Here is a 69,023-nt window from a genome sequence, read left to right on the forward strand (position 1 = left end):
AATTAAGTTACTGTGAGTTATGTGAACCCCGGCCCGTGGGAGCTGATGCTAGACTGGCTGTCTGCCTCCTGCCCTTTGCTTCCCGCTTACAGAACCAAGTCACCATGAATTTTCTTAATAATACTTTATTCCCCTGATTTAGCCATTTTTCTTCTCTTTCCATCGGAGGCAGAGAGTTGTCTTAAGGGAGACAGAGTGATGTTGCAGAATGGACACAGGCCTGGAGTTAGACAGAACTGGACTTGAGTACTGGCTCGGCGGCTCAATGAATAACCCAAGGCAAATGTCTGAACAGCCTGTGCCTCAGGCTCCCCAGCCCTAACATAAGAATGACAGCAGTTTATGCTTCACAGGATCAAGTGAGGTAAGTTGCAGAAAGACCTGAGCACTTAGTCTTATCTGTATCCGTGCTTGGAAAGTGTGCAAAAAGGGCTGGGGACATAGTTCAGCGATGGAGAGCTTGCCTAACATGTGTGAGGTCCTGGGCTCAATCCACAGCCCTGAGGAGGAGAAGGAGGAGGAGGAGGAGGAGGAGGGGAGGAGGAGGAGGAGGAGGGGAGAAGGAGGAGGAGGAGGAGGAGGAGGAGGGGAGGAGGAGGAAGAGGAGGGGAGGAGGAGGAGGAGGAGGAGGAGGAGGAGGGGAGGAGGAGGAGGAGGAGGAGGAAGAGGAGGGGAGGAGGAGGAGGAGGAGGAGGAAGAGGAGGGGAGGAGGAGGAGGAGGAGGAGGAGGAGGAGGGGAGGAGGAGGAGGAGGAGGAGGAGGAGGAGGAGGAGCGAATCCAAGGATGAAATGCCACAGTATGTTGTTCCATTGGGTAGTATAAAGAGAAAGACATACCCTTTGAGTCACACTGATTTGAGTACCAGACAGGCTGTGTGGTCTAAGCAAGTTTCTTTGCAATTCTAAACCTCAGTCTTACTCATCTGTAAAATGGTACACTCATATCCATTGAAAGTTGGCTGTTCTAAGTATAATGTATGTAACAGTCTCCAGTGTAAGTCTTGATGCATAGTAGATTCACAATAAATGCTGATTCTGCTTCTTTTAGAAGACAAATGTGAATTTTGACATTTAAGACCTACCATACCAGAATTCCTTCTCCTGTTTTGGCAGGAATTGGTTTTTTTGACGATAATTGTATGTGAGAAGGCACAGACTTAACCTATATGAGTGTTTAGAAAAGTTCAGACATTAGTCAAGTCCTAAGCCCTAGAGACTTTCTGGTTACCCGTGGCTTATTTTTATTCATTTATCCAAAGATGTAATAAACAAGATATTGAGCACACATCATGTGCCAGGCATGCTCAGGTGCTGAGGATATAGTTATGGACAAGACAGTTGGGGTCTCTGCTGTCACAAGGCTTAAAACTAATGCAGAGGGGCTGGGGATGTGGCTCAAGCGGTAGCGCGCTCGCCTGGCATGCGTGCGACCCGGGTTCGATCCTCAGCACCACATACCAACAAAGATGTTGTGTCTGCCGAGAACTAAAAAAATAAATATTAAAAATTCTCTCTCTCTCTCTCTCTCTCCCCCCCCCTCTCTCACTCTCTTTAAATTAAAAAAACTAATGCAGAAGTCAGAAAACAAGACAGCGATGTGACGTCAACTGCTAGGAGGACACAGAGCAGTTAAGAGAAGGGAACGGTGGTGGCGGGCTTTAGGAGTCAAGGAAGATTTGTTGGAGGCAGCATCACCTCGATAAAGAGGAGAAGAGAGCGTGGGAGTTGAGGAAGATGAGAAGGGAGTGATTAGGCCGGCCCTGAGCTGGGCTTCTAGTAGGCAGGGAGGGAAGTGAACTCACAAAGGGGTGACAAACCTCATAAATGTGGATCGTCACATGGATTAGAGAACTGGGAGGGTATTTCTACCAGTTCCGGTTTCAGATATCATTTTAGGGGAACTCAAAATACTATAAATACTTCACTCCCAAAATAAATACTTACTGAAAACTTTTAGACTTAATTTGTTGAGCACTTATTATGTGTTGGACATACCTTTTGTTTCGTTTATTTACCATATCTCTTCTAATTCTCTCGATAACCCGTTAAGGTTAGAACTGTTATTTTCCCCATTATACTGAGAGTCAGAGGGATCTGGTAACTTACCCAAGGACACAGAGCTGATAAGTGGCGGAGAGGTGTGCAGGATCACAAAGTTCAGGATCCTGACTGCCATGCTCCACCATATGCCACACACCGAGCTGGGATCATGTAACTGACATTCAGCTTCGGGTATTCCTCCTACTAGATCCCAGCCCGAGAACAGGGCTCCTGGCCGCAACTGCACAGTAGTAGCAGCTGGGGTGGAGGTGGAAGGATCTGGAGCTCTTCACTGGTGCACATGCAATGTTAGCAGAGTTGTCAATCCAGGAGCTGCCCTTCTTAGCCAAAGGGAAGACTTGTCACCTAAATTTGGTCCGTCAGACTCTTGTTCCAATGACTTGGACTCTGATCAGGGAGGGGAGAGAGGAAGCCAGCTACTCTGGGCATTCGGTGGGAGTGTGATGAGTTTGAGTTGCCTGGGAAATTTAGAGCGACCCTGTCTTGAAATAAAATAAAAAGGGAGAAAGGGAGGAGACTGGTATGTTTTGGCCACCTAAACTCCCAAAGCATCTGTGTTCTCTGTCCTTTCCTAAGGCTGATTCTCCAACTTCCCGTCACCACCATCAGTTACCCCCGGCCTGCCCGTGAACTCCTCATTTGTAAAGGAGCCAGAATTGGTTCCTAAGACTAAGGGGCAGGATCAAAGGACCAGCAATGGGCATAGCAGAGGGGAGACAAAGAATTGTAAAACCGAAGTGACCCTTGGATAAAGGTGAGGTCCGGGACTGGGGTGGGGCAAGGGAGGCACCCAGGACACAAAATGGTAGGAGTGAAAACAGGGTCCCCCCTCCTCCTTCCAAAATACTCGTGTCTCAAAGAGCAAAGATTATTTCTTTTTCATATTAAAATATGAAATGAGCGTTGCAGGGCGGTAGGGAGCTTTCGGCCCCAGGTGATCATTGGGGACCCTGGTACCCTCTGTGCCGTGACTCTGTCCTCCCCCTGCACATCGTCCTCCTCATTGTCCTCCTCATCATGTGGTCAGGGCTGGGTTCGCCTGGAGAGGAGAAAGGGCAGGGTGGAGGCAGCCCGCTGAGTTCAGACCCTGGCCCAAGGTTCCCGCATCACCCCACCTGCAAGAACTAGTTACCCACCAGACCTTCCCGGCCTCTGCACCTGGGAAACACAACCTGGGTAGCCATGGGGCCCTGGAAGGAGGGGAGAAGGGACTTTGGTGGATAGCTAGCCATCTCCGAGGCAGTCCTTGCTCCCATGAAGCCTACTTTCCAGAAGATTCTATTCTGAATAAAGGCTGCTGAGTTAAGTGTTGTGGGGGTTGAGGGATGTTCGTGGACTGGAGGAAACCAGGAAGGCAGAGAGATGGGGGAATGCCACTGAGAAGCTTAGGGGCCAAGGAAGGCCAAGACATGGCCTGTCATATTTTGAAGTGGCAGGAAGGACATGGGCTGGATCAGGTGGAATGTTCGTGGAAGCTCACAGAACAGGATGGGAGGCAGAGGAAAGTCCGGTTTGAGTCTGGCTTCTGGGCTGACCTCAGATTATCCTTAATCTTGCCAAGCCTTAGATTCCTTCTTTTTAAAATAAGTGTGATAACAACATCATTAATATAATAATGCACTAATAATGAGCAATAAAGTAATAATAACAATAAGGTTGTTGTGAAGCTTCCACAAACCAATGTCTTTGAAAGGCTTGGGTATCCAGCAAAGTGCTACAGATCAGGTGTGGACGAACCACTGTCCCAAGTCATCCCCTGCTTTATTTAATAAAGTCTCATTGGAACACAGCCGTGTGTGTGTGTGTGTGTGTGTGTGTGTATGTGTGTGCGTGTCCCCCCACAGCAACTGAGCAGACATGATGGAGACTTGTGGCCACACGTATGTCGGACCTGGACCTAAAGGGAAGTTTGAAAGTTAGTAATGGCTGAGCCTTGGCCTCCCGAGCATCACTTTATTCACCAGTAAAACAGAGCTAATAAAAATCAACCTCAGTTCCAAGGTGTTTAGAGGATCCAGCGAAACAACGCATTAGGAACTGTTTCACAGACTGTAAAGTGCCATATAAATGGTGGTCATTATTTAGTCCCCTTGCTGAGTATGGGTTTCTGCACAATAAAATGCCTATCTCCCAGGATTGTGAGAGGAAATAAGTGAAGTATAAACGTCGGACTCAAACAGGGAGGGGCTGCGCATCTCCAGCTGTGAATGTTGACCCTCTTTGGCCACAGTGTCCTCATCTGTAACAAGGGATCAGCGCACTCTCCACCCTACGGGATTGCAGCGAGCACTGTGGGACGTAGCAGGAGAGAGTCCTTGGCGAAGTGCCCGGCCTTGCTCCGATTCGCAGGTGCGGTGACGAATGCCACCTCCCCCGGATCCCTACCAACAGTACAGCTGAGCTGTACCCCTCTGCCTCTGCTCAGCGCCCACGGTCAGCCCTGGGTGCCGGTATAATTAGCTCCATCTCGGTAGTGAGCCGCGGCTGCTCACTGCCGCTGACACGACTGTCACCTCCCACTCAGTTCTCCAAACCAGTTATCCCCACTGTTGAGAGTGTGTCACGTGCCCACTGGGCACAGAACTGAGTGCCACCAGAAAACAGCTTAGTCCTCACAACCCTTGATGTGTCACAAGGAATCAGAGCCTCTTTCTCCATTCTTGGGATGTGCACAAAAAAAAAAAAGAAGAAGAAGAAGAAGAAGGAAGGAAAAAAAAGTTGGTGGGGGGAGTCTACCTCTTGGCGTTTGCTGGGAAATCACGTTCCTCCAGACCAGAGAGCCTGCCGAAGAAAGGAGACCTGTTTCTTTAAGAGGCCTTGGCTGGGGGGCGGGGACTGTCGGCGTTCCTTCACTCCCGCGCCGGCAGCTAGACCCGCCCCTTATTGAGTGACAGACAAGCATTCCAATTGAAGGAAGAGAGCTCAGCGTGACTGCGAAACGGAGCAATAGAAGCCCGGGCCGGCTTGCGAGGGGCGGAGTCCCAAGAAGGCGGGGCGGGCGGAGGCCGAAGGACCCGCGGCGGCGGGACCCGGGCGCGGGAGCTGGGCCTAGGTCTGCGCCCTGGTGAGTGAGGGGGGTGCGCCCGGGGTCCGTGTGCGCGGACTGCCGGGAGGAGCCGGCCGGAGGGACGCACGGAGGAGAGGCGGGTCCGGAAACGGGGTTCGGGGCTGCGGCCTGCTTCTGCCCCGGGGGCTGAGGGGTTGGAGAGGGCGGGCCTGGGCTGGACCCTGCCGGCTCCTCAGGCCTCTCGGGGTCGCGGCCCAGTAGGGCCAGCCGGGCGGGAGGGACCGCTGGCCTCGCCGGGGAGGGGTCGCCGGGTTGGAAAGAGGGCGGGCCGGCGCGGGGAGCCGGGGCTGGGCCGGGCAGCGCTCGGAGGGCGGAGGGTGGGAGCCCGGGGAGGGGGAGGCCGGGGGAGGGGACGCGCGGGGACTGGAAGGCGCCCGGGAGCGTTGGGGCCGGTGGAGCGCTCGGAAGCCCGGGTCTGCTCGGCCTCGCCGCTCCCTGGTGCATCACCCCGCCCGGTCCATCCTGCCGGCTCCCACCCATCCACTCTCCCCTCGGATCCCCCGCAGTTCAGGCCCCTCTTGGCGGACAGTTGCAGTGACCGACGGGTCTGCCCACAGCCCCGGTTCCCGTCGGCCTCGCGTCGGGCCCGGGGGGATTTGTTTCGAAATGCAGATCAGGTCGGACCCTTGGCTTGAGGCGGGCCGGCTTCCCACCCACCCTCGCAGGGTCAGCACTGGGCCCCCGCCCAGGCCCTGGAGATCTGGCTCCGTCTCTCCCCAGTCCCCCCCGTGTCCCAGTACCGTCCCCGCACAGGCCTTTTTTCTGTTCCTGGCAGCTCTTGGTGTCCTCTGGGGCTTTCTCTGAGTGTCCCTTCTCCCTGGTCTGGAGTCTAGTAAACTGTTCATCCTCCAAATTTTCCCTCAAGTATCACTTCCCCCGAGGAGGCGTCCCTGGTCCCTGACTCCATGAGTCAGTGCCCCGCTTTGAAAACCCTGTGTTCTCTTTCACAACACTTGCCCAACTGCAGTTTTACATTTATTTAAGAAAGTATTAATGTCTGTCTGTCCTACCAGATAGTAAGGCCCACAAGGAAGAAGACAATGTTGGGTTTTGCCCTTGGTGCCCTTAAGGCACTCTAGATATTTACTAAATAAATGAGTGCAGGGCTTAGATATATTGAAGAAGGGGGTGTGGATTGTGGTCCCTGACGTCTACCTGTGGGAAATGGAAACCAACTTTGGAATACTTTTTGTGTAGGAGGCTGGATGCTGAAGTGATGCTGTCCAATAGAAAATAATTCATATCACATGCTCAAAATTTTCTGGTTTCAACATTAAAAAAGAAGTTAAAAGAAACAAGTTCAATTAATTTTAATAATAATATTTTACTTAACCTAATATATTCCAAAATGTTAGTATTGCAACATGTGATCCATATTAAATAGTGTTGACGGGATATTTTACTTTTTTGTACTTAATTTTTAAACTCTGGCATGCATTTTATGCTTAGGATAGCCCATCTCACTTTGTAGTGGCCACTTCCCAAGTGTTCCATAGCTAGTGGCTGCTACATTGTGCTGTATAGTGCCAGACACTTTATATACCTCATAGTGTTTTATTCCCTCCAGAATATTTTGAGGGAACTATTTGTATCTTCATTTTACTGATTTAAAAAAAAAGAATATAGCTCCTAAAAGTTGTTATCTGCCAGGGATCATCGCAGAGTTTGTGAATGGAGGAGCCAGGACCAGGACCTCCATATTGAGTCTAGTTACTCTTTTTATACCTCGTGGTAGTGCCAAGGAAGTTATGAGGTACAGGAAGTGGGAACCAAACTTCTTAGAAACAATGGCACCAGTATATAGCATACTCTAGCTCATTCTATACCAAGGTAAGGTATCTGGATGTATTAGCAGCACCTGCCTTGGTGGCTTAGAAGTATGTACAGTTGATACAATTGAAGAAAAATACCCTGCAAGGCAGTCCTCTAACTCAGTCACCATACCTTGCCCAGCTGCACTAATAGCCCGACCCCGGGAGCTGGGTAGAAAACCTACACCTTGTACCATTTCAGAGGTGCTGAGAATACTAGGCTTAAGTTTACAGTCTGAGTTCAGCGGTTGCTTATTGAGTATCTACCATGAGGCCAGCACTGTTCCAGGCCAATGATGACTAGACAGTGAAAGTCGCAGCCTTCATCTTCAAGATGCTTACATTTCTACTTAGAAGGGCGAGACTGGATCACATCAAATAACTAAATGATGTGCAGCTCCAGAATCTGATTTGCTAGAGGCTACAAAGTGGTTGTGTGGCTAAGCTGCATGATGTATTTTTAAGCACAAATTGAATTTGAACTCTTCTAGTCAGGGCAGTTCCTTATAGTTTACTCAATTCCGATATGAAGGCTGTTTGTTGGTTTATCTTCTTACCTGTCTGACTGCTTAAAACGTTTGACTTTAGAACCCCATTAGGCATTCTGCTTTAATTTGACTCACTAGAAGATGTTTTTTCATCTCCAATTGTGTGTCAGGCATTGTATTGGCCTCTGCTCTGGAACTGAAATAAAAATAAAAGGTTCTTCCACTAGGAATAATAATAATGATAATAACAACAACATCTACAGATGCCTTGCCTTTTAGACTGATTTTTCTCCCTGATTGCCATCATATACCTTCTCTAGTTTTGTCACAATCTGGCAGTGGGTTTGTTTGTTTGCTTGTTTGTTTTTATGCTGGGGAAACATGGTTACAGTTTTTATTTTTTCTTCAAGTTCACACAGCTAGAATTCTGCTAGATATTATGCTCAATGCTTTATATATGTTTTCCTGTTGAATGGTCACACAACTTTGAAAGGTAGGTTTGGTTCTCATTCCCATTTTACAGATAAGGAAGTTGTTAATCCAGGTCTGTTCCATTCCAGAACACAAGCGCCTTAGCATTAACCTGCATTGCCTCACAATTCAAGCATTGGTAGAAACCTCGAAAACATCTAGTCCAGCCCCTACGTGTAGAGCCCATCCAGAGAGGCTTGTGTTTATGGCAAAGCTGTGCTGCAGAGGGAGGACTGAACCAGGAGTGGGGGCCTAGGTCTTCTTTTGTCTCTAACTGGTGGTGTGATGTGGCCTTGCCAGTGGCTCTGTCCCTTACTTCCCTCCCTTATAAAATTAGAGGGCTTGGCCTAATTTTATGAGAACAGTGCTGTGTTGTTATGGTCACTATTAAAGGAGTTGGACTCACAGCCTGGGATTTCAGTCATAACCCAGGCCTCTTCTCAGCCTCCCACTTCCTCTCCCTACTCAGGCTTCATCTCCTTGTGCAACCATGGTAATTTATTGAAGGGAAAAGTTTTTCTCTCCCGTTTTTGTTTGTTTGTTTGTTTATGGTACTGGGGATTGAACCAGTACCATTAAACAAACAAACAAACCACTGAGTTATATCCCCAGACCTTTTTGTTTTATTTTGAGATAGGGTGTTGCTAAGTTGCTAAGTCTGGCCTCAAACTTGTGATTCTCCTGTCTCAGCCTCCACAGTAAATGGGATTACAAGTTTGTACCACTACATTCATCAGGAAACAGGGTTTTTTTGTATGGAGGATTGAACCCAAGGGACACTTAACCCCTGAGCCACACTCCCAACCACTCCCCCACCCTTAAAAATATTTTATTTTGAGACAGGCCTTGCTAAGTTGCTGAGGCTGGCTTTGAACTCATGATCCTCCTGCCTCAGACTCCTGAGCCCCTGGGATTACCGGTGTGTGCTACGGTGCCTGGAAGAAAACGTTTTCTTAAAGTTCACCTGTATTTCTGTCTTGGTTTCTGTTTCCTCTTATTTCCAAAAGTGGAGGCAAGTAGTCTACAAATCCCTTCTAAACTTTCAGTTATTGTAGTTAAGGATTCGGAAAGGCCTAGATAATGGATAACCCTATCAGTAGTGTTCTAAAGGCAGTTAGGTCTGGGGAGAGCACAGAGGATATTTGTGGTATGGAATTCTGTGGACACAGCTGTATGTAGCGTACTGTGTTAAAGGCTCAGGGGACGGTTTAGTGGGGAGTAGATACAGGCTTCAGAGTCTTGCCCTCAGGTTGCTCATCTTCCTGGAGCATGGTTTCAATCCTGGGACCCATTAAAATCATCTGGGGAAGTTTTGGGGGATTGTTTTATTTTTGTTTTTGGTATGTACTAGGGTTTGAACCCGAGCTTCCCACGTGCTAGGCAAGGGCTCTGTCACTGAGCTACTTCTTGCCATCCCCCCTTTTTTGATTTTGAGACAGGATCACTTTAAGTTGACCAGGCTGGCCTTGAACTTGCAATCCTATTGCCTTAGCTTCCAAGAAGCTGGGATTACAGGGTGCACCACTGTGCCTGACTTACCACTAGTCTACGGTCTGCTTCCCAGACATTCCAACACTGGGGTGGTGTTGGCAAATTCTAAGTCAGGGGTCTGGGCTAGAGGGGTGCTTCTGCATTGGTACTAGCCCCAGAGATGCCCCCGCTGCTGGCATACAGATCCAGTTTTAGTAGCTAGGGAAGACTGCACATAGAGAATCACAGTAATGGGCCCAGTGAAGGGCTGTATGGAGGACTGATGCACAGATGAGGGTGCAGGTAGCTGTCCCTGAGGTAAAAGGGTCAGGAAGCCACAAGGAAGAGTGGTACCTGAGTGGGGCCTGGAAGGCTGGGCAAGATGTTGCCAGCAGAACAAGGCAGAGGGAACTCAGCACTATAAAGGTCCAGCCTAGAAGAACATGGTGTTTGAGGGACAGGTGGCCTGGTGAGACGGACTTGGTGTCTGCGAGGGTGAGTCTGAAAGCTAGTGTCACCCCAAAGGTGTGGTGAAACTGGAGTAAGTTGGATGCTGTCCTGAGCCTCAGCACTATTCTCTAAGCTTGGGAGTGTTACAGGAACGGTCTGCAGGAGGAGAGGAGCTGTGGGGGCTCTTAGGGTAGGAGTTGGGGGTGAAGCCACACAGTATTTGGTTCACACAACCTTCTCTCCACACTTTTCTCTGTGCAGGTCAGTGGTTTTTAACCATATCAGGTGAGTCCTGAGTTCACATCAATACAAAGGAGACCCTCAGCTGCCTGTGGTGTGGCGGTTCTTCCCTGGATTTCTAGCAGTGGTGTCAGGACCTGAGTCTCTGACCTGGAATCCCCCTCTGCACCTCGGCACATTGTGCTCATGCAGTGTGTGGACTAAGGGAAGTTGAGTCACTTGTCAGATGAGAAGATTGCAGAGGGGAAGCCTCTACTGAGATTGTGTTCTTGATTAGAAAATAGGGTGTGACCTCCAGTTGCCTTCCTGGTGAAGTTGTATTCTGTTGCAGGAAACATAAACCAAACTCACCCATGCCTCCCCCACTGAATCACAAGCCAAAGAACAGAACAAAAAGCACTCATCATCCTTACCCTTAAGGGAGTGGGGGAGGGAGAGGAGCTGGAAGCCTTCTGGCATCCTTCATCCAGAATTCCTTCTCTGGGAGGAGATCATCTTTCACTTCCTCCCCAAAGATAGGCTCTCCAACCTTCTGGCAGTTCCAGTTCTATGAAGCAGTCACTATAGGGGTGATTGATAAAGCCCCTGGGACCTTTTGTAATGGTGCTGATTTTATAAGCTCACTTTCCAGAAGCTGCTTAGAGATGGCTCCACTGGAGACACTGCTGTTCTTATTGTCTGTCTCCCCAACTTTGTTGAAAAGCAGAGCTTTATCCTCATACCTCACAGTAGACTCATCTTCAGCTCAGCCTCTTGTTTTGTGGTCTTTTTAACTTTCCAAGTCATCTTTATTTATGTAATGCTTTAAACGGGAGGGGTGGGGAGGGAACTGGGCGTACAGCTTAGTGATTGAGGGCTTGCCTGGCATTTGAGTCCCTGGGTTGAATCCCTAGCATAAAACAAACAAATAAATAAATAAAGAGGGTGGGAGGGAGAAGAGCTGTGAAATCCTGGCCATTTGCTATTGAACTACAGTCCTGCTGAGTGGTGGAATGAGAGGCTATTTATAATCCTGAGAATTTTGCAATGTTATTGAATTGCTTCGACCTAATTTCCACTTCCTTTATAAAATGAAAATGAAAAGAGTAAGCAAGCACGTGCTTGAAGGATTCCCTACAAGGAAACCCTTTATCCTAGGAATATTAATTATCTGAGAAATATTACTCTATTCTCATACCTCCTAAGATTTCCATAGAGAGAAAAGCAGAAGATATTTCCCTCTTTGTTTTAACAAAGTCAGAGGTGCTAAGACTGATTCTCAAGTAAAATTTGTTCTAATGTTAGAAAACATAAAACAAAATTATAAACATGGAAATACTGTGTGGTTGTGTTATAAGGTGTGGGCCTTCTGCAAAACTGAAGCAGCTGCAAAGGTCCCCTTCACTCGTATACTTAAAATCATGCCAGAAAGACTTGAGACCCGTCACTCAGACTAATAGGCATGAGTTTATTAGAAGGGATAGATAGGAAAGGGGAAAGGGGGACGCTCTCAGAGGAGAAGGGTGACATGCCTGTCCTGCCCTCCTCTTTTATTGGGGGTCCCAGGGAAGTTTCCAGAAAGTTCTACCCAGGTTTACCTCTTGATTTTTGATTGACAGCAGGATGACATCAGGCTTTCAAGACCCTGCTGTGCATGACAACTCTAGATCACTTTGGCCCATGCTGATCAGTTCTGATTGGAACCTGTTCTTACAGATTTTATGGTTAATGGGAATTATCTTTAAATCCCTGAATTCTGGAATCTGGTTTGTGTAAGGATCACATAAGTCTCCCCTTCACGATAACCTGTATTCTTTTTACCTGGCATTTTGGGCCTGCATTTCTCCTGCAGATTATTTGCAAAGAAATGTAACATATCCTGTTAACTTAAACTAGACAGGGCTGCAGGTAAATTGTTTTTTTTTTATGTGGGGTTCAGCACAGTGGACCCACTTTACAGAATTATTCCCTTTACCTCATGCTCCCATCACTCACCTCTGTCTGTTCCCTGCCAGCTGGAAGGCAGTGGGACACAGAGGTACAAGAGTAGAACTACTTGAACATTTCCTGCCATTCTTTCCCTTGGGAAGCAGACCTGTTTCCTAGGAGCCATTGTGTTTGTGCACCTTCACTGTTCACCAGGTGCCATGCTAGTTCATGAGACCACCCAGCTATACCTGACATGGAGGAAGAGCTAGAGAACAGGAGAGCTATGTCCATGTCTTGTTGAGTGTTACAGGGCTGTTCGCAGAAGCAGGGACAGAGGCCCCTATCCTATTTAGCTTTGCTGAGAAAGGTAGAGAAAGCTAAGGATGTTACAAAGAGAAGGTACCATCTGAGCTGGACTTTGAAGCTTGGCTAGGGGCATCTCTGGTAGTCAGTGAAGGAAGAAAATGTGCAGAGGTACCGAAGAGAACATGGCCTGCCTGTAGAAATCGCAGGTGGTCCAGGGAAAAGGCTGACCAGATTGCAGACTGAGCACTGCATGAAGTAATGTTTTTAGGCCATCAAGGACCTTTCTGCTGCAACAGAGAACCCTTATCATACAGGTCTCTTAGCATCATTGTGCTTTAACTTTAGATACACAAACCAGAAGTCTCTATAGAGTACCTGCTGCGGATTAGGTACAAAGCTCTCTGCTTTCACATGACTTTCCAAAAACACCAGACCACCGGGATCAGATTCTGGCTGTGCCACTTAACTAACAATGTGACCCTCAAAATGCTACTTCACTTTTCTGTCTGTATGGCGGAGATAACAACACACCATACAGGGTGCATCATGGATTAAGTGAATCAATATATGTACAGCCCTTAGAGCAGTGCTGAGCATTGTGTAATTGTTACCTAGCTAGTGTCATCATCAAAGGAAGTACTACTGTGTAGAGAACTGTGGTGCCAGGGCCTAACCTTGAGACCCAGTTCTTTTATGATGGACTGTTTGGTTTCTTTGGAGGAGGGCATGAAAGGAGATACATTGACAAGGAATTTCTCAACCCCTCTGAACTTTGTTTGCCTCACCTGTAAAATAGGAATGTTTTCCAGGGTTCTTGTGAGATCAACTATAAAATGCTATAATATGAGTACTTCAAAGTCACCGTATAACTGATCTGTTTGCAACAAGCCAGACTTATCAAAGTGGGTTTTGCTCTCATCAGTTTAGTGTTAATTAGGTGCGTACTCAGTGTCATTATCTTATGCTAGTGATGTTGCTCTATTTTCTTACCTCCACTTCAGAATTCTTCAGAGCTTGGGGTCAGTCTTGCTCTTCGCCTTTTTAGTTGCAGCAAACAGAAACACAGACTAGCTTAATTTAAGGAGTTGTGATGATAGAATGTCAGGAATATCAGGTAGCCCAAGCATAGGAAGTATAGCCATGGAATCTGGAAGGGCTTTTTCCAACTCTTTAGTCCCAGCAGCTGTGGCAGGGCTAGGGATAGTGTCGTGCAGCCCAGGTAGGCTGCCTGGGGTTTCTGGGAGAATGGGAGCTTATTAATATCTTTTGGGTAATCTGGGTTGTTGCAGATCTCTGACTTAACATGGGTGTGAGTTTTCAGAACTGCTAAGAACCATTCAGTGCTAGCTTTAACAAATGATGAGACATCCCAGGGAATGTCATATGGGACCAAGGAGAAAGTATATCTGTAAAGTACTGAGCTTTAGCTTATTTTTCTCCAGAGATAGAATTCAGAAAGGAGTTTTTAAAAATATGCAGTTTCTTAAATTAGGAGTTTCACTTTTATTTTTATTTTTTTGGTTAAGGACTTTACAATGGTATCTTCATTTGGATTTTTTAAGTTCTGCTTTACAATCATGGACTTAGACTCCGGAGCACTTGAGAAATGCTTTAGTTCTACACTAGAGAACTACAGTTCTGCTGCTGCAGAAGAAAATGGAGTCTTGGGTAAAGGGACCTGAACGCAGTGTGAGGGAACTAGGATTAGGTCCCAAGTCCTGGGGCTGTAAATCCAGTTGCTTTCCTCAGCGGAGAGTCATCCCAGCCTAGTGCTCTCTATTCCTACCCTGTCTACTTATTTTTAAAAGAAGAAACCAAACTAAGTAACAAATGGTCTAAAAAGCCATGCTGTACAAGGCATATGTGACGTATAGAAACAGGCACCACTCTTCTATGGTGATGGAAACCAGGAAGAGGTGGCCTTTGAAAGGACAAGAAGGAGGTTCCAGAGTATTTTGGGGGGTAATGAAATGTCCAGTATCTTATTGGAGGTAGTTGTGTTTCTACTATGTATATGTGTAAACACACACACATATTCTTAAGCATGTGACATTTTATTGTATGTAATTATATCTCAGTTTGTAGAAATGACCTCACTACTGTATAGTCCTGCCACCCAATTACAGCAGATGGACAGTAAGCTTAGGAGCCCACCTGCAGCACCCAGAGTCCCAGCACCACACCTAGCGTGAGAACTTCCTGCCTTGCCCTGGCTTTGGAGCAGAGCCTTTCAGCTGGAAGTTACACTAATGAGTCAGTTTGTTTTTAGAGGTGTGTTGTGTGTTAGGCACATAAATCCACATGAAAAGTCTGCGTGGAGCTGCAGAAGTTGTGGAAGCTTTGGGGGCCATCATGTCAGCCCATTTCAAAACCTTTAGCCTTGATTCACAGTGAACAGGAATTCAGGCCTGCTGAGGGGAGGAGGACGAGCCCTGGCCAAGTCAGCTCTCAAGTTCTGTCTCTCCTTCGCCACTTACTAACTGGGTGTTCTTGGCTGAACAGAACTCTGAGCTTTTCTTTCATCATCTTCAAATGGGGATAATAGCCCTATTCTGCCTACTGCATGGGCTACGGGGAACACTCAACAAAATAAACGAAAGCATTCTGAAAACCACTTATTTGACATGGCCAAGTCTTGGAAATGCTGATATGACATCTGGCTTCTGAAGTAGCCCACCCTGATCAGGAAATGGTTGTGAAAGCCTCCATCTTTCTGAAGCCTGTAGGTATGTAGGGAATGGGGTTTTACCCCCTTTTCACCAGGGAGATTTGTAGGTGCCAGGCTGTGAGAACCATCATCTGTTTGGGCTGAAAAATTGATAGCCCACATGAATAACAGCTTAGCAACATCTATGCTGCATGTACCAGGAGAGGCGGGTGGTCCCCATTAGTGAGGCATGAAATGCGGGTGAGTGGCTCAACCTTGAGATGCAGAAAGGTCTTTTTCATTAAGAGAGCGGCCTCTCCTGAATCTGTAGGCAGGCAGTGTAAATATACATTGAAATAATCCATCAGCCAAGGCTTCCCTTCGTCAGACCTTGGAGAGAGATTCTAGCTACTGCTTAGAATACCACTAAGCGATCAGAGTTGCCTAGGATACCAGTCACATGGGCCCATCTCCCAGACTTGCTCAAAATGATTTATTTTCCTTTATTTTAGAGAGAAGTGGGGGAGGGGGGGTCAGAGGTACTTCCAAAGCTTTGTCCTCCCATAGAAGGGCCTTTGTGTGAAAGCATCCTTCCCGCTTCCCTGCGCCTAAGCCCTCAGCAGCCCTTGCCCTTGGCAGTAGGGACTAAAATAGCATTTCCTGTCCCAGTTCTCTTCCCCATTTTCTGAACTCTGCATCATCCCACACAGAGGAGGTGCCACATTGTGTCCTTTGAGGGGAATGGAGTGGCAATTAAGTAATGGCAATAAGTAGGAAGGAGACCAGAGAGTATGTGGTTGGGCCCTTCTGAACTGGGGTCTTTCCAGGATGCTGCTGAACAGAAGTAGCCTGGCTTCTTCAGCCAACCACTCGACCAATAGGAGCCTGTCTGTTCTGGTCTGTCTTGGAGCATGTGCTTTTCTATCCCGAGGTCCCAAGACAGGAATTTGTGGAAAATTTGCTCTTCTACCACCAAATCCTCTTGACCCTTCAACTGAAGTGTCACATTGACAGATAGTGCTACTGGCTGAACCGTAGGTGGTAAATAGGTTTGTCCCAGTTCTTTTGCTGATTTAATCTGAAGAGACAAAGGCCCAAGGAGAGCTTTGGTATGATCTAGAAAAATTCAAACCAAGTAGTTCCATATGTGACTTCAGACGGTATCTCCAAAATAGATAACAAGAATGAAAATGAAGGCATACTCTTACTTTTTCCTTCTTCCCTGTTCTTTCTCCCCAGGCAGCCGTGTCTGTGTGTGTGTCTTAGAGAAGTAGGGCCCACTGGGAACGATGCCACCACCATCTGACATCGTCAAAGTGGCCATCGAGTGGCCAGGTGCTAATGCCCAGCTCCTTGAAATTGACCAGGTATGCTCCAGAAATGAGACGCAGCGCTGCAAGTAAAGGGATCTGGGGGTGTGTGGCAGAGGGAGTCTTTAGGCCTAAAGGGTAAGGACGCAACAGGAAGACTGAGCTTTCCCCCTGGCCCCACAAGGAAGTGGATCACAGTTTGGAAGAGGCTTTCTCCTCAACAAAAGCTGTCAGGAAATTATTCCCGCACCCCAACCTGGTCCTGCTTGGCAGCTCCTCTCAGAGCCTGGCACAACTAGCACATGATTGCTGGTAAAGGATCTCCCTCTCTCTCTTTTTCTTTCAGAAACGGCCCCTAGCATCCATCATTAAGGAGGTTTGTGATGGGTAAGTTAAAAGCCTAAAGAGCACCAAGTCTAAAGGGACTTTTCAGGGTATCCAGTTGGCAGTCCCTTGTGTGGGCTCTTGGGCTGTCTTGTCTTACCAAGAAAGAGTGCTTGATGAGGCTTCCTTGAGGCTGCTGTGAATCTTCATTTGCTCTCCCAAGTGCAGGAGTGTTCCATGGAAGTCCTGGAAGGGTCTAAGGCCCACCCTCAGTGGTGTGCACTTCTTTTGTGATACTACCCTTTACCAAAGGTGGAGGAGGTTATTTTCAACCCCTCAACCTAAAGCTTTGTTTTAATTCCACTGTGATCCAAACAAGACACCTAATCCCTTAAGCAACTCTATTGAAAGTTATTTATTTGCAGCTTCTGGATAGGCCCAAAGGAATGACCAAGTAAGATACGCCATTTTCTTTTGTGTAGGTGGTCGTTGCCAAACCCAGAGTACTACACCCTGCGATATGCAGATGGTCCCCAGCTCTACATCACGGAACAGGTTAGTACAGGGATGACTGAAGCAGTGCAGGTCTTAACATCCAGGTAGCTCCATTTCTTGGGTAAAGCGTTATTCCCTGGGTAAAAGAGACAGCGCCAGTCCTGCTCTCCTCCAGTGACTGGGAAAAAGTGAATTTGACTTCTGAGAGCCCAGGGTGCTTGAAGAGGCTCTCAGAAGGAACAAGCAAGAGGAGAGAGTCGGGCTGAAAAGCATCAGTGTCAGTTAAATTCATCCCTCAGTATCCACAAGGGACTGATTCTAGGACCTCAGGGATATTGAAACCTGTGGATGCTCAGAAGGCACCGTATTTGCATATGACTAGGTAATCCCCTCATACTTTTTTTTTTTTTTCCCAATATAAGGGATCCAATCCAGGGATGCTTTGCCACTGAACCATATGCTCAGCCCTTTTTACTTTTTATTTTAAGATTGGGTCTCACTAAGTTGCTCAAGCTGGCCTCAAATTTGTGATTCTTCTTCATCAGCTTCCCAAGGAGCTGGAATTATAGACACATGCCACCATACCTGGCCATACCACTCATACTTGAAATCATCTGTAGATGACTTATAATACTTAATACAAAGGCAACACTGTGAATAGATGTATACTATGCTGTTTAGAAAATAATGACAAGGAAAAAAATCCCACTGTTCAGAATTTCTATTGTTCCAGTTATCCATGGATGTGGAACCTGTGGGAAGGAGAACTGACTAGACTTTAAAGATGACCAGAAGTTCCTGTCGGTTCTGGTTGCTTATGCTATTTTGATATAGTATCTTCATTGTTTTTTGTCTTTTTTTTTCTTTGCTTTCCAGACTCGAAGTGACATTAAGAATGGGACAATCTTACAATTGGCTATATCTCCGGTAAGTATTCTTCCCTCTTTAAGAGTTTATTAATTTAACAGTCATGAGCACCACAGGCAGACTGACCCAGAATCTAGGACTGTGGCAATTAAAAGTAGATCTTTGCTCTCACAGCCTCCTGACAGCAAACAAACGAATAGGATGTACCTCTCCCAAGGGTCTCAGGAGGGAGTTGCTAAGGGAACTGTGGGAACTCAGAGGGACCACCTTCTCAGCCTGAGGGTTTCCAGAAAGCCTTCCCAGAGAACGGGACACAGCTGAGATGCTGAAGGATAAGCTAGAATTGCCAGAGAAAGAAGAAAATGAAAGTTTCCAAGCAGAGAAGTCAGGATGTCAGAGTACAGAGGTGTGTTCGGGAAGGTGGCTGAAGGCCTGTGGCATTCACTGAGAAGCCAGGTACTGAAGCTCTTGCATGTCCTGCCCATGGTCCACTAGAAGGAAGTGGTGACACTGGAGGATTTTAGGATGGAAGGTACATTCTACTTAGATTTAAATTTTAGAGGGACGACTTTCATGACAGTGTGGAAGATGGGCTAAAAGAAGGAAGGCTGGTAGGAGGATGAGCACCTCAGAGGCTGGTGAGGAGCGTTAGCATCCCAGTGAGGCCATTGGTCATGAAGGGACCTGAGAAATACTCACGAGACAACCCTGATGACTGTGGTGAAAAACTGGATATAGACGGCAAAGGGAGAATCCAAGATGACCCCTGACTTCTGCAAGAGTAGCCCTTAAAGGTAACTAAAAAAGCCACCGGAAGAGAAGAAAGAAAACCTGGAGCGTGAAGTGACTCAGGAGCTGAAGGCAGGGGAGAGAGTCAGGATAGGGGAAGGTGTGGTTTACAGTTTGTAATAAGCAGAGAGGGAAGGTACACTGAGAACAGACCTGGGAGGTCAAGCGCACATAAGATCTTCATGAAACTGTTCCGGCCAGGTTTGCTGGCATACGCCTATAATTCCAGCAGCTCAGGAGGTAGAGGCAGGAGGATCACAAGTTCGAGACCAGCCTCATCAACTCAGCAAGGCCTTAAGCAATTTAGCAAGATCCTGTCTCAGAACAAAATATAAAAGGGCAGTGATTAAGCACTCCTGGGTTTTTCAATACCGAGTTTAAAAAAAGAAGTGAGAAACAGTTCTGCTGGGAAGAGCTGGTGGCCAGATTAGTGGACTGAATAAAAGGTAAGAAGGTTAAGACCTGGAGTCACTGCTGTATTAAAAGGCTTGGTTTTAAAAGGAAGTAGCTGGAGAAGGCAGTAACTCAAGGAGGATGTGGAGTCAAAAAGACATGCTTTTCAAAAAACAGGTAAAAGGTTAATATGTTTCAGAAATCATAGTTTGACAAAGATCTAGTGGTAGATCTCTCTCCTACTTTGGACCCCATATACCTAGTTCTCCACCTTTCTGACCCTTTGAGGCTGTTGATTTCCTTTGCAGTTTTTTGTGTCCTTGAGATGGTGTTAAGATGGGAGAGAGGAAGATTGAAGATGCAGGAAGGAGTGGGTAATTAACAGAACAGGACCTTCCTACATCAGGACACTGAGGACCTAAAACCCAGTTGCAGGGAACCACTCTGAGTGCCAGTCCCACAAAAAAGACCTCCCAGGGAGGCAGCTTTGGTCACATTTGTAGAAGGGCTTCCAGGAAATTAAGGGTGTGAGGGAGCCTGTTTTCACGGTGAGGGAGAGCCTCATCCACCTGAGAGGAGGGGGGTGTGTGAAGGGAGACCACCGAACACTGAATGCCTATATTTTGATAATGGTTTGTGTATGTTATTTAATCCTAATAGCAATGAGATTGGCCTATTTTGCAGACAGGGACATGAGGACTTAGATTAAATAACTTGCCACTTGTCACACAGCTAAAAAGTAGTCCCAGCTGGCTCTTTCCCTGTGTAACTCTGGGCTGGTTTTTTCACCGTCAAGATTTTCTGCCTTCTCTCCTGAGCTCTTCTCAGCTTAAGAACTTCATTCTCCCCTCCTAAACTCTGCTAATTGAACATGACAGTTTGGGAGTTACTTTTCTGGAAGTACCAAAGCATTTTACAGACCTCACATGGAATAGTTGACTTTCCCAGAAGCTCATCTCTCTGGAGCAGGAGCCCAGAAATGCTGTCTCTGGAGGAAAATTGACATTTGGGTTGGAAGTTTCTAAGTGTGATGCAGACCAGTGCTCTTCAAATTGCTCTATCCTGTGACCTTTTCTTGTGGAGCGCATTCTCTCTACCGTAGGATTTGGAGGATTTGTGTGTCACTGAGAGCGCTGTGCTGCTCTGGGCCCTCTTCAACAGTACGAGAGGAGAGGCAAGGGGAGGGAGAAGGGCTTGACTCTAGCTGGGCTTCAGTCACTTGCTTAACAGCGTGAGGGAAAGGACTGGGGGCGTATTGGCTCCCCAGACTCTTCCTTCCCAGCAGAGAAGGTTAGATTTTAAAAATATAGAATGATGAGGTGAGACTGTGAACTTGTTAAGTCGAGCACAAGGAAAGGGGTGAGCTCACGGAGAAGAGGGATTGAACTGTGGCTGGTGGCAAGAAGGCAGGTCCCACTAAGAAAAGTTGGTGTGGCGGAGAGAGTGGTGTCTTCACCGGCATCATTTTCCAAAGCTGTTTTGAAGTTGTTGGTATCGGACTCCTTGGATTCTTTGTTTTCCTAGGACTGTTACTGTGGGGAATGATCATGGACTTTGAGGCAAAGTTTTTTAAGAAAAAATATCAGGCTCATCACATTTTAGGATTAAAAGAGACCTTAAAGATCATCAGATCAGTTCACCACCCAGTGTGCGAGTTCCTTCTATAACATATCTGACAGATGGTCGTCCAGGTTCTCATCAATTGCTTCCAGTGACAGGGAGTTAGTTCCTCCGAGAAACCTCTTCTGCTCTTTGACAACATTAATTAACAGAAAACTCCTATTAAACCAGTGTCTGTTTCTCTTGCATCTTGCCATAGTAAGTAGATCTCCCAGATCTTTCTGTATTTCCTTGGTAGGGCTGTTTTTGTTTAAAAATCCATAGACCAAGGTGGTACAGAAAAGGCACAGTTAACTGCAGATTGGTCTCGGCTTGCTGCATGCTGGAACTCCCTGGCTGATCCTGTGAACATATATTCAGCAGTGTGAAAAACTAACTCTGCTGGGGGCTCAGATGTCTACAGAAAAGCCCCTGTGAGCTCTCCACAGAGCACTCACCTGCCACAAGGAGCAGATGGCATGTATTTTGTCCCTGGTCCCCTAGTCCCGGGCTGCACGCCAGCTGATGGAGAGGACCCAGTCATCCAGCATGGAGACCCGGCTGGATGCCATGAAGGAACTGGCCAAGCTCTCGGCTGACGTGACTTTTGCCACTGAGTTCATCAACATGGATGGCATTGTTGTGCTGACGAGGCTCGTGGAAAGTGGAACCAAGCTCTTGTCTCAGTGAGTATTATCACTATCGTCTTCCAAGGGATTTCAGAGGCTTTACCACACTGCAGGGCCTCCTGTTCTCATTTTACTGAGTGAGGTAAGAGTTTACCACCACCTCTGCACACAGAGCAGTGTTCTGGACACTAGAGTCCACACAGAGAGGGCTGAGTCACTGTTGTGATCCTACATCTCAGACCTGGCTGTGCTCTCACAAATTAAGTAACAGTACAAAACGGTACTATGCCAAGGGACTGTCAAAACAGAGACCACAGAAGCCAAGAAGGAAGAGATCTGCCCATGACAGACCTGCTAATGTATGGGACATGCTTGGCTTAATGAGGGGTAGTGATCAGACCAGACTGCCCCTTGTCTCCCAGGATGGACGACTGTTTTAACAGCCCTCTGCCTGCCTCCCTCCTTCTCCAGTCACCTACCACCCTGTCCTCATGTGAGAACGCAAGCACACCGCCTTCCTTCATGTCTGCCACAGCTTTCCCCTACCATTAGCCATCTCCTGCCACACTTTCCTAGGGAGCAGGAGATCCAGAACTCCGCCTCCCCACGAGATCTTTACAGTCCTCCAGAGTTAGGCAGATGTGTGGGGAGCCATGCCTGTGATCAGCAGTGAAGGACAGATGCTTGGGTTTCCAGCTAAGCCTGCGGAGCCTGAGTTGGCATACAGGGAGTCAGAAATCTTCTCTCAGGCGATGGATCAGCTTCTGAAATTCCTTGTCAAACTGAGAGACTAATCATAGGTATTTGTTGTAAGTCTTCATCTTCCAGCTGCGTTAGAGTCCTAAAGCCTTCGGCTGCCGTAAGCACTGACGCAGGAGTTCTGCAGCCTCCTGAGAGTAGAGGGTAGACCAGCCTTAATTTCCACCTCTTCAAAATGGGGATAACGCCTGCCTTCCGATAGCAGTCTGAGGAGTATTAGGGTTAATGTGTCTGAACATGCCTGGTAAACGGGAAGATGGTTTGCTAACTAGAGATCGCTGTACAGGTGCATGGGGGATTAAATGTGTAAGGAGAGACAAAAGAAAGAACAGTTGAGTCCTTACTCTGTTCCAGCACTACTGTAACGCTCTGTGTACAGTATCCGCTGCCTTCACCACAACCCTGGGAGCCAAACTCAGTTTTACAGAGGACAGAGTTGAACTTTGAGAAAATAAAATGTCCATGTTAGTAAATTGTTAAGCAGGCACTGAACCCACGTCCAGGCCTTGGGCTCTTTCTCTTGCACCCTGCTGCTTTTTGGCCTGAAGGTTAACATGGGACATAAGACCTGATGTCTTTTTTTTGTTTTGGGAAATAGATGAGTGATTCTGTGTCCCTGAGATGAAGCAACACAGAGAAGGCAAGCCCAGTCACCCAGCTACACTTTCTCCCCTGATGATAGAGACCTGGGCTGACTCTGCTCCACATCTGGCTGGGTGTGCATGCAGGCAGTTACAGCTCCTTCAGCTGATTTTCCCTGGGGTGTTTACATTGAAATCTGTCCCTTTTGTGCCTGCCTTCACACTTGTGTTCCGGATCTGAATCTTTGTATTATTTTGTGTGTGTGTGTGTGTGTTGCACATGTCTCAGCTACAGTGAGATGCTGGCATTCACCCTGACTGCCTTCTTAGAGCTCATGGACCATGGCATTGTCTCCTGGGACATGGTTTCAATCACCTTTATTAAGCAGGTGAGGCCTCCAAAATCCTGTCTCTCTCTTCTCCCTCAGTTGCCAGTTATCCTCTGGGCTTAAGGGGAGATACAGGCAGTACAGCCTCTACACTATGGTGAGGATCAGCTTTGTATTCCCTGTGGCCAGATTTTTTTCATCATCAAACTCTGATCTTTTTTTGACTCCTCATAAATTTACACCATGTTCCTCAACTCACAATGGGTCCCAACCTGATGAGCCCTTTGTAAGTTGAAAATATTATAAAGCCAAAATGCGCTTAATATGCTGAATCTGCTGAATATCAGAATCTAGCAACACAGTACACTGTAAAGATTTAGTTATTTACCTAATGATCATGTGACTGACTGGAAGCTGTGGCAACTTGCTTCCATTGCCCGGTGCTATGAGAGAGAGAGAGTACTGTCATTGCTAGCCCAGGGAAAGATCAAAGTTCAAAGTTTACTTCTTTTGAATGCATATCACTTTTGCACCATTGAAAAATTGAAAAATCATACTTTGAATCATTGCAAGTCAAGGGCTGTGTATTCTCAGGGCCTGCGTTGAAAAGGGGGCCAGCATCTCAGAACTGAATATGGTCCAAGTAGAATTGGTTGTCATTGAGACTCAGAATAAACCAACCAGTTTACTGGTGCTGTCCGAGTGTTCTTACCCTCTCCCTCTGGGTTCTCCCTTCTCTTTGAAAAAGAAAATGTGCATTTCATTTGCAAACTTGCCTTCTATTTACAAATCTGCAAGCTAGCCTGTTTGGATTGTCAGATTGAAGACTGTGGGTAGAAGGGGAGTACTTCCGGTTTTACCCTCCTTTCTTCTACCACAGGGGTCAGTGTCAATTCAGAAAACTGAACTACAGCCAATGAATAATATATCCGCTGACCTAGAATTTCCCCCATTATTGGCTTGGGACACTGGGAACTTCCAAACACTGGAGGCATTTGAGCAAAAGTGAAATGACCATGTGTCAAGGATATTATAATGGAGGTTGAAAAGAGGTATTAGATTAAAAGACTTCAAGGTCCTTTCTGCCTCTCAAAGTCTGTGATGTTCTGAATGTGTATAGGGGAAAGTATATGTCAGAAGTAGAGTAGATGAGATAAAATGAGATCCCAGCATCAGTAAATCTTTATAGTTTTCCACACTCAACTTGCTCAGCTTTCTCACACCTAATTCCTTGTTTTGAAGAAAAGGATTGAGCTCTTAGATTTTGAGGAAACATAATTGAGTGACTACTATAATCTGCCATTAAGATATTCATGCCTAGGGAATGCTGGCACATTGGCCAGGGTACCATAAACCAGATACAACTGTCCACCTGGCTACAGCAGCCCAAATACAGGCATGCCCAAGGAAGGTGCCTCAGCGGCTCAGCTCTGCTGTTCAGCTCTCCTGGGTCCTGAGCTTCCCAACTGATTTGCTCCTCTCTGGGTCTAGATTGCAGGGTACGTGAGCCAGCCCATGGTGGATGTGTCAATCCTTCAGAGGTCCCTGGCCATCCTGGAGAGCATGGTCTTGAACAGCCAAAGTTTGTACCAGAAGATAGCAGAGGAAATCACCGTGGGACAGCTCATCTCGCACCTGCAGGTGTAAGAGACCCCACCCTGCCTCTTCCCACTTGTTTGTTCTCGTCCCTCCTCTGTTGTCTTCTAGTGCCACCTCTGCTTTTCATGTCTTCCAAGCTGTGCGCATCCTTCATCCATCACCTCTTCCACAGGACTGTCAGATTCCCCTCATGATCCAAGCCTGATCACATCATGCGCTTGTCTGAACTCCTTGCCCCACAAGGCCACAGTGGAGCTTCTCCCAGTCTCCCCTGGGGACCACCTAGGGACCAGACAGAATTACATGCTGCTTCTCCTGTGGACCTAACGGGCTCTGTTCATACCTATGATAGTTATATTTATATGTAATATATGTGTCTTTATTATCTGCTTTCTTTTTTAAAAAAAATATTTAAATATTTATTTTTAGTTTTTGGCGGACACAACATCTTTGTTGGTATGTGGTGCTGAGGATCGAACCCAGGCCGCACGCATGCCAGGCGAGCGCGCTACTGCTTGAGCCACATCCCCAGCCCTATTATCTGCTTTTTTTTGGAGCTTTATGAGAACAAGGACTGATCATTTTTGTGTCCCTGGCTTTGATTTAAGTAGAAGCTCAGTATTTGTTGGGTAAATGCTTGCTGAAAGAACAAGGTGTGACTTCAGGAACCAGTAAAGATCCACCACGTTCTGCGGCCTAAAGGTCTCTGCCTTCAGCAAATTACCTAGTTAGTCTCTTTTGGCCTCAGTTTCCTCATCTCTAGATTAGAGTCCCCATCTCCCAGACTGTGAGGACACAGGAGATTTTTAAAAGGCCTAGTATTAAGGTCAGCACATCTTAGGTATTCAATAAATTCAGGGTGTTTTGCTTTTGTTTGTTTTTTTTAAGAGGCTTTTTACATCCTAAAACATTTTGTTAGATAATAAAACCAGATGGCAAATGAACCTTTGGGAGGTCCGTTTCTTTGCTCTCCGTTCCTTTTCTGCAGTTTGATCCAGGCTACACAGTGGAAGGGGGCTGGACTTCCCAATGCCAGGGGGGTAATGCTGCAGACTCCCTGTACCCCGATGGAGGCATGGTTCCCCACTGGGAGTGTACAGCAGCCCCGTCTTTACTCAGTTATGCTCCTGACCCATGTTTCCTTCCTAATCCAAGTAAAACAAAAGCACAGTGATTTCTTTGCACTTCTCATTCTACCTTGTCACTTTTAAGGAATTTTTCAGTTTTAACTTTCATACCTGAAGAGCCAACAGGTTGATTAGGGGGAGGGAACATGAAGGGCACTGGATCAAGTTCTGATTTTCTGGTGACCTTGAACCTACCATTCTGTTTCTTTGTGTGTGATTTGGGGACATCCCCAATTCCCTCCCTGAGGATGAAAGAGGACTATGGCACTTGTTAGAGATATGTCATGACCACTTTCAGCCCATGGCTGATAATCAGCACATTTGTGTTCTGCTGTTTGGGCAGGGGCCACTTAGTGCCCTCCATTAGAGTCCTGAGATGTCCCTGCCTAACCAGGAAGCCCATGAGCCCCACTGGAAAAAGAGCCACAGGATGCTTCCACAACGTGGCAGGGGATGTCAAGTGTCGGGATTATGAGATTCCAAAAATGGGTATAGTTTGTTGTTTGTTTGTTTGTTTGTTTGAGAAAGAGAGAGAGAGAGAGAGACAATTTTTTAATATTTATTTTTTAGTTTTCGGCGGACACAGCATCTTTGTTTGTATGTGGTGCTGAGGATCGAACCCAGCGCCACGCGCATGCCAGGCGAGCACGCTACCAGTTGAGCCACATCCCAGCCCAAGTTTTTTTTTTTTTTTTTTTTTTAATAAAGTAGGATAAGTTTGTAGTCACACTTTAGAAAAGCACAATAAAGTACATTTTTGGCCAACCATCCCACTCCTGACATAACCACTGTTAAGTACTAAATATTCCTCTAGGTTTATTTCTTTCCATATTTTTAATAAAATTGGGGTCTTACTACGCATATTATGTGTACCTTGGTAATTTTTTTTAAACAAATAATATCTTGAACATTTTTCCATGTCAAAGATTCTTTTGAAAGGATAATTCTAAAACTTTTTTACATTCCAGACACCATTGAAAATCTAATACCAACTATGGACTCTTCTCTCTTTGGAAAAAGTATCATATATTTACTTAAATGCATAGAATAATTTCTGTGCCATTCTGGGGTTTATAGTCTCTAAGCGGATCCCTGAATTCAAGGTTAAGAAAATACTTTTGCTGGACAATAGTGGCGCATTCCTATAATTCCAGTGACTCAGGAGGCTAAGGCAGTAACCACAGTAGCCACAAGTTCAAGGCCAGCCTTAGCAATTTAGTGAGACCCTGTCTCAAAATAAAAAGAGTTTAAAAGGCTTGGGGATGTGGCTCAGTGGTAGAGTGTCTGTGGGTTCAATCTGTAGTGCTATAAGGCAACAGCCAAACAACCCTCTAAACCATTATATGAATTAATTTTTTAAAAAAAGACCAAAAAAAGAATCTTTATCCAAATGCATGATTTTTAGTAACTACTCAGGATTCATTTATATAAAACAGAGTTGCTATTGGAAATATTTGGATTGCTTAACATTCTTTGATTTTTAATAGTTCTCTAGTAAAACACCTGATCAATAAGTTTTGATTACTGTTTTGCATAAATTTCTTTTGCTGGATCATGGATATGCCCAGTTTAAATGCCTTTGAAACTCAGCCCCAGGTAGAGATTTGTTTGCAGTCTGCAAGTGATTGTGTTGGACCATATGTGAGTATGATCTTGCTCTTCTAATCTCCCTCTGCTTCTTTTTTCCATTGACACAGCTCCAACCAGGAGATTCAGACCTACGCCATCGCACTGATTAACGCACTTTTTCTGAAGGCTCCTGAGGACAAGCGACAGGTCTGTGGCTGCCTTTCCAAACTTTCCATTTGGGCTTTTCTGAGAGAATCCTCACTCTATCCAGTCTTTGCTCTCTAGACAACAGAAATGCAACCATTTCCCCTAACTTTCTGTGGTCAGAGCCCAGCAGGGTGGCTTGGCTAAGTAAGCCCTGGGAAGGCACCAGGAGGGGAAAGGAGCTGGGTCTTAGATCACAGCAGGGCCTGAAAACTTTTCTTCTAAAGGGCCAGAGTAAATATTTCCCACTTCATGGACCATACATTCTCTGTGGTAGCTGTCCAGCCTGGCCTTTGTAGCCACAGTAGCCATAGGGGCAGGTAAATGAATGGTGTGGCTGTCTTCAGTGAAACCTTATTTACACAGACAGGCGTGTAACACGCCTGGTATAGCCCTAGTTTGCTAACTTCTGGGATAGAGGATCAAGAATAAGGAAAGTCAAGACCCTCTTGGCACTTCTGTTGAGTTCTGAGGAGTCTCAAACAAATGGAACTTAGCACCAAGTTTTCTGTTTAAAGGTCCTCTGTACCAAATCCTATATGTCTCTCTTTCCTTGTTGCTTAGCTGTGTGACAGTAGGCAAATCACACTGCCTCTCTATTTCCTCCCCTATAGCAGAGCAGCAGCAGCCGCGCGTTTACCTCATAAGGATGTCATTATGCAGACACCTGTTATACAATGAGAGAACCTGCTGTCATCCGGGCAGTAGAACAGGCACTTACCTAAGAGTCAAGGGGCCTGAGACAACTACTTTTCCTGCCTTTTGTTGAGCAAATGTTTTAACTTCTCTGGGTCTCATTTTCTCTTCCTGTAAGATGAAATGGCCAGATTAAATGATCTCTGAGGGCCCTTCCAACCCTTAACATTCTAGGTCTCTCTGATAAATGCCCAACTTGTGTACAGAACTAAGGCTTTTTAGTTTTCTGTCAATATCATGGGCTCCATAAAGGAAAGTCCAAGTGGAATAGCCAAACTCTTGATAGATTATAGCGGGAGGAGCAGAAACATCTGTGGTTCTGTCTGTCCTATCTGTCCTGGATGGTGTGGCTCTGTTAAACTCCTCCTCCTGAGTCCTCCTCGTTTGAATGTAAGCTGAAGCTCATTTGTCTGCTTCTCTCTGTGCTTTTTGCTTTCTGCCGGCAGGACAAGCACCTTAATCCTCTAGACCTGCCTGTCACTGTAAGTAGCACCGCTGTGTGGAAGGGACCCTGGCTGTCTTCCAGGTGGGGAGGTCAAAGCTGGGCAGGAATCTTATGGGCGGATCAGGATGTTCAGGCTATGCCAAGGCCTAGGGAAAGGTTGAAAGCTGTAAGTCTCCTTTGTCAGGACCCAAGGACGCTCAGCATCATAGGAAGGATTGAAGGCAGGTCTGCCCCAGGGAGTGAGGTCCAGTTTTTCCTTTGTGATTTGCTTTGCACATTCTGTGGTCAGCAAAGGAAGGTCAGATTCAAAAGTAGTCTGTGCCACATAAATATAAAATAAAGGCATTGTGTCTATGTACAACTAAAAATCTTTTTTTTTTTTTAAAGAGCTGGGATTGTAACACAGTGGTAGAGCACTTGCCTAGCATGTGTGAGGCACTGGGTTCCATCTGTAGCACTAAATAAATATAAATAAACAAATAAAGTAAAGATATTATGTCCATCTACAAGTAAAAATATTTAAAAAGTAAAATAAAAAAAAAAAAGCTTGTGACTTTCACCCAGAGGATGCCATGGAAGCATCGCCTCCTAATTTGCTATAGCAAAAGGGTGAAGGTCAATCCACATGCTTTGGGGAATTCAAGAAGACTTAATTGACAAAAGGGATCCCACATGCTCATGTCTTGGTTAGAGGGAAGCTTCGAGAGGCCAGCTTTACGAGATACCAAAGACAATGAGTGCTTCCTTCCCTAGCGTCAAGGAGAGGCTTTGGTGTGAGGCTTGTACTCCAGCTCCTGGCCACAGTCTGTTACTGACCACAGCAAGGTTAAATCTCAACTGACCTCCTATAGATACCAAGGAAGTTTCTAGGCCACGCTCCTCTCTGCCAGCAGTACGTGCTCAAGGCATGCAAAGTAAAACGTAGAGCTCCTGGCGGTGTCAGTCATCTGGGTCATGAGTACAAATTGGAAAGGAAAGAGGAAGGCCTTTCAGCTTGAGGGAAAATGACAGAGATCATAGATACTATACCACAGGAGAGGTGTTCATCTCCTTGACTTAGAATTATCTATAAAATTAAGTGAAGGCAGCAGCTTAGAAAGTGAAATCATACTAATTAACATTGGGAAGAAGTGATGGCTGACATTGGAAGGAGGAACGGCACTATTGTGAAAAGCTGTCAGGAAAATTAAAAGCATTGTAATCTGGGACCATTTTGTTTAGGGGAAAATAGCTTCACATTTCAATAGCTCTTCAGGGTGATACAGTGTCATAGCAGAGAATAATCACTGTTCTTTTTGATGAAGCCAAGTCCTTGGCAAAGATTAAATTATAACCATTGTAGGCTCTTCAGAATAAAGAATGTATATATTCTTAAAGATTTGCATAAGAATGGTAAAATAATAAACCCTTAAGATTTTGCTCCCTGGAAGGTTCATTTGTGTAGGATACTTTATTTCCTGGGCATGCGAAATAAGCAAATCATCACTGTCAAAATCTAAGCCAAATATAATAATTTTTTAAAAAGGTAAATGAACCTACTATGAGAGCACATTGCTCTCTAAGTAAGAGAGAAGCGATGGGTTACTGTCTGTTTTGGGGCACCCATCCCCAGCCCTGACTGTTGGGGAGCTGGAGGAGAGGCTGGGGCTAGCCTTTTGCTCAGTCTGGAGTCGGTGCTTCTGCAGAGTCCTGTCCAGCTTGGGCAGTGGCCTGCAATGATGCCTGTAGTTCGGGAACTATCATGCTGCTCGTGCTCTGTGCAATGTCCATTGCCCAGCATTCTTGTAACACAGTGTCTCATCGTCCATGTCCTTCTGTGAAGACATGTGGTTGATTGTGCCATTAGGTGGAAAATTCTATTTGAATTGATTTGCACTCATTAAAAAGGGAGGGTGGTTCTTGATAGAGTGTAAGATACATTTGATGGTCAGTAGATTTTCTTCTCACCCACATTTTGTTGGAAAGGGAAGAAAACTTTAAGAAAGGGGAAAAGAAAAGCTGACATTACCTTCCTCTGGTTACTAATCACACATGTGTGCATGCCATCTTTCCTTACATTTGCTTATTTTTTCCCACAGGATATGGCCAATGCATTTGCACAGAAGCACCTTCGATCCATAATCCTGAATGTAAGTCCCTAAACACATTTTGTTACTATTAATAGCAATTATAACTATCATTATAGTTATTATTTTTTTTTAAAGAGAGAGTGAGAGGGGAGAGAGAGAGAGAGAGAGAGAGAATTTTTTTAAATATTTATTTCTTAGTTCTCGGCGGACACAACATCTTTGTTGGTATGTGGTGCTGGGGATCGAACTCGAGCCCGCTACCGCCTGAGCCACATTCCCAGCCCAGTTATTATTATTATTAAAATCACTGTTGTGTATTAGGGTACACAGAGGGAACTTAATAGATATTAAACCTTTTGTTTTCGTCATCTTTTTTGCTGCTCTGACCAAAAGACCTGACAAGAACAATTTTAAAGGAAGAAAAGTTTATTTGGGGACTCACAGTTTCGGAGGTCTTGTTCCTAGACAGCCCACTCCATCCCCAGAGGCTCAAGGTGTGGCAGAAATCATGGTGGAAGGAAGTAGCAGAGGAAAGAAGTTCAGCAGGGAGAGAGCACTCAGCTCAGCAAGGACAAAATGTATACCCCAAAGGCATACCTCCAGGGAGCCACCTCTCCAGCCACACCCTACCTGCCTGCAGTTACCATCCACTTAATCCACATCTGGAGACTATTGTATTGATCCCGTTAAAATACTCATAACTCAATCATTTCACCTCTAAACTTCTTTGCATTGTCTCATACTTGGGCTTTGGGGAAACACTTAATATCTAAACCATAACACTTTTTTCTATCATGCTAGGGATCAAACCTAGGGCCTTATGCATGCTAGGCAAGCACTCTACCACTGAGCTATATCCCCAGCCCACTACACTGTTCTTAAACTGTTAAGATTTTCATATAATCCTCTGTAAGCAGAATTGTCTCTGAGAAGCCATCCCACTAGAAATTCCAGCACTTCAAGAAGAGACTAAGGCCAGCTCTACTGCTTGACTACTTGTTACAACTCCAGAATGTTCATCAGAGGGTGTATGTTAAAATAGGCACAATAATTGGGTGTGGTGGCACACACCTAGAGTCCCAGTTACTTGGGAGGCCAAGACAGAAAGTTTGCAAGTTTAAGACCAGCCTGGGCAACTTACTGAGACCCTGTCTCAAAATAAAAAGATCTGGGGATGTAGCTTAGTGGTAGAGCAGCCCTGGGTTCAATCCCCACAAAAGAAAGAAGAAAAAAAAAAAGAGGAAAGCAATTCACACTGATTATAAGCCTGAATCATGTAGGGCACTGATGAGATGAATAAGACTGCATGCTGTCAAAGATCTTTGGTCAGTAGGAAAAACAGTGATGGTAGCACGATGTGGTCAGTGCTTCTATAGAGATTTGTGGTCTTGGAGAGGACAACAGGAACAATGAATCCTCACCTAGATTCAGCGTGTCAGGAAGCCTTTAGAGGGAGGAGTGTCTTTGGGTAAGCCCTGGAGGACAAGTAGGCACACCAGGAAGAACAGGATTCCATCTGGAATCACGCACTATGTGACTGAGCGCAGGCGAGGGCAAACAGCATAGGGACCAGATCAAGGAAGGCCTTAGTCTAGGGACAATTGAGGGGATTTACTTAGTGGCAAGAGAGCCGGTTTGCATTTTAGAAAGACCACAAGGAAGAGATGTGTTGTTTCCTGAGGGGGGAAGAAGAGAGGAGAGGAGAGAAGGAATTGCCAGGCAGGGTGCTGGAAGGAGGGTCCTGTGCTGTTACTGTGGTGGTGATGTCAGGTGCAGGAGGACAGAGTGGGTAGTAGGGGAGCCGGGAGCTGGGAAGGAGAGCCAGGGATCTAGATTAAAAGGAAACAATTCTATTAGTTATCAAAAACAAGAGACCACAGTGAAAGGAATAAAGGAAAACTCAGGAGTCAAGTGTTAAAAAAATAATGCTGAACATGGACATTGGAATTGATCAGCCCCTGCTCTGTGATTTTCCAGTCTTCTTTGATCTTGAACAGTTCACTTCGCTTCTCTGGGCTTTAATTTGCTCATCTGGATGCAAGGACTAAATGAGATGCGCATGTCCACACATAGACACAGACATACATGTGCTCAGCAGGGTGTCTGGCACTTGGTAAGCCTCCACTCTATGGGCAGAACAGGATGCAAGGGAGATGGAATTGAGGAAGTAAGCCCTGAGCACCTATGAAGAGGAGCAGTCAGCTGTTTTGAACTTGTAGTCTACAAACTTCACCTTGCAGAACTTGCTCCTCCCTACTGTCAAAGCCCAGCCACCAGCCCAGGAGGAAGGGCTCCAGCTAATACTGGAATGCAGCCCCCAAGTGACTGGGAGTGCACAGGTGCTCATGCATGGCTGGCAGCACTTCTGAGCAGCTCTCCAGGCACCCTCGTCTTCATGTGGGGTTGAGGGTGCCCCTCCCGGGAAATTAATTATGTTTGAGTCTTCTTTTCCTGAATAGGCTTAGAAAATCAGCTCATTTCTGGACAAATCTTGTGAACAAGCAAAAATTCCACTACAGAAGATGATTCAGCATCAGGACTTAAATGACCTGCCAGGAAATGGTTAATGCATGCTCACTGAAGCCCAGGGATTTAGATAGTTTGGCAGTAGAGTGAGCCGAGTAAGCCTTCAGACAAGACCTCCAAAGCTACAGCTGTACTTCCCCAGACCTTCGCTGGCTAGAGTAATTAACCATCATGGTGTCTCTTTAGTTTGAGAAAGGGGATTAAAGTGAATGAAAACCAAGAGCCGGAGAAATCAGGGTAGTAGCAAGAGGGAACAGTAAAGAAAAGGTTCAGTGAGCAGAAGAGGCGTGGAGGGGGTAAGAAACGGCAGAGGCAGGGCAGAGAGTCCAGGCCATGAGAGCAGAGAAGGAGACAGTTGGGCACAGGCATTCTGGGGAGACAGAGGGCTAGAAGGAGTCCCCAGTTCAGAGGGAGGGTGAGACAAGACTTGGCTCAACTGCATTGGCACCTGCTCTAGTTTATGGAACTGCTGTCCAAAATGGTAGCCACTTGGCACTTGAAATGAGTCTAATGTGGCTAGGAAATGAATGTGCAATTGTAATTTCAATTAAATTTAAATACTCATACTCTGATTATGGCAACTCTACTGGATAGCACCATCTAGATGAGGAAGAAAGCACAGAGTCACAGCTAGGGAAGAGGTCTAGAGCAGCCCAGCTGGTGGAAATAAAGTTTATCCATATATTTAATTTTAAATGTTTTGGTTACAACATTAAAAAAGGAGTAAGGGATGCCATGCACAGTGGAGCACACCTATATTCCCAGTGGCCCAGGAGGCCGAGGCAGGAGGATCACAGATTGAAAGCCAGCCTCAGCAACTTAGTGAGGCCCTAAGCAACTTAGCAAAATCTTGTCTCAAAATAAATAATAAAAAACGTAACTTACAAATGAGCTGCAGATGTGGCTCAGTGGTTAAGTGCCCCTGGGTTCAATTCCCAGCCCCCCCACCCCACTGCCCCCAGAAATGGAGTAAGGAAAACTGAGTATAGTGGCATATGCCTATAGATCCCAGTCACTTGGAGGCTAAGACAGGAGGATCACAAGTTCAAGGCCAGCCTGGGCAACTTAGGGAGACCCTGTCTCAAAATGAAAGAATTTAAAAAGAGCTGGGGATATAGCTTAGTGGTGAGCACTTGCCTACTACTTTCAAGACCCTGTGTTTGATCCCAGTTTGGCAAAGAAGAAAGGAATAGGGAAAATTAAGCTTAATGATATAGTTTATTTAACCTAAGATACCCCAAACATCATTTCAACGTGTAATGAATATAAACCATTATTAATGACATATTTTACATTTTTTTTCATACTAAGTTTTCAAGTTGTGGTTCTCATTTGACATAACACATGGCTTGGACTAGCTACCTGTCAGGTGTTCAACGGCCACTTGTTGCCTAGTGGCCACAGTTGGACTGCAGAGGTCTATGGAGATTAATCTAGAGCCAGAGCAAGCTCTACAGAGAACTGACCTAAAGTGTCAGGAGCTTGGAAAGATAGGTGTCTAGAATTAGAGACCTCTGGAGAAGGGCACCTGCCGGGCAGCCACTAGCCACAGTGGCTGAGGAGACAAAGAATTGTTAATCTAAATAGGTTCTAACTGATTTAAATATAAATAACCAGCACTTTGGACAGCACAGCTCTGGAGACAGGGCTGCTGAGAAGAGACCCTGAAGAGGAGGGATGTGGGAAACTTGACAGAGGCTCATGTGAACCAGAAAGAACCCCAGTGACAGGATGAGACAGAGTGGGGGAGCGGGAAGGTACAGGGAGCCAGGAGGAAAGGGAGGGTTTCGTGGTTGGAGAACAGGATGGTGAGAGGCAGACAGGCGGACACACCTGCGAGAGAAAGACAGGCGGACAGAATGAGGGCACCTGAAGTGGGGCGGGCATGGGATCATGAGGGGAGGGTGGGGCCACCGAGGGGCAGGACAGAGGAGGACAAAGGACCTGATGGGGGGGATACAGGAGCAGGACATACACAGATAATGGGACAGGGGCACAGGTGTGAGAGAGAAAGGAGGGGACAGGGCAGTGTAAGGATTTGGACAAAGGTGGATGCTCCTCATATAGTCGCAATAGCATTTGAAGAAAGTGATCTTCCTAAAGCTTCTCTACTGGGTGAAGCCATGAAAACATACATTTTTTAAGGAAAAAGTGACCCTTTTTCCATGACCTGTCTGTTGCCCTGGACTTAGTAGGGTCCATCCCTGAGGCCCCATCTTCTAAGCTGATGGGTGGACCCATGGCAGGCACAGTTGAAGCAGGTGCAGCTCTGCCCTCCATTCCACCTCGCCGTGGACGGAGTACAGAGGAAGGGCGGGCGCCCTCAGCCTCCCTCAGGTGCCTGACTCCAGCCCTTTCACACTGTGCCTCCTTCCAGAACACGCAGTCCCTGGGTGTCGGAGGAAGCTCGTTCCCTGCGGTGCACTGTTTTCACCAGCATGTCTATGGCACTTCTTCAGAAACAGAGACAGTTCAGCCCCCTGCTCTCTGCCTTTGCCTTTTCTAGCATGTGATCCGAGGGAACCGCCCAATCAAAACAGAGATGGCCCATCAGCTCTATGTCCTTCAAGTCCTGACCTTTAACCTTCTGGAAGAAAGGATGATGACCAAGATGGACCCTAATGACCAGGCAGGTGCTAAGTGGGATAGTGCCTTCCTGCTTAGAAGTGCTGTTTTCTTACCCCTGCTGTGCATCCCTTTGGTCTGTGCCAGGTACTATGTGTGGTCTTTATCTTCCCTGAAAAGTAGTGTGATGTTTGCCTACTAAGGGAGTCTCTGGGCCTTGCCTATTTCTGCTGGGGTAGAGGCAATGCCTCCCAAGAGATTGATTGGGGCCAGAGTTTGGCTCTGGATAGCCTGCCCCACTCTTCCCTTCTTCCTTCCCTTGGCTGACTGACTCACTTGCTGATTGTCTCTTCACCTGTCAGGCTCAAAGGGATATTATATTTGAACTAAGGAGGATTGCGTTTGATGCTGAATCTGACCCTAGCAATGTTCCTGGGAGTGGGACTGAAAAACGCAAAGCCATGTACACCAAGGACTACAAAATGTTGGGATTTACTGTAAGTAAAGAATAGAGGATGGTAGGCTTTCCCCTCTGACAGGAAGTCAGAAGGTCCATCTAGACAGGCTGATAAATCTTCCTTCATAATGGTAGCCTTGGGTCTTGATGTTTGGTTTGCTTTGGTAGTAACAAGTTTGCAAGTTTTGGCCCCGTGAAACACATTCATCAGGGGGTGGGCCCAGGAGATCCGCCGCAGTGGGTAGAATGGGGACCTGTTCCCTAAACAGCTAGGTTCTTTGCAAAGCTATCATGACAATTTTATGGTAGAACATGACTGTAGGGTGGAGTTGGTTTATGGATTTGCTGCAAACCTGCTCAGTGCCTGGCAGCAGCTAGGCCCTGGGATGCACGATGAGGCAGCCACAGTCCAGCTCTTTGAGAGCTCCCAGTTCAGTCACAGAGATGGGAATGCAAAAAGAGCTAGGACCAAGGTAGAAAGCATGAGGTGCTGGCAGCAGACAGAGGGAGAGCATAGGGCTTCCCTTAAGGTCTTTGCACACATGGGAGCACTACTGAGTCTTAGATCAGTTGTCTCTGTTTCTCCAGAACCATATCAACCCAGCCTTGGACTTTACCCAGACTCCTCCTGGAATGCTGGCCTTGGACAACATGCTGTACTTGGCTAAAGTCCACCAGGACACCTACATCCGGGTAAAGGTGGCAGGAGTTGGCCTTGCTCCCAGTGCCCATCTCTTGTCTTCCTCCCTCACCTCCCTAATCCTTCTTTGTGTCTTCCCCACAGATTGTCTTGGAGAACAGCAGCCGAGAAGACAAACATGAATGCCCATTTGGCCGTAGTGCCATCGAGCTCACCAAAATGCTCTGTGAAATCCTGCAGGTTGGGGAACTACGTAAGTCTCTGCAGCTTCCTCTCCTCCTTTAGCCAGGAACCTTTTGAGACTGCAGGTTGTCAACAGTTAGATGTCAGTGGCCTGGACAACCTTGGGGTATTTTAAATTACTACCTGAGCTGGTCATCCATCTTATCTTTGTGGAAATCATGGTCATTGCTTTGTTTAAGCTGGTAATTTGAGGTGTAATCAGAAGGTGCAGCACTGTGTTTCAGAGGTAGCTGGGCCCTAACAGGATAGAGGAAACCAGGAAAAGCAGCCTGGAGAAGAAAGCTAGGGAGGGAGAAAGACCCACCCGTGCTCCCTGGCAGCCTTGGTTCTTGATCTGCTCTGGTTCTTTGGAACTTTGGTGCAGAGAACCAAAGCTTCTGGATGTGAGCTTCCCAGGCCCCATGGACATAGCCTTCGGCCTTTGTTACTCTCCTGCAGCAAACGAAGGGCGCAATGACTACCACCCAATGTTCTTTACCCATGACCGAGCATTTGAAGAGCTCTTTGGAATCTGCATCCAGCTGTTGAACAAGACCTGGAAAGAGATGAGGGCAACAGCAGAGGACTTCAACAAGGTCAGTGTCACCAAGCTGCTCTGAGGCCCATGCAAGATTATCACTCAGTGTTCTCTGACAGCTGGCCAGTGCCTGGGGAACCCCTGAGAGAGAAAACCAGCTTTGTCTGCAGTGCTGAGTCACAACACTGAGGTGTTGGAGAGCCTGGGTCTCATCTGGTTGTGACTTCCTCTGTGACCTTGAGTGGGAGTCTTAGTGCCCAAGGCCCTCATTTGCCCAGTGAAGCCAGCACCTGCCCCGCCTATCTCCCTTGGCTGGGGGCAGGAAAATTAGCATAGCAGAACAGCTGTGGCTTATCACGGACTGCGTGTGGTTGCTGTTGAACTGCCGATGTAGAGAGAGGTCAGGAGGCCACAGGCATCCTCTGGGCATCATGGGTTTTAATTGATAATCGTCCCTTGGTGCTTTCGGGGTGCCCACTCCTGGCACTGTGCCAGGCCCTTGCATGCTGACACTCTAGGAGATGAGGGTTTTAAAGTTAATCATCTCATTTAAAAAATAGAAAAGTATAAAGAAGCAAACATCACCTATGATTCCACCACCCAGCACCAGCCACTGCTGCGATGTGCCCTATTCTTCCCCACAGCTTTCCCATCCGCACACCCAGTGGGGCAGCCAGACCATCCGCACACCACGGTGTGCCAGGCACCGTGCTTGCCTTCCATTTAACCATCTGTCACTTGACCTGAGTAGCCACTAAAGGGTGTCTCTTAGAAAGTCACCCAGCAGGTATCTCTAGGACTAGGGACTCAGGAGCTGAGGAGAGCCTGTCCGTTTATCAGAGCAGTGGCATGAGTTGCTGCCTTCTTTCCTCTCAGGTTATGCAGGTCGTCCGAGAGCAGATCACGCGAGCTTTGCCCTCCAAACCCAACTCCTTGGATCAGTTCAAGAGCAAACTGCGTAGCCTAAGCTACTCTGAGATTCTAAGACTGCGCCAATCTGAGAGGATGAGTCAGGATGACTTCCAGTCCCCGCCGATTGTGTAAGTGCTGTCCTGGAGGAGCCTGGGAGGGAAGGGGCAGCTGCCAGCTGTGCCCTCAGGAGCACCACCATCCCCATGACCTTCTCCTCACTCAGTGCATGTCCACCCTAGGGAGCTGAGGGAGAAGATCCAGCCTGAGATCCTTGAGCTGATCAAGCAGCAGCGCCTGAACAGGCTCTGTGAGGGCAGCAGCTTCCGAAAGATAGGGAATCGCCGAAGGCAAGGTGAGGAGACAGGAACACTGGGCTGGTCCTCACCCACAGACTCCCTGCGGCCAGGAGGAGGCTGCCTGGTGGCCCCTGGAGGGAGCAGGCAGGCCAGTCGTCCTTCTGTCTTTTGTGGGCCCAGGCCTTTCCCAGTACTGTCCCAGTCCACCGGCTTGGTTTCCTTGTATTCCAGAACGGTTCTGGTACTGCCGATTAGCACTGAACCACAAGGTCCTGCACTACGGTGACTTGGATGACAACCCTCAAGGAGAGGTGACATTTGAATCCCTGCAGGAGAAAAGTAGGTTCATTTCTCTGCTGATGTGTTGTAGTAGCTAGACTTGACAGCAGACCTGAACTCTAGTCCTGGCTATTTGAGGTCTGTTCTTGGGCCCAAGCTCGCTCAGAACCTGTTTCCTTATCTGCCAGAGATCACCTGCCTGGCCCACCTCTCTGGTTGTTTGGGAAATTGATGAGGTCACAGATGTGAACATGCCCTGTAGGTTGTAAAACGCTCTGGTGCTGGACAGCCTGAATTTAGATCCTGGCTCTCCCCCTAATTAGTGATTAATTCTGATTAATTGCAAGTTAACTCTCCCCTCTGCTTTGGGTGTTTCTGTAAAATGGTAATGATGGTCACCCTCCTAGAGGTCTGCATGGGTGGTCAAGAATGGCTGGTGGGCAGTTAGCCCAGTCTTCAGCTGCCACTGACCTTCGCTCTGATGGCATTGTCACCTTCATTCTGTGAAGTGTCCAAGGCCCCTCTCCTTGGGAATTAAACCAGGAGCCCCACAGTGATGCCCAATGAGACAGCCTCACTAAACCATGGTCTATGGAAAGTGACCAAGGAGGAGGGAACACTGCGAGGCCATGGTCCACAGCCACTCTTCCTGAGGCACTAGAGCCCTTCAAGTCTGGGATCTGCAGCTCCCTGGCACTCTGCCCAGGGCTTCCCTTCCAGCCCTGAGGCAAGCACTGACCAGCCTGCAGCATCAGATTCCAGATGCTAATTCCCACCATTTATCAGTTCCTGTTGCAGACATTAAGGCCATTGTCACTGGGAAAGATTGTCCCCACATGAAAGAGAAAAGTGCTCTGAAACAGAATAAGGTGAGTGGAAACACAGTCCTGAGCAGCCGGCACAGTGATACCTGCAGAGTGCAGCCAGTGGGGGGTGTTGTTTAGCTACATGCTCACTCTCTTCCCCTCTCTTTAAGTTATTTTTGAATGTTCTAGTAAGAATTTTGAACATACAAAAAAATAGATAGAACCCTCTAATCAAATACTTTGTACATCTTGGGATGTCCACCAATTGTCTTATAAATGTCATAATTTCTTTATGTAAAGGTTTAGATGCTTACTCACACACCTTCATAACCATTTTGGCAGGGGAAGGGTGGGGCAGTACCAGGGATTGAACTCAGGAGCACTGGACCACTGAGCCACATCTCCAGCCCTATTTTGTATCTTCTTTAGAGATAGGTTCTCACTGAGTTGTTTAGCGCCTCACTGTTGCTAAGGTTGGCTTTGAACTCAAGATCCTCCTGCCTCAGCCTCCCAAGCCACTGGGATCACAGGCATGTGCCACCATGCCCAGAATAGCCATTTTATTTAAATCAGAATCCGAAGTCTATACATCATAATAAGTCTTTTTTTTTTTAAAGTTTTTTCATTCATAAGTTCCCCTGCTGTATTTTCCATCTTTTTTTTTCCTTGTTTTAGTTTATTTGTTGAAGAAATCAGGATGCTTGTTTGGTAGTTTTCCAGAGTCTGAATTTTGCTTAATGTCTCCCTGTGGTCTAGTTTAACTTGCTCCTCTGTCCCAGATCTGTAAATTGGTAGAGGGATCTAGAGGTTTGATTTGGTTCACATTTGTCCTTTTTCTGGCAAGACCCCTCACAGATTGTCTCGTGATCTGTCAGGAGGCTCCTAAGGTCTGGTGTCTCCTTTGGGCCACATCAGCAGACTCACTGCTGGTGCCCACGTCGTTAGTAAGTTAAGATTTGCAAACGAGGGACGTCCCAATGTAGTTATTCCTTTTTCACTTATGAGCTGAACTTCTCTGTCTGAAATTTGCCCTTATTTAGTTTTGGTTTCCTAGGAGTACAGTTCATTAAGAAAGGAAGATCCATGCTTGATTCTTTTTTCTTATGTACGTACTTTTAAGACAGTGAGTGCCCTGTTATCATTCAATAATAACCAATTTTCTGTCTATTTTGCTTTGTTTTTTTAGTGTTATTATGAAGTCATGGATATAAGCAATTTATATTTGTTTCATTCAGTCCATTGCAGTTATTTTATTGGATGCTCAAATTGTCTTTGTCTGCAGTTTGTTTTTTGGTAATTTTTAAAAAATTGTGAAGACTTCCCTGTGCTAATTATAGCATGATAAAAAGAGAAATCCAGTCATTTTTTATGTAAAATAAAAAAGTTTTAACAACATACAGTCAAGGACTCTGACATGCAAGGGTTCTGAGTGTTGAAATGACTTGTCCCATCTTAAAAGTATCACCACATTTTAGGCAGGACTTAGGTGAAGAGTTAAAGTCGATGACCACTGGGCCTTATCTCTAGCCACATCTGTGTGCATGCCTACAGGCCTTGGGGATATCACAACTAAATCAATGCATTTGGTGACTTTGGCCAAGATCCTGATGTGCAGAGCCCAGGCCATTATGTTGTTCCAAATAACTGACACCCTTTCTCCTTTAGGAGGTGTTGGAACTGGCTTTCTCCATCCTGTATGACCCTGACGAGACCTTAAACTTCATCGCTCCTAATAAATATGAGGTGAGCAGTGTGCTGCTGCCCGGAACAGCACAGCCCTTGAGGGGACTCTGCAGCGGGGGGAGGAGGGGCAGAACAGGGGCATCCATCTCAAAGCAGGTGGCCTAGCAGATCATGCAGGCCATCAGATGCTGAGAATTTGCCACACCGTGGGCCTTTCACTGCGTACTGGTCTTCCCAGGTTATTCTTTTTTAAATTTTTTTTTAACTTAACTTTATTTATTTCTTTTATGTGGTGCTGAGGATCGAACCCAGTGCCTCACACATGCTAGGCAAGCGCTCTACCACTGAGCCACGACCTCAGCCCCCAGGTTATTCTTTAGCAATAGCCATATATTGGAAACATGGGGCCAACTAGGGACAACGTATTCACTTGGGAGTAGAAAAATTCTCTTTTCATTTCTTCTGTGGTTCCCAATACAAATTTGACTTGACAGGTCCTCCCTACTCAAGGCTCCCAGTTACATGTCATCATGGATCCAGCCTGGGCTTTGAAGCCAGTGGATCTGGTTCTTCTGACAAGGGGCCTACATTTCTACCCACAGCTCTGAAGATGCTGGACATTAAATGAGTAAATGCAGTTGAAATCCTACGTGCCTGGTGACCTCTGAGAGCCATCAGTGAGAACCAGAGGCCAGGTGTTGAGAAGAACATACAGTTGGTAGGGTCTGAGCTGCCAGTAGAGTTTAGGTGGGAGGAAAGGAAGGATGCGCAGGCGGGGAGCCAGGTGAACAAGGCAGGAGGGCAGGAAAACGGCAGCAGAGAATACAGGAAGATTTCAGGGGGGAGGTTGGGAAGAATTGTAAGTTATTCCCTCCCATCTCGACAACTCCAGCTCAATTTCTTTAGTACTTACTTTTTAACATTTATTGACTGATCTTTTTAATTTACTTTTTTTTAATAAAACTGAAGTACTTCCATATTCCTGTATGGGTCCTATTTTATCCACCTAACACCCTCTGCCCCATATGCCTCCAGTTTGGGGGACTGACTAGCATTCACTGACCACCATAATCATGACAGATCTGTACCCAACTTCACGTAGATGTTGCTCCAGATTTAGGTCTCATTTTGCTTTATTCATTAATTATTTTTAGGCCACACTTCATATTATTTTAGGGAGTTTAACTGTACATCTTCCATAAAAACCAGAATTAGTAATTAAAAGTGTGACCACTTCCCACTTTATCTTTGCTATGACCAGTTTTGCCTGTTTTAAGCAATGCAAAGGGGACCGTGGTAAGTTCCATCAGAACAGGGACTCTGGCAGGATCTCTTGTGGCCCCATGGCTACCATGTGACATTTTTGCAACTTGCTCCCCACAGTACTGCATCTGGATTGATGGCCTCAGTGCCCTTCTGGGTAAGGACATGTCCAGTGAGCTGACCAAAAGTGACCTGGATACCCTGCTGAGCATGGAAATGAAGCTGCGGCTCCTGGACCTGGAAAACATCCAGATTCCTGAAGCACCGCCACCAGTCCCCAAGGAGCCCAGCAGCTATGACTTTGTCTATCATTATGGCTGAGCCTGGAGCCAGAGACCACAGTACCCAGGAGGGATTTGGGCCCAGGAGAGACACTCAGCTCTGGTGCCTTGTCTTTTGCTTGTACAGAAACTACAGTGATGGTGGTGGCCAGTAAATGCCAGCCACTCCTCAAACCCACCTCAGACCACACAGAACTTCTTCCTGGTCTCTGCCTACTAGGAGTCATGGAGGCAGGGTGCTTTGCCTTCCCGTCACCGCAAAGCCTGGGATTGGGCCATGAGGAATGAATGATAGGTGCCCTGCCTTCCAGCCTAGAAACTGTTGTCTTGAACTGGGTTTAACAGCAGCCACCCACCTCCCTTCCTGAGGCTGCTCTTGTTGGCTGGATCCCATGTGAGCCAGAGATGGTTCAGGAAAAACTGCCTGCAGAGGACAGGTAATCCGGGCATGTTGAGAGCCTTGGAGTGGCTGCCTTTGGGTGGATCTGAATATAGGCCTTGTGCCTTTGCTTTGTCTTCTTCGTGAGGGCTCACTCTAGCCTCATCTGGTGCCAAGATGTTGCTGCTTCTGAGGTTTGGCTCTAACATCTCTGGTCTCCAGAGCTATCAGATCTCTCTTGCCCATGAAGGTATCAGAACAGATGGATGTTCCTCCATACAAGCTCTCCGTCTCTTCCTGGCCAGGCAGAGACCTCCAGTCCAAGTCCTGCCCTCTTAGTTTCAGGAACACTGCAGGGAAAGCCCCGCTGAGGCCTAGGTCAGGACTGACTGTGGTCACAGGATTCCCCCTGGTTGCCCCTACGTTTATCTTTCCTTCCTGGAGAAATCTCCCACTGGCTTGAACTGCAGCCCCTCCAGTTTGTTTTCCTTTGGCCTCCAGACTGTAGGAAGTTTGCCTTCCCTTCTCTCCTTCCTAGTGCTGTGGTTTCTGCCACTGGCCATGATTTCAGGGAGCTGGCTGGGGTCAGCCAAGGCCACAGCTGTGCTACGGGGCTTCCCTGGTGCTTCAGCACTTGAACCACATGCACATCCTCTCCCCTTGGACCCGTTAACACAGTGGCTTTCAGTATTGATACCCTGGCATGGTAGGTACTACCCAATGAAGAGTGTACTATATATTTTCTTTACTATAGGCCATACTTATACAGACATGTATATATATTTATATAATATCTACCTATCCTAGGACAAAATGTTTGCAGGGCTGTAAAATGGGGGAAAAGTAACACTCCCAATTGTGAGCCAAGAGTAACCAGAGAATGGCCAGGAGCTTCCCATCAGTAACCAGGTTTTCAATAAATACGCTTTCATGTACAAATTGTGGTTCCTGTTAACAGCTGTTTCCCTGCACTTGCTCCCTGCCCAAGGGTGGAGTCACCTTGGCCATTTTCATTTTAGTATACCTGGGAGGCTACAGGACTCCAGGTGGAGCCATTAGCCACTCCAAAAGTCCCTTCCTCCTCCTCATCCACGCCCCCCAGCACATACCTGCTGGTGAAGAACTCTCACAGATTGTGTACTGGGACAAAGTGTTTCCAGCTCCGTGTGGCTCTGTACAGCAGGGAAAGGAGTACTGTACACCCCCATGAACACATCCTCCCTCTTCCCCCCTGCCAGGGAGCAGCTCGAGCACTTCTGCCTTACAAAGAAGACGTTCTTCACCCTGTGTCATCTGTGTTTGGTGCCCAGCCTTGCAGCTGGTGTTTAAGGCTGTTGCTCCAGTCCACAGCCTTGGTGGCATGAATGTCTGTAATGATGAAAATAGATACTTTAATTTCTCTCACCTCTGAGAGAGGAGAGGATGAGAACAAGTTCTCTCAAAAGGCATAGAAAGTACATGCCACACAGGCCTTGCGGACTGAATAAAGCCAAGACCTGGGGCAGTGACGGGTACCATTGTAGGTGCTTGGTAAGCACTGAATGAACTGATGCCAGTTGGCAATGGAGACAGCAGCAGTTTGCAGGAAGCTCTGCTCACACTTTGGCCTTGAACCTTCTGTTCAGAGGGGTTGGGAGCTCAGCTGAGTCACAAGGATCCATGTTTGCAGCCAGTCACAGTGCAGAGCCCAGGAGACTGGAGTAGAGCAAAAATCACAAAACTGGGTCTTGGTGTGCAGCCCTCACCTGCCAGGCCTAGTGTTGCTCACTGTCCATAAACACTGCCCCTTTTAACCCATCCCACAAGATGCATCAAATCTGAATGCTCTTGGCGGGTGTCTGGGGGCCACTGCAACCTGTCCCTTGGCTACTTGAACCACTGTAGTTTTTGTTACCTTCTTGAACCACCTGAGCTCCCAGCAAGCATGGCACTTTCTCAGCCCCTCTTGAGGTTCTTATTTCCTGTGGGATGCTCTCCTCTTACTCAACCTCTTGAAATTATTCTTAGAAGGCTTCAGACGAAATATTTCACAATTGTTATTCTGTATCTTTCTAAGTAAAAATTAAGTGTCCCTGACATTACTCCCCAGCTGGCTGCAGCTTCCAGAAGCGGAAGCCCAGAGAGATTTCGTGGTTCGCTGCATGCTTGCCTGGCACTGGGTTGCATGTAGATAAACCGTCTGTTTGACAAAGGTAAATAGGTGACCACCGTGGGGGTGCTCCCTGTGTGCAGGACAGTAGCAGGCACCGCGGCTCCACAACAAGTGGCTGCTTGCGCGCCGGAGACAAGCTATTACAATACAGGGCTGAACAAAAGGTGGGCGCGGGCGCCCAGCGCACCAGGGCACCGCGGCGGTCTGGCAGAGCGCGGAGGAAGGCCGCCCCAGCCTCTGCACACGGTCCCCGCTCCGCCCCCTCACTGCTCGGCCCCTCGGGGGCTTCCGGCGGAAGCCACCCCTCCCGCGGCTCGGGGGCGGAACCCGGCTCGCACTTCCGGCGGGAGGATCGCGGGCGCGAGCGCCACGGTGGAGGTGAGTGGGCGCGCTGCGGGAGCTCCCGGGAGGGGGTCCGGCTGGCGTGGGGGGCCGTCCCGCCTCGGTTCTGCACGCTGTTGGCTCCTGCTGCCGCCCCGGCGCCCGGCCCGGTCCGCGGAGGGGCGGGGACCCCGGCCTCCTGCAGGCCGCCCTCCCCGCCGCGCCCCTCGGCTGGCACTCGGAACACCTGCAGGGCGCCAGGCCCTGCGCCGGGCGGGAGCCGGCACCCCGACCGGCTCGCACAGGCCGGGCTCCGCGGGAGACACGAGCCAACACGGCCACGTCAGCTGGTGGGGAGGTCTGGAGGATGGGGGCGCTTGGCGGAGTCGGAGGACGCGGACTCGATGTGCCTGACCAGTCGCTGGAAGCCGGGCGGCGGGGGCCGGGGACAGCGGTAGAAGGAGGTTGCAGAGGTCGGCGGAGGCCAGGTGGTAGGCGGCCTCCTCGCGGGCCGAGCCGGCGAGCGGGGTCCGCCCTCGGAGGGCGTGGTCTGCTTTCTGTGTGTAGGCCACCCCTTTGGCTGCTTCGTGGACTCCAGGCTGTGGGGACAAAAGAGGAAGCTCCGCGATAACGGAAGATAACGTGGCTGAGACTGTGGTTGTGGAAGGGGAAGTGAAGAAAAGAGGACGGGTCCAGAAGTCATTGGTGGTGGAGCTGACAGGGCAGGATTTGAGGACTGAGGGCCAGAGAGGGTCAAGTGTTCCTCATCTCTGATGTGTGCATTTGGTTTAAGTAACTGCATTACACCTCAACTTTGCATATCAAAGTTGGAGTAGGTTGGGGACATGGGGAGTAATTTAGATGTATTCTTAGGGCATCTTAAGATCTAGATGTCTGGAGTGGACGCTTAGATACACAAGCCTGCACTCACAGGAAAGCTTGGCTAATGTAAAGACATCACTGGCAAGTGGTTTGGGTTGGATGCAGTACTTAGGATGAGAATGAAGAAAGAAGAGAAGCCAGGATCCGACCCTCAGGTGCCAACTCTTACACGTTGAGTTAAAGAGGGGGTGTCAGCTAGAAGACTGAAGAAGGAGCGGAGAAGAGCAGGAGACAAGCCAGAGATTGTAGGGTCTTGGCGTTGGAGTCCTCTTTGTAGAAAGAGGAAGTGGTCAGTGTATAAGAGGAGAACAGAGAGTTGGCCCTTGAGGGGGCAACTGGAGGAAGGTGTAGTAACTCAGAAGCAGTCGGGACAGGAAGTGAGAGGAGGTCAGTAGGAGTGGGCTGTCAGTGCAGGGCCCCTGGGGAAGTGTTGCTGTAACTGGACACCATCCAGCATCAGTGCTGTATGTACCTAATGCTGTTGACTCCTTTCCCAGGAGCTAGATGGTTCTGTCTCCCGTTACAGTTGGAGAAACTGAGTTCCAGAGTCTACTCATTTAGAGTAGAAGCATTAGGATTTGCTCCAGGTCTCTAACTTCAAACCTGTACTTTTAAGCACTAGGCTGCACCGCTGTGTGAGGTTGTGAAAATGGAGGGCAGCCAGGTGCTACGACAGTGCACAGCCCTACCCCCACTGTGGCTGCTGCTCCCCAGGGAAAGTGAGGCACACTGGAATTCCTCTCTTGGGCAAGTGAGATTTGGAAAAGAGCATTTAACCCCGTAAGTCTGGTCTCCCTTACCACAGAGTTTCATGCCTGTATCTCCAGTGCTCCGATATAGTAGTGAGTCATGAATGTACATTGAGTATGTGGCTCTGTGATTTTGGCTGGCCCCTCTAGCTGACATGAGTCTTTGTGTTTTGGGTAAGTGAATTACCTTTGAATGCTCATAAGAAACAGTGTTGCTGACTTTGAGATGGAGCTGGGTGGGGGGCAAGTGTATTACAGGGATCTGGACAAGCTCTTGGAAGGAAAGACATGATTGAAACAGCCCAGGGAGGACCTTGTGTTGTTGAGCAGGCACTGTAGTGTAAGCAGAAGGTGCAGGTTGATCCCAGAAAGGGAAACAGATGGCCCTAACTTGGAAGCCACTGGAAGGACCCATGGAGCAAGTGCTAGGAAGAAAGTCCCCTTAGTATCAACGTGCCCTGCAACTGCCTGTGTAGCGTAAGCAGTGACTCTCAACCAGGAGCACTTGTGATCCCCAGGCAGTGTTTGGCAATGTCTGGACACAATTTTGGTTATTACGTGTAGCAGGGGCTAAGGATATTCCTGCGTCTCGCAGGTGTTGACTGGGGATGCTGCTAACATCCTACAGTGCACAAGGATTTATCCAGCCCCAAACATGAGTGACACCAAGTTTGAGAAACTGGCATAGAGGAAAGTGGGCCTCGAGCTTGCACCATGTGGGTTTGAAGCCCCATTGCCCCACTCAGTCACAGAAGCAGGAGTCTGGCTGGGAGTGGCAGGAGGAGCAGAGAGGCCACCGCACGAGGTTGCTGCAGTCATCTGGAGAGAGGTAGGGCCTGGGGTGGCGGGAGTGGAGGTCAGGAGATGCGATGATTGGGGATATTTGCAGAGATGGAGCTGCCAGGGGTTGAGTGAGCTGGGGACAGAGGAGCAGAGGAGGAGAGTGGTGGTGCCTGCTGTGCTGGGAAAGGGCAGGAGGGACACCTGAGATCAGACATCGGGGTAAAGAGGTCAGGTCGCAGTTGCTCTTCCTCTGAGGTTCATGGTGAATCAGAGCTGGGGTCCACACTGGGGAGGTATGTCAGCTTTAGACTGGTTCCAGCATGTTCCTTTTTTTCTTTGGCAGGACTGGGATTGAACCCGGGGTACTCTCCCACTGAGCTACCACATTCCCAGCCCTTTTTATTTTTTATTTTGAAGACAGGGTCTCACTAAATTGCCAAGGCTGACCTCAAACTTGCAATCCTCCTGCCTTGGCTTCCTGAGTCACTGGGACTACAGGTGTGTGCCACCAGATTCAGCCCTTCACATATATATATATATATATATTTTTTTTTTTTTTTTTTAATGAGTGTGTCCTAACATGTTGCAAAGGGAAAGTAGCTGACAATGAAATGTGTTTCTACATGGAGGTTCCTGGGCACAGAACCAGAGTGAGGGTGAAGTGGCTAGCGGCTCCCTTCTCTGTAGAACACCTAGGAACATGGTAGCCACAAACGTACCCTCACACAGCCATGGTGTGCCACAGCTCAGAAACCATGAGTGGTTTAAGTTTTGGGAATTTTCAGTGCATGGTGGAGCCATAGAAAAGCTGCTGCGTGTGTACACCTATGCCTGATTTAGGGTCTGGGTTCAGGTAATCATAGGCCAATCTTCCACCTGCACCTCAAAGTCATACAGATTGTAGAATAATTCTTGGTTCTGTGGGCTACGCCTCATGGTCCTTGCTCCCTGTATGCTTCCAGTATCCCCCCAGTTCACCACTACAGATTTCCAAAGTTCCTCTGAAGAGAACTGCAGCCCTGGAGCCCAGTTTGCCTTGCGGGTGGGGAAGCGATAGCACTGGTTCCAAGAGTACACGCTGGGAAAGGGCAGGAGGAACACCTGAGATCAGACATCAGGGTCAGGTGTGGTCGTTCCCTTCCGACCCACGGGCTGGGCTGGGCTGGGCTGGGCTGGGGATCAGCCTTCTAAGAAGGCTTCCAGGAGATGGCATTGCAGCAGGTGGGGCCTCTCCCAAGTAGGCAGCAAGGAGGGGACACGCAGCTGAAGCAGAGGTGTGATGCTGGGCCCCAGCTCCCTAGGCACAGGTGGGTCCACCGTCTTCAGCCACAAATGCTCATGCTTTCCTTGGGGCTGCTTGGGTGGCAGGGAGTGGTTTGTTTAGGCAGGACCCTGTGCCTCTGAGAGCAGTTGGTAGAGGGTAGGGCCAGGTAGGTACAGGTTTCCTGATCCACTTTCCACCCCTGAAGAAGAGATCAGTCCCCTGAAAATGACATGCATGTTGTCTGGCGCCGAGTCCTCAGACCGAGTGGAGAACTCACCCAGTGTCAGGTGTGGTAGGTTCTGTCTGTCCTCAAGTTCCTGGCCTTGCAGAGGACCAGACATTACTCAGATCACACCCCGAAGAAGTGCTGGGAAGGGATAGTAGAACCACCTGTATCTCCAGACTGGTGGGTGGGGACATCCCCAGGACCTTTGTGCCCAAGAAAAGCAGGGTGACTGAGGAATGGTTGAAGAGGGGCGTTCGTTCCTCCAGGCAGCAGGAAAGAGCCTGGTGTGTTGGGAGAACCAAAAGGCAGCCAGTTGGACCCGTCCTGGAAAGTGTGAGGCTGAGGCTGGCGAGGCTGCAAGGCCAGATCTGGGCCCTGGGAGCCCCAGAAAGGGTTTTGGCCTTTGTCCGTGAGACAGCACTGGTCCAACACAATCAGATTTACGTGTGGAAAGGTCATTTGATAACAGCCCATGAAGAAGGGCCTGAAGTGACGCGGGAGTGGGCTGACTAGGGCTCTGGGGGTGCTGGGCTGGGTGTGGAGCCGCAGAGCCACCACAGCTGTCTTCGCATCTTTCTACAGCAGAACTGGGGTCCTTTGAGCCCTGGACCAGCTAACCATGGAACAGGTCGGCCTGGGCCACCAGCCCCTTAGGTGAGGACTCCACCGGGGCCCACTGACCATTCCAAACATGGAGGCGAAGAGAACCCTTCCAGCCAGGGCATCTGCTTGTTGAAAGTCGTGGTCCAGCGCCGCTCCTCTGTGAGCTGTCTTCAGGAGAGGTGCTGTCCCGTGGCCCAGGAGCAGGGGCACGCAGCCTCCGCGGATGGGGAGGTGGGCCCTTGACGTGGCCTTTGTGTGGAAGGCAGTGTTGACCCTGGGGCTGGTCCTTCTCTACTACTGCTTCTCCATCGGCATCACCTTCTACAACAAATGGCTGACCAAGGTAACTGAGGCCTCACCAGTGCAGGGTGCTGGGTCAGAGGTGCCACAATTGGCATGGCCTTGTTGGCCCACAGAGGCTCTTGGGCAAGGCTGATGGACCAGCCAGGGGTGTTGAAGTGGAGACAGCACCAAACTGGGAGTGAGCCCCAGGGTGCCACTTCTCTTTTGGACCTCCACAGTGGGGACAGAGGGTCTCTCAGTCTAATTGGAATGCAGCTGAGAGCCCCTCCCACCCAACGGCAGCTGGAGGGAGGAGGGGCGCCAGCCCAGGGCGGTCTCTGAGGCGCGGGGTGTCTGCTTGGGCTCTGCAGAGCTTTCACTTCCCCCTCTTCATGACGATGCTGCACCTGGCGGTGATCTTCCTCTTCTCCGCCCTGTCCCGGGCGCTGGTTCAGTGCTCCAGCCACAGGGCCCGCGTGGTGCTGAGCTGGACCGACTACCTCAAAAGAGTGGCCCCCACAGGTACGTGTCCCGGCAGAAGGAGGGCTGCTAGAGGACCAGAGAGAAGCCCTCTGGGCCTCGAGGTCAAGTCCCCTCTCTGCCCGCCCCACACCTCTTCGTTCCCTCCGCCTCCCTCCCCTCGCCCCACCATCTCGAGCTCTCCCCGACTTCCCCTCCTGCCACACACACAGAAAGCCCTGCAGCATGTGCGTGCGCCTCGCAGGCAGGGTCCTGGCCCCCGCGCCCCGTGGTGGGCTGTCAGAGGTGCCCCAGAGCCCTGCGAGTGGAGCCTGACCTGGGCCTGCCTGTCATCTGTGTCCTAGGTCAGGTGTGAGTAGGCAGGTACTGAAGGACAGGTGGCACCAGCTGGTGCTGGTGTGTCACACACCGAGCAGTGTGTGAAGTTAGAAAGGCCACTCGATGCCACCGAGAACCTGGAGGGCCAGGTGCCCTGTTGAGTTCATTTGGTCCCCAGGGAGGAGGGTTTTCACAGGAGGATTGACCGGCTGAGAGGTTCCAGTCTAGTGGGGGCGAGGACATTGAAATCAGTCGACACATGAGCATAGCACCCCCTAGTCAGGGTGGACTCCAGCCCCGTGGCCCCACTTTTTAGCCAGATGTTAACCATATAATTGCTGGTAGAAAGGAAAGCCTCGGGTTCCCAGAGAGGAAACCAGAGTGGGGCAAAATGGGCTCCTTAGCCACCTCCAGGACGTAGCGGCCACCTGGCTGGATGTTCCTGTGCCACCTCAGCCCCGGGCGCCCCTTGTCTCCACAGCACTGGCAACAGCACTTGACGTGGGCTTGTCCAACTGGAGCTTCCTCTACATCACCGTCTCGCTGTGAGTACCGGCTGCTGTCTGCGCACCTGGCCGATGGGCCAGCCACTCCATCACTCTCTGGGACCAGCCCTTGCTCTCTCAGCTCCTCCCTGGCACCTAGCAGCTCTCCAAGAAGTCTCCAGCCTCTTCCGTAAGCCCAGCGCAGAGGGGACGCTGTGCCTGCCGGGCAGCGGGGGAAGCCAGGGGATGCGGACAGAGCACTGCAGTTGAGGCAGGGACAGAACAGCAGAGCCGAGGAAGGGGCTGGCCACAGAGCATTGGCCACATCAGCGCCCAGTGTGGGCACGGGCTGGTTGTGTCCACGTTGTTGATAGCTGGTTGTGTCGCGTTGGCTTCAGAGGACACGATCCTCTATGTGTCCTCTCGTCTCATCTGTTCTTCCTTTCCTGGTCTTGGCCAAGGGCTAGGTAAAGGATAGAACTCCTCGATGTCAGACATGCAGCCTTGTCTCCCAGTGATAATCGGGGGCCTCAGAGAGTCTTCCGATGACAGGTCCCTTATCGGCCCAGGTGACTCAGGCAGGCTCCTTTTGATCTTCTGTACCCAGATTGTCCTGCTGCCCTGAGCAGCGCCACTTGCTCTCTGGAAAGTCAGCCTCCTCCCCCTTCCAGCCTGCTGATCTGTGCTCTGGGCTCTCTTCTGGGTGGCGGGTCCTAACCCCGACTCCAGCAGTGCAGTGTGGGTAATTTCCACTTCCAGGTACACAATGACCAAGTCCTCGGCTGTGCTGTTCATCTTGATCTTCTCTCTGATCTTCAAGCTGGAGGAGCTGGTGAGGCCCCAGCGTCTGTTTTGTCCTTCCTACCCGCAGTATACCCAGAGTAGAAGAGGGAATCTGAGCGGTGACTGAGACAGGCCCAGCCCAGGTGGCAGTAACTCCCTCTTCTGAGAAGGGACCTAGGCATAGGGACAATATGCAGAGTATTTAGAAACAAGTGTGTCAGCAGCTGACAGAAGAAATCAGGAGGGTCCTGGAGAGCCCTGCTGTACAAAGCGGTGGTCCTCATTTGGAGGCCAAGGAGGCGGAGAGGCCACTCGGGACTTGGAGCAGATCTCAGAAAGCACTGTGGTATTTTAGAGTAGGAAGGGATACTGAGGACATGCCAGTTGTCAACCCTTCATACGTCAGTGGGCAAGGGCTGTCTGCGACTTCCCTGGGAGGGTTGAGGTAGAAGATCTCCTGCCCCAGGGGAGATGCTGATCCCCAGCTCTGGGTGTGACGGACCCCCGAGTCAGGTGCACCTGCTCCCCTCCTCCCAGCGTGCGACCCTGGTCCTGGTGGTCCTCCTCATCGCTGGGGGCCTCTTCATGTTCACCTACAAGTCCACCCAGTTCAACGTGAAGGGCTTCTCCCTGGTGCTGGGGGCCTCGTTCATCGGTGGAATTCGCTGGACCCTCACCCAGATGCTCCTGCAGAAGGCTGAGCTGGGTGAGCCTGGGCGAGCCTGGGTGGGGCAGGTGCAGGCAGGCTGGAGGCTGTGCAAGCACCGGCCAGACCTCCTGACCTCTGCGTCCTGCCCTGCAGGCCTCCAGAACCCCATCGACAGCATGTTCCACCTGCAGCCACTCATGTTTCTGGGGCTCTTCCCTCTGTTTGCCATATTTGAAGGTATGTTGGGCCAGCCACCTCGGGGCACCTCAGAACAGCTAATCCCAGATCCCTGTGTGGTGCTAGTTTTAGAGGTTGCCAATGTCGAAGATGCAGCCCCACCCCTGTACTCATGTTGGGACTGGATAGACCTGTAAGGAAGTGGCTAGAATCCAGTCTGATAGTTGCTGCAGAAAGAGTGTAAAACATAAGGACAGTGATGGTAATGACTGTACAGAGTGCTGAAGGGACTATTTTCATCTTTTTTTGTTCTTTTTCCAGTACTAGGGATTGAACCCAGGGGCACTCTCCCACTGAGCTACACCCCAAGCCCTTTTGATATTTTATTTGAAGATAGGGTCCCACTAAGTTGACCAGTCTTGCCCTAAACTTGCAATCCTCCTACCTTAGCCTCCAGAGTAGCTGGGACTACAGCCTGCACCATCACACCTGGCTATTTTAATTATTTCAAATACTTTTTTTTTTTATGAAAAAATACATGAATTTATTTTAAAAAGTCAAAACAACTCAATAAGAAATAAAACTACACAATAGCAAAAACCTATATATAAATGCCAGAAAACATTCGTATTTCCTTAGGTCAGTAAATTGGAATAATCATTTTTGGAAAATAATTGGCATTATCTAGTAAAATTAAGATTTGGGTTCCCTAGCTACAAATTTCTACTTTAGTGTATCTTTGAAAGTAACCTGGCATATACACAATAGGAAGTGTGCATGTTATAGTCTGGGTGTGATTTATCTTCCCAAAGGTTCGTGTCCTGGAAGCTTGGTCCCAAAGTGGCAGTGTTGAGGAGCTGGAAGCTTCAGGGGTGGATCCTAGTGTAAGGTGATTAAATCACGGGGCCTCCATTCTCAGAAATAGATCACTGCTGTCTCACAGGAGTAGAACAGGACTGGGTAGGGGTATTAGTTTCTGAAGAGATGATTGTTTTTTATATATATACACATGTATATGTTATATAGAGGTATATTGTGTATAGATATACGTGTGTGTGTGTGCGTGCGTGCGTGTCAAACACTTATTAAGTCCTCTCAAAAAACTGGCTGATACTGTAAGTGTCACCTGGTTTTGCAGATGAAAGAAACTGAGGCTCAGAAGGGAAGAGAGCTTGCCCAGGATCCCAGAGCTCACAAGGAAGCCAGAATTTGGACCCAGCCTCCTGGCTTCAAGCAGTTGAGCCCACTCTTCCCTACCTTGCATGCTGCCCCTAGGAGGGCAGAGTCACCGCCTGTGTTAGGAGGGTGGAGTGAGCGAGTCAGAAAAGCTCCCCAGACCATCCGTGTATTTTGGCGGATGAGAGGAGTGGGTGGACTAAGGCAGGCAGGGTGTCCTGGGAAGCAGGACAGGAGGTTCACTCACATGTTGGCCTGTAACTGTGTGGGGTGGGCTGGGCAGGGGCCAGCATGCAGGAGCCTGGGGCTGGGGCTTCCAGAGGAGGAGGAAAGAGAGCTTGGAGGGTGGGCGGCACAGCACCACCTTCCTTCCCGGTTTTTGGGATTAGTCTTTGTCCTCTGTCTATTTATTCTTCCTCCCAGAGTCCCGACTGTCCTCAGGGTCGTTACAGAAAATTCTGTCCCACATCCATTTAAGTTTCAAGCAGTGAAGCATCTCCAACCTCCCTGAGAAAATTATTCTGCAGCCCGTTGTCCAGGAGACTTCTGTTCAGAGCCTCATGTTTTTCCTTTTTAAAATCCCTCCCCATTCCTTCATTATGCCCCCTGCACCAAACACCACACTCCCGGCCCCCTGGGTGTCTGCACCATTCCCCCATCTGCAAACCCTCATCCGAAAGCCCCTGGTAGTCGCCACTTAGCAAAGCTGCATGGATTTAGCTCCTTTAATCTTTTCTGGTAAATTAATCCCCCAAGCGCCTTCATTACTTATGTTGCTCTTCCCCGAATTCCCTTCCATTTGCCTGCGCCGTGGCAGCTCTGCGGAGGCAGCCCAAGCTGGATGTCCTGCATTGTGAGTCCACTGGCTGCCAGGGGTGGGGGGACAGGGGTGGGCTGTCCTCTATTTCTTCGGTGCTTCCTTCCAAAATGCCCAAGGGCTTGTCAGTGCCCAGCTCCCACATGTGTCTAGTGCAGAGCTCACTCCCCCCTCTGCTGATACACCATGGGGATCTTGCTAGGGACCCGGAGAATTGTCCCTTCAGAGGGACAGTGTTGGAGGGACTCCTAAAAGTCCCTAGGCAAAATTTGTGTTTTGTGCAGTCATCTGTTCACATAGGTGAATGTTTTCTTTTTGAGAAATGCTCATCAGCCCTGGGGAGGCTGAGGCAGGAGGACTGCAAGTTCAAGGCCAGCCTTGGCAACTTAGCAAAACTCTGTCTCCAAATAAAGAAATCAGAAGGGCTTGGGGTGTGTCTCAGTGGTAGAGTACCCTGGGTTCAATCTCTGGTCCCCAAAGAAGGGAGGGAGGGAAGGAGTGAAGCTAGCCCGATGGCGCTGCTTGCTAGGGAAACTCCAGTCCAGTTCCATCCTGTCATTTCATCAGCAGAGAAACTGAAGTCCAGAAAGGGAACATCTTGGCCCAAGTCCCACAGCTGTGTACTAGCAAGACCTAGGTTTGGGCTTGGTGGCAGGACGCTTGCCTACCATCCATAAGGCCCTGGATGCCGTCCCCAAAACAAAAAAAAAAAAGGCGAGCAGACTGTCTGAAGGAGCGCCAGCCGCACCCTCCAGGGAAGGCCTCAGTCCACATGGCTCCCTGTTGGGACCCCGCCTGAATTACCCTGGGGCTCCGACTCCTCCAGTCTCCCTGGATCTCAGCCACTTGGTGGGATTACTCTGTACCCCTCGTTCTTTCCCCCAGCTGGATGGTCAGCAGGGGCTCCGTGTGTCGTCCACCTCACTGATGACAAGGCTGGTTGCTGGGCAGGGTGGCCCTGGCCCGGCCTTGGCCTCCCACTCTCTCTCCCCGCATTGCTCCAGGTCTGCACTTGTCCACATCTGAGAAAATCTTCCGCTTCCAGGACACAGGGCTGCTCCTGCGGGTACTTGGGAGTCTCTTCCTTGGCGGGATTCTTGCCTTCGGTTTGGGTTTCTCAGAGTTCCTCCTGGTTTCCCGAACCTCCAGCCTCACTCTCTCCATTGCTGGCATTTTTAAGGTACAGACTTGGAAGTGACCCTCTTTTCCCTTAGAGGGCCCATAAAGGCTCCCCACCCAGCCTCCACCCCAGCTCCGGCACTCCTGGGCCTTTGGAGAAGAGACCGGAGTGTCCCGTTCAGTGACAGGCACTGTGCTCCTGGCTCTCCTCTCTCCACCGTCCCCTCAGACCTGCGGAGCTGCTCCCAGCCAAGGGTGCACAGACCGACCCCTCTAGACCCTGGCTGCGGTTACATTTTACTCCAGTGCCAGCCCTGGACATGTGGCAGTGTCCTGGAGCCGTAGATTGAGAAGCCCCCACCCAGACTCATCAGTAGAGCTCCATGATTGATTGGCAGTGTCTGCCATGGGCCCAGCAGGAGTTGTATCATGCGACGGTGCCACCTGTTGCCAGTCTTAAACTTTTCTGGTGCCTTGAAGCCCTCCCCGTCTCCCTCCCTCCCCCCTCCCCCACCCCCCACCATTGCTGCAGCTCCCTGCTCAGCACCAGGAGGGGTCTTGTCTTTGACTAGGCAGACCCCACACTGGAGCAGAAATAGGTCCCCTGAGGGCCTTCTGGCTGGCAGCCAAGGGATGAGGCGTAAGCTGTGGTTCTCAGTGCATTGGTTCACAGGTCCCACCTATGGTCACTGTTTATGAAGGACCCTGGGACAGTGTATCCTCAGAGCCCAGCACAACCCTGCATTTGCCCAAAGGAGCTGAGGGCTACCCATCCACAGGTGCCCGTGCCAGGGCAGCTAACCCTGTTCCTGAGCCCTTGGCACAGGCTCCACACCAACCCTGGGTCTGTTGTGCCCCTCTTTTTCCCAGCAGAGTTCTGTGACATTGTGCCTCAGTAGCAGAGTGGGGCTGGCAGGAATGCCGTGTGGGGAGCCTGTCCCTCACCTCTTCACCCTCCAGGCCTGCCAGCCCTGCTCTGGCCAGGAGTCCTGAGGGTTGGGATCTAGTCTGAGCTAGGCAGGCCCCGCTCTCCTCTCCCCAGAAGGAGCGCCCCCTGTTGACTACCCCTTCCCACTTCTCTGGCCACAGGAAGTCTGCACTTTGCTGCTGGCAGCTCACCTGCTGGGTGATCAGATCAGCCTCCTGAACTGGCTGGGCTTCGCCCTCTGCCTCTCAGGAATATCTCTGCACGTGGCCCTCAAAACTCTACACTCCAGAGGTAACCGGAGCCTTCCAGAGGCCTCCATTCTCTGACGTCACTCCCTGCGACTCTTGGCACCCCTGATTCCCCCTCCACCAGCCCTGCCTGCCCCGAAGGGCCTGGCTCAGCTCCCTTCCTGGCTGCTCCTGTGGCTCAGGGAGTGTACCATTTTGGGGTCCATAACTGATCTCTGTCCCCAGGTGAAGGTGGATCCAGACCCCTGAAGGGGCTGAGCTCCAGCCCTGACCTGGAGCTGCTGCTCCGGAGCAGCCAGCCAGAGGATGAGGACAACGAGGAGGAAGACTACTTCATGGCCCAGGGGCAGCAGTGAGGGGCCAGCGGAGCAACTTGGGTGCAGGCTGCTCTGTGACCAGCGCTGCTCTGAGCATTTGGCAGCAGCCCAGGGCCCTGTGGCTCTTCACAGCAGCTGGGAGCAGTGGCCTGAGTGTCACCTGTGGCGGGCTAGGTCAGGGGCGTGTGGCTCCTACCCCTCCCTCAGAGCTTGGTCAACAGGGTGACACCAGGCCAGCCTCGGCCTGGCTGGAGCTCGCCCACGCTGTGCTGGGATCCTGGTGGAGAAGAAAGTGGTGGGTCCTTCTAGGCCCTTGGCCAGGCCCTGCCCAAGACTGATGTCAGAAGCACAGCGGCCTTCTAGGGGGGCTGACTTTGGACTGCAGGGCAGTGGGGGTGTGATGGTGTTGGGCCTCATCACCTGGACTGCATCTTTCTCAGCAGATTTATTTATACTTTGGAAATAAATGGGTTTATGGTCCAGTGGCCACTCACATTGCCTAGGGGAGTCGGGGCAGGGAGGGCTGTGAAGACCTGACCCCACCTTCTCTGTCCCTGCTGGGGCCTTCCCTAAGTGACCAGGCCCATCCTGGCCTCCTGCATCTCCTGCTTGCCCCTCTGCAGGGCCCCCCATACCTGCAGGCAGAGAAGAAATGAGTGTCTACTGAGCACAGCACCCTGGGGCTGAACATGTTTTTTACAGTCTATATTTGAATCCAGACTTTGTCCCTTTCCATGTGACCTTAAGTGAATACTTAACCTCTCTGTGAAATGGAAGTAATGTGAGTCTTTGTGAAGATTCTTGCCAGTATTTGTAACAGATTTAAATCTTAGGCTTATTGTTTTAAACCTTTCATCAACCAAGAGATCAGGACCTAGAAAAGACAAAGCTTGCCAAGTGAGCAGCGGGCCTGCGCCTCCATCCGGGTCCTGTGCTGCCTCCTGTGAGGATCCCTGGCCTGCCTTCCATGCAGTCCTCTCGTGTTGTGGGCAGGGAGCAAGCCCCAGCCTGATACCTGTGGCTCCCAGCCCCAGGCCTACAGCCAGGGCTTCCCCTGGGGTGCTTGGGCACTCACAGCAGGTGGCGCCACTGCGCTGGCTGCAGCACTCGGCAGGCCTGCCACCTCTGTCCAGAGGAGGCGACTTAGTGGGGACCAGGACGGGCTCTTGTAAAAGGCTAGCCCTGTTGAATCTGCTAGAACTCACTGGCCTGGGCCTGCAAACTTCCTGTAAAGGGACACATGGTAAATACTTCAGTTTGGGGACCATATGGCATCTGTTACAACTTCTCAACTCTGTTGTAGCGTGAAGGGAAGCCAGAGCCAGTACAGAAACAAAAGGGTGTGGCTGTGTCCCCGTGAAACCTGACTTGGGGAGGAGGGACTGAGACAGTGGCTGGCTGCTGAACCCTGCTATGAAGGGTCCTCAAGTGTGGAGCCAGGTCCCCGGCCAGCGGGACAGGCCCTCAGATCCTCCACGGAGGACCAGCTTCCAGTTCCCATTCCCTGCTGACGCTGGCAAACAGGCTGCCCACCCTTGTCTGTTTCTGCCCATCTGTCCACCTTGGATCCTGCAGGTTCCGGGGCCAGAGGAAGCGAGCCTGCTGAGGAGGGGCTGGGGAGGTGGCCTCAGCCTCAGGGCCTGCTGCTGCTTGGGGCGGGAGTGCCTGCCCCTGCCCCAGGCGCAGGTGGATGAGCACTTCCGCCCCTACCACCCCTGCGGCGAGGGAGCGCTGTCTGGTGCAGTAATTACAGGGTGCAGCACCCGGCTCCTGCCACACTCCTGTTGGCCTCAATGACAGCCCCTCACTTAGCAGCAATTACCAGCCAGGCTTAGAGGAGGGCTCCCTCCCCTACTCCCCCGCCCCTCCGCCTGGCCTCCCAGGCCAGACAGCCTTCACCCGGCTCAGCCCTCCAACCACCAGTGCTGTCTGCAGCCATTGCATCTCCGGGCTGCAGCATCACCATGGAAACTTGGTGCTTGCACAGGTTGACAGGAGCTGAGGATGTGACTGGTCTCTGCAGGCTGTGGTGTCTGTCCCCAGCAGAAGGGGAGGAGGGAGGAGGGCTGACCTGCGGGTTGGGGTTTTAAGTGCTTACATGCACACTTCCTCTCCCAGGAGCCCACGGTGGTAGGAAGGTTAATGCCCCCAATATATGAGGACGTCCGCAGTTGGCATTGTAGCCGGGACTTGCGCGAGCTCAAGTATGCTTGGGGGGAGAGGCCTGAGCCACCAGGCAGGACCCTGTGTACCTGCATCTTCATTCTGGTCCTCGCCTCAGCCTTGGGGACTCCGGATCATCTGCGGCTGTATCTGCTCCAATCTGCTGTGAAACCCTGAAGTCCCGGTGGCTTGAGAGTAGTTACACAGCAGCGGGAGAATTCCCTCAGTGGTACTCGCTGCGTGGACTAGTTATTGAGTTGGATTCCAAGTTTCCAGTGCAGAGAAACAAAAGTGGGGACCCTCAGATCATCCATTTAGGGCAACAGCATTCAGACGGTGCTGGCCATGTGGCAGGCACTGCTGGACTTGGGGACAGAGATGTTTGTCCTTGGAGAAGCCTGCCCTTCCTCCCAGCCCAGACTGGGAGCAGAGACAGGCAGAAGATGGGAATGGGGAAGGAAGGACGAAGGGATCAGCCACTGGACGCCCTCTGGCCCTTCACACAGGTTACTGGCCCTGAGCAGCCCGGTGCAGCAGGAACCGCTGCACCTATTTCATGGCTTCGGAAACTGAATTCACAGAGGCAAAGCATGAGAGCAGCTAAGAATTCAGCCTGGGGACACAACTGGATTCAGATTCGCTTTTCTCTGCCCTGTGATCTTGGCCATTTTGCTGGTCCTCTCTTCCTTGTCTATAAAGAAGGAATGATCATCTATAAGTGGCTGTAAAGAGAAAATAATATGCAAAGTGGTTGGCATGGTGCTGGGCATATTCTCCTTAGCTCTCAGTGAACATCCGGAGTGGAAATGTCACACACCGTTCCCAGTGACAGCATGAAAGAGGAGTGGCCAGCACTAAGGCCCCACCACCATGGTCCCCATCCTTGCCTCAAAGAGGAGCCACTTAGACATTTGTTCTGCAAAAGAATTTCCAATAGTGGGAACTAAATGGGGGGTTTCTAGGTTTTCACTTTGAAGTCCCGGGGCGGAGCTTAGCTCAGTAGAGCACCTGCCCGGCGGTGTGCAGGAGGCCCTGGTTCCACCCCGGGACCCGGGGGCTATAAGAAGAGGCTGTGCCCACCACCAGCAGTGTTCACACCAGGCCTCAGCCTCCCAGCTTCCCTCTGAGCCTGTCCCTCCTGCCAGCCTAGCCCTGACATCAGCCAGTCCCCTTCCCCTGCTTCCTGGTAACCAGGTAGCCTGACTTCTGTTCCCATGGTTATTTACAGTTTCGTTGGCAACTAGTACGTTTTCCTGAACAGGCCCCTGAGTCCTGCTGGCTTCGGCTGGTGGGGTGTCCCTTTCTCCCGATACCTGATGGGAACTCCCCTGCTGGAGACAACAGAGGCCCAGAACAGAGGACCGAGAGAACGAGAGAACGCATTAGCGGGTATTCAAACAAGGTTTCTGCAGCACCTACAAGGGGCCTGCCGTTGATAAAAGGAGTCAGTGACAGGTGACAGTAACACACCCACTGTCCCTGTCCTCAAGGAACTTCTGCGGGCCTTTAAGCCCAGTGGTTCCCTGGAAAGCAGACTATGGATGAAGACTAGAGCAGGCTGCTGACTAGAAGGAGGTCTTGGGAAAACACCGTGGAGGGAGCAAGACGGGACCTGCGGAGGAGGAAGCTGAGCGTCCCCAAGGCAGGCCCCAGCCCCACAGTTGTGCCCTAGAGCTGGGATGGCCCAGCAAAGGTGCCCTGAGACAGGAGACCGGCAGTGACCGGCCCCTGGAAGGGGCCTGACTTCAGGTGTGCCGGTTATCTTCAAACCAAGAGGACCCCCCAGGAGCTTGACATCAGGCCTATCCCCTTGCCATGGCCCAGGGGGATAATGCCTTCACCCCCAAAGGGGGGTCTGAGCATGGCCCCACAGTGTCCATGGTACCCAGGGCCACAATCTGCCTCCAGAGAAACCAGGATCCATGAAAAGGGACGCTGCACCTGGCATGTGTGTACATACGTGTATTTTCCTAGGAGAGTCCTAGATCCCCAAAAGACCAAGAACCGCTGGTCTAAGGAAAGCCCCAAACTTGTCCAAAAGTTCAGTGGGATCAGAGATGCGTACTCCAGGTGTTCAGCGGAAAGTCTGGATGAATGGGCGATGGGTGGATGGATGATGGATGATGGCTGGACGGGTGGAAAGGTGGATGGGGGGCGGCTGGTGAACGGGTGGATGGGTGGATGATGATGGGTGATGGATGAGTGGGTGGACAGGTAGATGCCATAATTGAAGAATGTCCAGGAGGCACCGAAAGGGGAGGAATCAATTCTGCCTGGGTCTATCTGCATGGGTGGGGGGTCTTCCAGGAAGGGCTGAGTCTTGAGAACTAACAGGAGTTTGCTAAGCAAGGCACAGAGGTGCGGATGAGCTCGAGATGACAGGGTGTTGGGAGGGAAGAATTAACTCACCATAGCCGGCTGGAGGTGTCTGTGGGGAAAGAGGGGTGGAGAGGTCCACCTGCCCCTGAAGAGCCCCCAGGAACCAGGAGGTGTCCTGCTAGGGATGTTCCACTGGGTTCTGGAACAAGCAGGTATACCTCCCTCCCCCACCTCACTTAACAACTGGGGGTAGCTCTGGGTTAGGGAGGGGCAGGAGGCTGATCCTAAAGAGAATTCCATGCCAGGAGGAGAAGCACCAACCATGTCATCCACTCGCCACCTCCTTCCTCACCCAATTTCCTTTAGTCCTCCTGCAGCCCACCAGGAAGTCCCTGTTATTAGTGGTCCTGGTTTGCAGATGAGAAACAGGATCAGAGAAGCTAAGTGACTTGCCCAAGGTCACTCACCTCAGTAGCCACCAAGGGAGCCCTCTCCGGGGCCCACCCATCCCAGAGTCCCTCCCCTCCCCCTGCCACACTCTGCAGCCTCTGGTCTGAAGGGAGGGCAGGCTCTGCCTCCTAGGGGTGCGTCCGTCCCTCTGGTTAGGGATGAGAATAATGGCCCTCCGGGGGCCCTGGGTCTAGCTGGGCGGCATCCTGCTGGTAGTATTTTGCCCAGGGAGGAATCTCCCACTGAGCCCTGCTCGTCCTGTTCCCGGGGCTGCCCCATGAATTAAACATGCCCCGTGGTTAACTCAGTAATGCTTTTATTAATAGTTAATTACTCAGCGCGCACTGGGGAAATGAGACTCACTCCGGCCTCGTAAATTAAGGCAGTGATCTCTCGAAGGAAGCCGATGGGAGTTCAGTGCCTGGCCCTTCCCCCGCCGCACCTCTGGGCTTGCCATTTAGTGGCGCTAAATGCTATCCCCCACCCAGACGTGCTGGGGTGGGGGGCGGGAATCACGGGGGAGCTGGGAAGTGGAGGAAGAGCAACTGCTGGGCTTCCTAGAGAGAGGGCCCAGGGAGAGGTGGCCAAAGCGTCAGCGAGGAAACGTTATTCTGCACTTGGTGGCTTGTCATCAGCCTGTGTTCCCTGTCATTGCCAGGGACTCAGTGCAGCCTCCAGGGATTCTCAGACAGGGCAAGGTCACCTGTCTCAGGTGAGGGACTTCTCCACTCCAGCAGCTGCCAGCGGCCACCCCCACACTGCCTGCCAGGAGCCCAGATCCAGGGCAGTCCCCCAGGGGGCCCCCCCAGGCGAGGCTGGCCGCCAGTCCTGTCCTGGCTCGGACTCCCCAGCTGAAGCAGGTTCCCCTCCCAGCCGCTGCGGGCTGGATAAGGCGCTCCTTCTAACCTGGCTGGGCTTTTCTAAATTTAACTTTCTCCCATGTTTTGTTTCCTGGGAGACAGAGCCCCTCCATTTATCTTCCAGGGAGAAGCAAGCCAAGGCCGCTCTACACCTACTACGCGCCAGGGCCTGCCTGAGCTCATGGTTGCGCCCATCAGCTGTAACTTCCAGCGTCCGACCCCACCGCCATGCGCCACGGGCTCCCTCTCCACACTGACAGCGGTCATAAAGCTACTGTGTCTGAGGTGAGCACTGCAGACACTGAGTGAGACCAGCGCCTCGGTGGCTGCTGATCCCTCTTCACTGCTGAGCTCCCATGGAGTGTTACCCCACTTTACAGATGAGCAAAACGAGCTTCACGTGCATCAACTCACCCAAGGACGCACAGCCCAGAACTTGGTGTTGCCAAAGCTCCTCCTCCTCCTTCCACGGAGGAAAGTTGGTCCCCCTCTAGGACAGCACCATCGGCCAAGCCCCAGGAACCAGGAGAGGTCCACTCACCTGTCCCCAGGTCACAGGGCCTCCCCAGGCCCTGAAGCTAGACTGAGCTGGGTTCAAATCCTGCCCAACTCTGGCTTGTCTCAGTGGAGCCTCTGTTTCCATGTCTGGAGAAATGGGCTCACGGAGACACCTACACCCTTGGGTACCGAAGGGTCTCCTTGGTAAGAACTGACATCTAGCATCTTCTTCAGAACGCTAGGCACCTTTTTTTAAATCGGTGTCGTTTGGGGATAACAGGAAGCCTCCTGGCCGGTTGTTGGAGGCCCAGAGACAGCAGCACCAGTTTGCCTTGGGAGCTGGTATTCTCCGTCAGGCCCCTGCTGGGGGCTGCACAGTCCCCAGCTGCACAAGGCCACCCCTGACTCTCTCGGGCAGTGATGGAGAGGGCTGGGACACGTCACCACCGCGCACTCTTACCAGCTACCAGACGCTTGGCGGGCAGAGATCAGCCGGGTCTGTGACCCCCAAACTGCCAAAGTAGCACATGGGCACGGAGTCTGGGCTGGGCGCTTGCGGCCGCCCCAGTTCAGCAGCACCAGCCACAGAGGAGTGCAGCCGGGGTTCATATATAATGTGTAACGTCAGATTTAAATGTCACTGCTGCAGGCGGCTGACCCGGGTTCCCGCACAATGGGCCGCGAGGGGCGCCTCCACCGCCTCTTCATCTTCCTGGCGGGAGCTGACCGAGGGAGGGAGATTTGGTTTCTTAAAAAACTAAATAGTTGTTGAGCACTCTGGCGTTGCCTGGGCAACAGCCGGGGGAGAGAAGCATCTTATTGTTTAAAGTTATTCTTGCTCCATTTCAAAGGTCTGCTCTGAAAAGACCGAATTCTCCCCGCAGCCTGGCCGCTCCTCTGTGCCCTGGCTGAGCTCCCGCCCTCCCGGTCCCACCTCGCAGCCCCGGGCTGTGGAAGGGGTCGTGGGTTGTGGCTGCACTGGACACGGCAGCCTCCCGCCCCCAGCCCTGCGGACTCCCAGGCGTAAACACACAGACAGCCTGCACGGCCTCTGGACACAGGACAGTGACTTCAGGAGCAGCTCCACACACGGCCTGAACTTGGAGGGGGGGACGTGGCCACATGCATCCCAGCAGTGGACATCTTGGTTTCCCAGCCCAGCCAGGGGCAAGAGGAAGGTGGCTGTGTCAGGTCGTCACTCGGGGACGCTGGTTCAGTGCACACCGGGATCACTGGAGGCCATGTTGAGCCGCCCGGCATCCGTGCCCCTGCGCCCTCCCAGGACGTGATACTGGATTGTTGACTCATCTGTCTTCCCCGCGAGACTGTCCGCCCTGTCAGCAGGGCTGTGTCTGTTCATCTGTGTGCTCTTGTAACCCGCCTCAAAGCCTTTCAGGAGCAAGGCAGATTCTGAAAATCCAAATGAGATGTACATATATTTTTAATTAAAAACGTTTAGATAGTGAATGCATACACACTTTACAGAACTCAAAATGTTCAAAGGAAATAAGTATCCCTGTCTCCTGGCACCCGGTTTCCCTGCGCAGTGTATCCTTCCCGAAATGTTGTCACACAGACACAAATGAGCATCGAATGAGATATATTATTCACGTCTCTGTCCTCACTGTGAGCACACAGGAACAGAGAGATGGCGGAGGATGATGGATGGATGGTGGGTAGATGGATGGTGGATGGTTGGGTGGATAGATAGATGGTTGGGTAGGTAGATGGAGGGAGAGGAGGAGGGAGGTGTGGACGGATGGGTGGGTGGGTGGTGCTGGGTGGTGGTGGGTTGTCGCAGCTCTTGAGTGACCAGACCCCTCTTCTCTCAGGTGTTGGAGTCCCCCAGTGAGGAGGAGATCTTGGGAAAGGATGACGGCCCGCCCTGGCCTGTGCAGTCTGGGGGTCTGCTGTGCCCGGGAGCCGTCTAACAAGCAGCTGGGTCTGTGGCTCCGCCAGGTGGGAGCTTTGTTCTACTGTTGGTCACGTGACGCGACCACTGCCCGGAGCCCCAAGCTTTACTCTCTCAGGGGGGGAGGTCCAGGCGGAAGCTCTGCTCTGGAGGACCCCAGGTCAAGGGCGCCGGTTCCAAAGGGAGGAAGGGGCTTTCAGCCATCAGCAAGAGGAAGAAGAGGGGCGAGGGAATGAGTCAGCGTCCTCTCAAAAGCCCATCCTGGAAGCCCTGCCCAGTGACTGTAATTAGATCTCCATGGCAACCCCCAACTGCAAAGGAGCCTGGGACGTGTGGCCTCCAAGCTGGGCACACTCCTCCCCCAGATGCTGTTGGGAGGGAAGGAGACGTGGATAGAAGGGAGGCAGTTGGCAGCCTCTACCGTGGGGGCAAAGGGTCAGAGGAGAGAGCTGGCCAGGGGGCGGAAACCTGGAGAGCGCATCCCAGGGAGCAGCAGGAACCAACGTCCAGTGGGAAGGTCCCTGCACTCCATTCAGCAAAGTCCCCACGACTTCAGCCTCAAAACACAAAGCCTCCTGGGTGCAGTGGTGAGAGCCTGCGTTCCCCCAGCCACAGCTACTGGGAGGCTGAGGCAGGAGGATCGTGAGCCTGAGGCCAGTTAGGCAACTAAGGGAGAGCTTGTCCCCAGACAGAAACAAACGCAGCATCTGGAATGAGGATGGGACAGCTTGCCCTGCTCCAGGCCACTGTCATTTTCAACCATGGTATGACTGTGGCCACCATGTCCCTGACCGTGGCCACCATGTCCCTGATGTCCCTGCTTCCCACTGTCCTGTCACTTGAAGCCCAACATCCAGAGTGAGCCTTCCTACGGATACCCGGGAACGCCTGGCCCCTTGGAACACAGGGCCTTCCCTCACACGGTCCCCGTTCCTCTCTGTCCTTCCCCCATGGCCACTCCCCAGCCACCCTGGCCGCCGCTGCTCCTTCCCACCTAAGGCCTCAGCCCTGCGGTCCCACCTGCTGCGGTGAACTTGACCGGGAAGCCTCACGCTCCGGAGGCCCCTTAGCCTCCCTCAGGCTGCTGATGAGACACCACCCAGAGCCCTGCTGGCCACTCTGCTGCCACCTGCCCTCCCCACCCGCGCCCAAGCAGGAGGGAACCCGTGGGGCCCCAGGTCCCTTCCTCAGGGACCATAATGATGTTTGTCATTGCCCAGAAAGACACACACAGATGCACTGAGGCAGACAACTGTACCCAGCACAGCTCCCACCTAGTCACAGACCAATGTGACAGGACACTCGACGCGCCTCTTTATCAGTGTGGTCAACAACAAGATCTGGCGCTGGCTCCGTCAGCCTCCACGGCTCGGAAGCAGCAATGGCGGCCGATGAGGTTTTGATAGGTCTGCAGCAGCTCTAATGTGATAGGACAAAGTCACAGGCACTCTTAAGACCGGCATGACGTGTCACCAGCGTTCACAATTAAAGAGAAACACTGCGCTTCAGTTAAGGGTTAGTGAAACAAAACGTGTGGTCTTCACCGACCCCCAATTCTCTCTGCGGACGCCCTGGCTGGGCACCCCACCTTCTACGTCCTTGTCTTGGCCGGCAGCCCAGGGGACCAGCAGACTGCTGCTCTCAGAGCTCCACAGGTGTCACCCCTCTGTCCCCTGCTGTCTCTGCAGTGCCTGGGACGGCAGGTGCGCAGGTGGCGGCGAGCAAGGGTCTCACAATGAACAGGCGGGAGATGTCACCGGGCGGCTGGGACTGTGGGGAGGGACTCACCCTGGAAGGGGAGGCCAGTCTGGGGAGGTCACTGTCCCCAGGCCGGCCAGGCTGGCGGATGAGATGAGCTGGAGGTGAGCAGACTGGGCGGCCTCTGAGGAAGCCCACCCACGGTGGGTGTCACAGGCACGTCCCCGCCACTCCCCAGCTCCTCCTCTGGCTCCCTGGATGCGAACCGCCGAGGGCTGTCACCGGTCTTCATTCTGGCAGGGACAGCATGCAGGTGAGGCCAGGGCCCAGGGGACTGAGGAAGGAGAGGCCCCAAACTCAGGACACGCCCTGGCGACGTCTCAAAGGCGGCCGCTGCAGAGGGACCCCATGTGTTGGGCCCGGAGGAGCTGGTCACCCCCCAGCCTGGGCCTGGCTACTCGGAACGTGGAGTCTTCACAGCCCCCTGAGAACCAGGGAAGTGAGCCAGTTCCCGGAGCCAGGCCCCGGGGAGCTGGGCCACCTGCTCCTGGGTGCCTGAGGACGGGGAGGCCACACCGGCTCCAGGCCTCGTCCCGTCTCTGGGATGGGGGTGCTCTCCACATCACAGGTTTGGGGTGAGGGTTCGAGGGGGAAGTAAAGACTCCAGAGCAGCCAGCTCCCGGCCAGGTGCACGGTCCCCACTGGGCCAGCGGCTGCCCCTGGCTGCTGTCCCTCCAGGATGCGCCTCCGCCCTCTGGGAAGGGCGCTGGGGAGTGAGGTGGTGTGTGGCGGGTGGTTGAGGAAAGCGACAGCG

The 69,023-nt window shown here is 50.3% G+C and overlaps 2 protein-coding genes and 1 long non-coding RNA gene across 11 annotated transcripts; 2 read left to right on the plus strand and 1 right to left on the minus strand.

Moving 5' to 3' along the window:
• Positions 1-2,915: 2,915 nt before the first annotated feature.
• Positions 2,916-4,974, minus strand: LOC120886352 (uncharacterized). Its single transcript, XR_005729315.2, has 2 exons — positions 4,798-4,974; positions 2,916-3,100 (listed from the first exon to the last, which is right to left on the minus strand). It is a non-coding gene; the product is annotated as an uncharacterized LOC120886352 (long non-coding RNA).
• Positions 4,975-5,019: 45 nt separating this feature from the next.
• Positions 5,020-44,489, plus strand: Elmo2 (engulfment and cell motility 2). Of its 7 annotated transcripts, none has more exons than XM_040275117.2 (22): positions 5,020-5,125; positions 16,159-16,286; positions 16,576-16,616; positions 17,036-17,108; positions 17,925-17,975; positions 21,201-21,382; positions 22,955-23,054; positions 24,486-24,637; positions 27,418-27,496; positions 28,636-28,671; positions 30,713-30,763; positions 35,736-35,858; positions 36,157-36,291; positions 36,840-36,944; positions 37,036-37,144; positions 37,573-37,709; positions 38,528-38,691; positions 38,803-38,915; positions 39,091-39,198; positions 39,925-40,007; positions 41,610-41,687; positions 42,122-42,606. In XM_040275117.2, the coding sequence occupies exons 2-22, from the start codon at positions 16,209-16,211 to the stop codon at positions 42,233-42,235; spliced, it is 2,112 nt and encodes a 703-aa protein (XP_040131051.1). In that variant the 5' UTR covers positions 5,020-5,125; positions 16,159-16,208; the 3' UTR covers positions 42,236-42,606. The 7 variants fall into 7 exon arrangements, with proteins under 7 accessions (XP_040131051.1, XP_021582026.1, XP_040131048.1 ...); XM_021726351.3 differs by lacking the exon at positions 42,122-42,606 and adding an exon at positions 43,011-44,489 and having other exon boundaries at positions 5,022-5,125; XM_040275114.2 differs by lacking the exon at positions 42,122-42,606 and adding an exon at positions 43,011-44,489 and having other exon boundaries at positions 5,022-5,125; positions 22,961-23,054.
• Positions 44,490-45,984: 1,495 nt separating this feature from the next.
• On the plus strand, positions 45,985-58,791 carry Slc35h1 (solute carrier family 35 member H1). 3 transcript variants are annotated; one of them, XM_021726356.3, is made up of 11 exons: positions 45,985-46,080; positions 50,510-50,873; positions 51,184-51,334; positions 52,092-52,155; positions 52,855-52,927; positions 53,416-53,584; positions 53,681-53,764; positions 55,698-55,733; positions 56,702-56,877; positions 57,906-58,035; positions 58,218-58,791. In XM_021726356.3, the coding sequence occupies exons 2-11, from the start codon at positions 50,754-50,756 to the stop codon at positions 58,346-58,348; spliced, it is 1,134 nt and encodes a 377-aa protein (XP_021582031.1). In that variant the 5' UTR covers positions 45,985-46,080; positions 50,510-50,753; the 3' UTR covers positions 58,349-58,791. The 3 variants fall into 3 exon arrangements, with proteins under 3 accessions (XP_021582031.1, XP_013214099.1, XP_077908173.1); XM_078052047.1 differs by lacking the exon at positions 45,985-46,080 and adding an exon at positions 48,508-48,935; XM_013358645.4 differs by lacking the exon at positions 55,698-55,733.
• Positions 58,792-69,023: the final 10,232 nt, after the last annotated feature.

Source organism: Ictidomys tridecemlineatus, chromosome 5, assembly GCF_052094955.1.
Source record: "Ictidomys tridecemlineatus isolate mIctTri1 chromosome 5, mIctTri1.hap1, whole genome shotgun sequence".
Taxonomy (NCBI): Eukaryota; Metazoa; Chordata; class Mammalia; order Rodentia; family Sciuridae; genus Ictidomys; species Ictidomys tridecemlineatus.

Excerpts from the sequence above, each read along its gene's own strand:
- Elmo2 (XM_021726351.3), top strand. The coding sequence starts at position 16,209 with ATGCCACCACCATCTGACATCGTCAAAGTGGCCATCGAGTGGCCAGGT. Across the intron at positions 37,145-37,572 it reads CCTGCAGGTTGGGGAACTAC|CAAACGAAGGGCGCAATGAC; the intron begins GTAAGTCTCTGC and ends ACTCTCCTGCAG. Across the intron at positions 38,916-39,090 it reads AGGGAATCGCCGAAGGCAAG|AACGGTTCTGGTACTGCCGA; the intron begins GTGAGGAGACAG and ends CTTGTATTCCAG.
- Slc35h1 (XM_021726356.3), top strand. The coding sequence starts at position 50,754 with ATGGGGAGGTGGGCCCTTGACGTGGCCTTTGTGTGGAAGGCAGTGTTG. Across the intron at positions 50,874-51,183 it reads ACAACAAATGGCTGACCAAG|AGCTTTCACTTCCCCCTCTT; the intron begins GTAACTGAGGCC and ends TGGGCTCTGCAG. Across the intron at positions 53,585-53,680 it reads CCTGCAGAAGGCTGAGCTGG|GCCTCCAGAACCCCATCGAC; the intron begins GTGAGCCTGGGC and ends CCTGCCCTGCAG.